Source organism: Pyrus communis, chromosome 1, assembly GCF_041283825.1.
Source record: "Pyrus communis isolate YQ-2024b chromosome 1, ASM4128382v1, whole genome shotgun sequence".
Taxonomy (NCBI): Eukaryota; Viridiplantae; Streptophyta; class Magnoliopsida; order Rosales; family Rosaceae; genus Pyrus; species Pyrus communis.
Genome location: NC_142565.1, coordinates 13,714,344 through 13,786,432, shown reverse-complemented (window position 1 = coordinate 13,786,432; position 72,089 = coordinate 13,714,344). Strand labels below are relative to the sequence as shown.

Sequence of the window (72,089 nt, the reverse complement as noted above, 5' to 3'; positions counted from 1 at the left end):
CAAGATGCATATGGCATTAGATCACCCCAAATCTCACATTTAAGGTTAAAAACATCATCAGGAGTTCAAACTAAGAAGGATTTGAGGTTTGGGGTCCCGAGGATTACCTTGATTGTGCACTCTCGAATGTTGTCGTGTAAAATGGTGATGGTGTCACCCTGCCTGCGTCTGCATAGTGAATGAGATAAAGAGCTGAGACAGAGGGTCCAATGTGTGGCGGATTTGGCACGTCGAGAAACCTAAGGAAGGACCTCAGGTTCCTTCATACGCCACCACACACCAACCACCCTCACACATCCACACGCCCGCAAGTACGCTTGTACTCGCCTACTTTGCGAGTTTCCAAATTTTTGCAAGTTTTTCTCTAACTTCTAGAACTCATTCCAAGCTTGATACTTAACCAAAATCAATGATTCAAAATCCTAAATGAAGTTAGAAATGTAGGGAATAGAGATCTATACCCATTTGAGGCCGTAACATGGTCGGAGTTGGCTAGAAAAATGGCCTGAAGATGGCTTAATGGCCACAGTTCATTTTTCAGAAATATGGGGAAGTTCTTCCCCAAGATGCATGTGACATTAGATCACCCCAAATCTCACATTTAAGGTTAAAAACATCACCAGGAGTTCAAACTAAGAAGGATTTGAGGTTTGGGGTCCTGAGGATTACCTTGATTGTGCACTCTAGAATGTTGTCGTGCAAAATGGTGATGGTGTCACCCTACCTACGTTTGCATAGTGAATGAGATAAAGAGCTGAGACAGAGGGTCCAATGTGTGGCCTTAGATTCCTCTGTGTTTTCACATAGAAGAAATGAAGATGGTGATTTGTTATGGTTGGCTAGAGAGTATGGTAAGGATTGATGTTGTTCGGGTGGTAATCTGCACTTACAAAAAGCAATACGAGAGTTCATAAGGAAGAGAGAGTCTGAGAGAAGACAGAAAAAGATGAAGGGAAATAAGAAAGTGAGAAAGATGAGAGTTAGTAACAGATGGATCTAAGAGAGTTAGAGAGAAAATGAAAGGTTGAGACAGTGAGAGAAGACGCATGAATGAGGGGAAGGAGTGGTGTGGGCCCCACTTGGTACACAACACAAAGTCACAAAAGACAACACAAAAAAATATCTCTAGTAAACGTGAATTTACCAAAACGCCTTTCACGCTCAGAAATTCGTAAAATCTTCAGCGTAACTTCGAATTCAATTCTGCTTATGCCTATGCGTTCATACTATCGAGTACTTCAAGATTACAGTAAAATAATAGCTCATACACGTTAAGAATAACGGTCAACAAAAGTCAACAATCTTGCATCTAGGGGCATTCTCATCAAATCACACATTTAAAATTAATAAAGCCATAAAATTTGCAACGATTTATTACAATCTACCCAGCCAACTCCTACAAAAGATTTATGCCACGAAGAAAAAAGGAAGATTATCTCGTGAATTCCCAGCTCAAACCTTCCTAAACCATTGCGCCTACCCCACTTCACTACCTAGCCAGCTCCCGCAAAAGATTTATGCCGCGAATTCCTAAAAACCGGCATTTTCCATTTTCTTCTCAAACTATCATTTCCTGATCGATCTCGCAAACCCCACAAGAACGACACAGATGGTCTCGCCTTCATCGTATCCCTTATCTCGCTGCCGTCTCCTTTCTCTCGTCGATCGTTGGGTCATCTCCTCTTGCAACTCTATTAGTGTTACTCCACTTTTGTGCTCAGCAATTTGGAGTTTGTAGCTCTTTTGGCTTTTCCATCGTAAAAATTGATTCTTTAATTCTTTTTTGCAGAGCTTAAGATTATACGACCCATAAGTGACAGATGGACCAGATTGATCCATGGATGGAGGAAACCCTGAAAGCGACTCCTGTCAGTAGCCTGGAAAAGCTACCTGAAAAGAAAGGCTTCAAATTTGGGTTGTCTTGCAAATCTGTGTGTGATGGTGCTCCATTTCTGGTGGATAATCTAGAAAGGAGCCGTGGTAGTCCCTCCTAAACCGCCTGGATCCCACGAGTGAATAGAAAGTTAGATCTACATTGGGTCTCACCTGAATCGCCCCCATCTATCCTCCTGAGTAGAAGTTTGGTTTCAAACCTTGGTTCGATCATGAAAAGTACGCCATGCTAATATTCCTTGGATGATCCATATATCAGGGCCAAGCGCTGATGAGCACATTGAACTATCCATGTGGCTTAGAGCCCTCACAGCCCAGGCACACTCAATGAATCATTAGGATTTTTTTTCAATAGAATTTTATGCATTCACAGGTTCCGTCGTTCCCACCACTTCTCGATGAATGATTAGGTCTAAATTTTACAGCGGCGCCTCTAATTAAATTTATTCTTGAGTCAACCGTCTCAGTCCTTATTGGTTCAGGGCTTTTGATTTTTGTTCTATTCATGGATTTGTCTAATTATGGATCAATCAGTATTAATGCTTTATTACATTCCCTTTATATGAGATGACTCATAGACCTTACATATTGGAATTATATATCATTAATATTCTTTTTCTATCTTTCTCTCACCCTTCCATTTATCTGTATACTTTATATTGCTTTACAACGCTCAACTCTCATTTCTAGGTTCATTGATATTGAATCAATCGAACGCACCTGTAAAACCTGTTCAACCTGTTCAACTTTTGGAAGGCCCTGCGTTATATCACTGAATCTATATTTTTCATATAGAAATGTAATGAATTTATCTATTACTATATCTCTAGAGTCATAACTTTATACGAGGAACTACTGAACTCAATCACCTGCTGCCGTTACTCTTCAATTTTATGTTAAGGTCTATCCTGTAGAGGTACTCAAATTGGATCGGTGATCGATCTCTAGGTTTCATCATAAACCTAATTGGTTACTTCCAAATACGTAAATCAATAGTTCAAACCGCACTCAAAGGTAAGGCATTTCCCATTTTTATAGGAACTTTTGTACCAGAAACAATGGTATCTTCAATTATAGCCCTTCTAGGATGTAAATATATCCATCCGATGCATCCATAATGGTTATTTCCTACCTCCCCCCCCCCCCCCCTTTTTTGTATTATTTTTCATACTGTAACTTCTACTGTAGCATTATAAACATTCGTTGTAAAGTAACATTCTATATTCACAACGTGTCTCAAACAAGAGAAATAAACAAACATAAAACTATTCATATATTTATATATATATATATATATATGTATGTGTGTGTGTGTGTGTGTGTGTGTGTGTGTGTGTGTGTGTGAATTTGCACTAATATGTTCTCTATGGTAATTGGGTTCATGAATTAAACAAGTGGGCTATGCAAAATTATGCTCAATTTTCATATGCGACAATTCTACCAATATCTCTTCTTTTGTTGGGGGAAGAATCCGCATGAATCAGATTTTTTTTAGGAACATATCGAGAGTGACATGGTTGATTATGTTTTGCCTTTTCCTTGGAGAAAGACAATCAAACAATTCCCAATCATGGTCTTTGTGGATCGGATCATCCATATAACATACAAAAAGAAACTCCAAATATTTGATATCCTTCTCTTTGAATGAGATCTCAATTCCAGCGATGGTTTCATTAGATATCTTACAACTGTAAGCCCTCTTTTTACTTGCTTTTGAAGGACATTTAAACGTTTATTTTCAAACTTATAATGGCAAAAAAAGTAGTTCGTTCATTGATGAGCATAGTGAACTATCCGTGTGGCTGAGAGCCCTCACAGCCCACGCACAATGACACAATTATCAAGGGTGCGCTCTACTACTAAGCTAATAGCCCGCCTTACAGGCCTTACATGGCAACACTCTAAAAAATGAGGGTTCCAGTGGAACAAAACAAATGATGCCGAGCTAAGAGCACTTTCGTTCCTATATAATATAAAAAAGTGGTGGATGTAAGAATCCATAGCTGATCATGTCCTTCAAGTTGCTCATTACTTTCTGCCACATCATTCTAAACGAAATTTTACCATAACATTTCTTCTGTGTACTAGTTGTTCATCAACTCAAGTCTAAATATTTATTATCTATAAAAATAGATTACTAGAATTTTTATACATGTAGATATAAAATTAAACAAAATTTATTGATCATTACATATAATTCAACTAAGATATTGTATGAAAGTATGGTTTTTATTCTATTCTCTTTTGATTTGAGAATTGAAGGATTTTTTTATTGGGTGAGTTCAAATCAAAGAAAGTTTTTTGGTCTATCTTATTTTCTTTTTATTCATTTTCTTTTCTATGAATAATAACATATTTATAATAATAAAATAATAAATAAAAAACTCAATTTATTAATAACTCAATCAAAATAAATAAAATATAATTATCCTCAAGAACAAAATGTGCAACAACCCTTCCTATCTGATAGAAAAGGATCCCATGATCCTGAACCGATCTTACTTGGGATTGCAAATCCCAAGTTTGTCTATGAAGAGCAGATCTAATTATATTAGTGTCTATAATTGATTTCTTCCGTGTAATACTAATCGATAGAGACTAGTTCAAATCTGGTTCCTGGCACATGAGTAATTTGTATGAGTATATATTCTAAAAATTAATTGATATGGGTCGACATACATAGTCATTAATAGTATAAATCATGATATCCAACTAAATGTCGGAGAGATACCCCTTATATATCATATGTATATGAAGTATACAAAAGAATTCCATTTTGATTCCTCTTGTTTTTTTATTTGTCCATACTGTGTCTCCTATTGTTCAAAAAGAACATTAATAATTTATACGTACTCGAAGGGCTAAATTAGTTAGTTGAAAGAGAAAAAGTATAGTCTAGAGGAGTTAAGGGATGGGCATAGACAAAGTTCATTTCAGATACAATACAAATGGAATATGATCATCTTTCATTTCCTTCTATATTTTTTTATATCCTATTTCTTCATTACCTCTTATGTTACTTTCTATAGCCCATCTAAGTGATGTGCGCGGTACATAGTTCACAATGCGGAACTCTCTAACTTTCGCCTATCAATGTTAGTGTCGACCTAGCAGAGTGCTTTCGTCGTTGGTGTTCTTTCTGATCTCTATGCATTTCATCGCTCCACCAGAAATTCCCTCTAACCCTACCATACTCCAGCTTGGTAGTTTCGACCGCATGTCCGATGGACGTCAAGTGATTGATATTATCCCTTTAGGACCAAAACTTCTTGTTTCAGAGGGCGAATCTGTCAAATTTGATCAACCATTAACAAGTAATCCTAATGTGGGTGGATTTGGTCAGGGAGATATGGAAATAGTACTTCAAGATCCATTCCGTGTGTAATACTAATTGATAGGGCCTCATTGGTAAGTGCTACAAGATCTTGTACATTAGAACCCATGGTTATGGACCCGAATCGAGTATATGAAAGATCTTGGTTGAGTTTTTCAATGGCTTGGACACTTCAATTCGGCTGTTGCGGTTGAGGGATTGAAGCCTAGTTTCTGCAACATTTACCCCCAAATCGAGTGTTTAACGGATAGGTATTTTCTTTGGCTTGGTTGTTGAGAAAATGAAATTGGGCTGTTATAGTTATCTCGAATTTTTGTATTAATTGGACGACAGTGATCCTGACATGGCAAATCATCTTCTTGATGTTGCATGTTCCTTGGTTTGAATTGATTGAATGGCAGATGACTGAAAAATACAATTGCATCACCACGGAAAATGAGTTGTCCAGTGTGAGCATAATCCATGGAGGTAATCTCACTGTCAAAGAATATTTATGAATGACTCTCCCAGCGCTGAAATTGAAAACCTGAAAATGAGTTGTTCAGTGTGACTCTCCCGATTAATTCAGAGCGATGCTTTTTAGTGTAGTTTGATGACTTTAATCACTGAATCCTCTTGCAGATATATGGGTGGTTACATTCACCGGGGTTGATCATGAGATTAGTGAAGAGGCTGAAGTGGAAATGGAGGAAGATGAACTTCTTCTAATATTGTCAGTTTCTGCCATTTTAGTTTATTAGAAGCAGCTCTGCAGTAGTTTGCTGCGCAGTTTGTGTTTAAGTATAGTCAGAATGTTAAATGTTCCATCTCTGGTAGTTAGTTCCATTTAATTTATAAACATGTCTGGCAAAGCATTCAAATTCACTTTCATGTACGCACGATTTATTCTGGCTTCTTTATATGTTTTCACATCTCTCATTATTTCATTATAGATGGATTCGTAGTGGTTTACCGTAATGGATTGTTTAGTGCCTCTGCAGGTTTGGACTTTAAGGAATTTGTACAAGGATACCAGTAGTGGTTTGATTGTGGTTGATGTAAAAAAAACGTTCTCGGATGCGCATGAGTTCGTGTACAAATATTAGGTTCATAGGAGGCTTCCATTGCACGTTAATAGTAGTGGTTTGATTGTGGTTTTTCTTTTCTGCAGGTTTTTCTTCTCTTAACATATCAAATAAATCAATTGATAGGTTAGGCTTTCTTATGGTGCTTATCTCCTCTGTCTTCATCAATTTTGGTGCTTAAGTTGGTTTTGTATATATTTCATGTGTTCATATCCTTTATGTGCAGCACATTGAAGATATTTAAAGCTCAAAAAGGAATAAAGGGTCGAAAAAAATATCAATTGGAAAGTAGTAAAGGTAAGGAATATTGTGTTTTCACTTTAAATTAATCTGATTAAGTTACATTGTATACATTTTTATTTGTATATGCAGTGCCTTTTGCAAGAAGAAATTGTAGAATATGATGATGGTGGTTTTTTGAAGTAGTTTCGCCTTCTTATTAGTTAATGACTAAAATTAGTTTTTGTTGTGACACGTTTCCTTTGTTGTGATTTGTTGCAGTTCAAAGAAAAATCTACATACACTCAACAGAAAATTGATACATTAAGAATAGAGTGGGCTAAGCATGTTGATGACTTCATCCCAATAAATATTCAATGACACTACAAATGGTTTCAATGCTATAATACATGACACTATGTAGATGTCATGTTTAGTATACCATGACACTTATTCCTTTGTTTGTGACATATATTCCATGTCTCAAATTAAAATAGATGACACGCTTTTTTAATTCAATGATGCTTGTTAGATGTCATTAGAAGCTATACATGACACTGTGTGTATGTCATGTTTAGTATACCATGACGCTCATTCATCTGTTTATGACACTTATTCCGCATCTTAAATGGTAATAGATGACACAAGTTATTAATTCAATGACGCTTGTTAGGCATCCTTAGAAGTAATACATGACACTTTTTCAACGTCATAGAAAATATCTTTAATGACACCCACAAAGATGACTCTAAACCCTTGCGTCATAAAACTTTTAACATGACCCATAAACTGCGTTAGGTATGTAAAAATTTGTAGTTGTGACATCTCGCTACAACAGTAGCTTCCGGGATATTCAATCACCAACGGTAAAGATTTGTTTAGAGTATTTGTTGGGTGATTGAGGAATTAATGGTCACAACTACAAAATTCAATGTCCGAGCGATTCTCCTAGACGGTCTGTTTGCTTAAAAAAAACGAAGTGCAATAAGGTAAACATGTTCCGAAGGTTGACTGGAATGCCTTCCAACACAAAGAGGTGACTGTGGAATCGTGGTCAAAGTAGATGTCGGTCGAAACAACAGAAAATCTGAAAAATTCAAGAATGAGAAATTTTACTAAGTGGTCTAAAATGTAGTCCCTCTGGACCAACAAAAAGTGAGATGACTTGTCGAGTCAGTCGATAATCACTGAAACATCATCATAATCTCCACATATGCAAGATACCTTGTACCGAGTGGTGATATTTCCCAATCTCCATTTCGGATACAGGAAGTGATTATAACCACTTGAGCGATTTCTTGATGATTTGTAAGTAATGTCATATCGATGCACGTGAATTTCGACTGAAATGGGAAAAGGGATAGGATAGGCTAAAAGTGATCAAGCGTATATGTGTCGTTTACTGCGGTCATCAGTAATTACATTTGCACAAACTGTGCAATACACGATGATGCAAACGTAGGTGTTGATTTGATTTTTCCATCATCGCTGTCAGAAATTTAGTTCCTTTCAAATGAAGATGTATTTGAGAATTTGTGAGGTTGATAAAGATTTTGACAAATTTCTCCAAGGAGAAGTGTCATCGGATTTTCAAGTAAAAAAGGTAATCATTGACTCTAGGTCAGGAGTTCGGTAGTTCACTTCATGTGCTCCAACAGTTAGGAGATATAAGCAATACATGTCTCACTACATCAGCACGCATCCAAAACATTCAATGAAACATCACTGTAGAGCTCAAAATTATCAATGTCATCGGAAAGTGTAAGAATAATGCTCAAGTGACACAACACTTCAGTTGTCAAAAACTTTATTCACATTCAACGTCTTATACAAAACTAACTTTCCTCAGTCAACTCATGAGTAAAAACGATATGGATGAAAAATCGTTAACAAACTGCCGATAGCAATTGTCAAAACAAATGATATTTCATATTTCACAACACTTTGTGAGGATTTCAATTTTCTTTAGCTACAACCTTTTGGGAAAATAAAAAGAATATCCTTCGCTAAGATCACGTCTCCCAGGAAAGTACCTGATCTAAACAAAGTTAACATTTGAAAGAACTTGGTATGATGGTGATTGTCGATGTTTAGAAAATTTGATCTCGTTGTTGGAGTAGATGAGAAAGTCGTCAGCAAGACTACTATGAATTTGTAAGGCTATGGAAAAAAACTCGGTTCTAAAAGATGGTCTAAGAGACCATCAATTCGAAGTATAGGTTAATGGTTTTAATCATCACCCGATGGAGTTGCTAAATCTAGGTACGATCCTAAGGTTCAGTCTTTCGCCTTCACAGTTAGGTTTCAGGTTTCCTAGATAAAGGGTTAGGTTGGATAAATCCTTAATCGGTCTACTTTTGTAATTAAGTTTTCTCAATGATATAAGAGTCGTTCAATAAGATGTGAGGAGAATAAGTGTTGTATTAGAAAATAGGTCAATGGTGTACTTTACTCCCCATATTGGTAGTATCCCAGGTAAATGTTGAGAAGTGAAGCTAGAGATATGCGTCCTCAAAATGTATAATACTAATTCCTTTCTCTACGACATGTACCAAAAGGTCTTCACAGCTTTCTCGATACTCAATTCGTTCTTACAGCAGAAATTGAACTCGTGCTTCAGTTCTAATGTTCGTCTGTAGAAGTGACCTTAGGGATAAATGGTCGAGAATGTTCTAACCAGTATTGCCAAGGAATCAAAACTATTTACGATTTCCTATCTCGGATAGGTTGGTAATGATGACTGGATAACCCTGCTTCAGGGCCATCAGCTTGTCTCCAATCTAAATCTTTCCTCAGTAGGGAAATTCTTCGCTTAAAGTCTAAAGGCGCTCACAAAACGATTTTCTAGAATGTCGATTAATCGTCTAAATTACTTAAAATTTAGGAAAAGCTAACACATTTTTCGTGCACGATGGCAATATTCGCAAATTATGTTCAAGAACTGAAAATGGTTACATCACGTGTGTGATGAAAGTAATACTGCCCAAATTTATGCTCTAATACCAAATTAACACACCCCGACCTGGAATGTCCATCTGGACTCCAAATCGAGTTGTGTTGGTCGACACCAGGAGGGTGATGAAGCCATAAAGAGTAATGATGTGGAAAATGTGAGTAAATTTAAACATATAAGTAACTAAATACAAGAGTGCACATATGAGCGGGATTGAACGCATTTCACACATGATGTTAGAGGATAAGTAAAGTACAGTAAAAGTAGGATAAAAATTTTACCACCAGAAATAGTCTCATATACTAAGTTTTTGCCTTGAATCCTCGTCAACACAAGAGCACTACCACTAAAACCTTGAAGGGCGAAAAACAAGGGTAAGTGGGCTTGAAAATAAAGTTTGAAAAACCTTTTCGAAAACGTAATAACCTATTGTCGTAAAACAAGTATAGTTTCCAAATATAACATATTACATATAGTTTGAAAATATTTACTGCAGCCAGCAATATCTCAAGAATACAATACACATAACGTTTGGTATCACATAATCTCGCATAAACAAACATATCATATCGCGTGCTTATCGACATATGCTGACACACGAGTTCATACAGAGATATTATGATATGAACAAGACTGGGTGTAACAATGAATTACGCTCTAGTACTATAATCACGTGAAGACCAACACTATGAGCATCACATACAAGTCCAAATTGCCTATAGCAATCTAGGACACGACTGGCACCTACAATGAATCCAAAGTGAGCATGCAATGCGATGTGAACATACATGTGAAGCCTGGCTCTGGCCGAGGCGAGTAGAAACACCAATGTAGCATGCATGATGAGCAGTAATATAAATATGATCATAATACGGAAATTTCTTCATTCACAACAATAAAATAATAATATTCGTGACCGTAATTATATTTATGGCATCACATCAAAATATGCATAAACATGCATCCCGTAGAATTCATGAGAATTTCATAAATTTCGTCAATATGCTAATTCTTAAAGCATTGGTCTAATCAAGATATATTGTAGAAATTTCTTTATTAAGCATATATGGAAATCAGGTCATCGGGTTGAGCCCGCCTCGCAGGCATCGAAGATCTTTGCGATGCGTTTCACCTAGAAACAAAACCATTCACATAAATATATAACGTACTAATGTAAATATGTATTTTCGTACAAAGTACGGTTAATAAATGAACTATTTTACAACGATCGAGTTTTGAATAATGGAGAGCGGAATTGGCACGTCGAGAAATCTAAGGAGGAACCTCGGGTTCCTGCACGCACCACCGCACCAGCTGCCATGCACCGCCATAATGTGTCTGTATAACCAGCCAAGCACCACACTCGCCGACCACCCTCTCATGTCCACGCGTGCCCACGCGGCTGTGAGTACAATTTTACTCACCTTCCTTCCAAGCTTCTAGATTTTTGCAGGTTTTTCTCTAACTTCCAGAGCTCATTCGGAGCTCGACACTTAACCAAAATTGATGATTCAAAACCTAAATGAAGTTAGAAATGTGGAGAATAGATCTATACCTATTTAAGATTGTGACATGGTCGGAGTTGGCCAGAAAAATGGCCTGAAGATGGCATGACGGCCACAGTTCATTTCCAAAAATTTGGGGAAATCCTTCCCCTAGATGCTTTTTGCATTAGATCACTACCAAATCTCATATTTAAGGTTAAAAATATCACTAGAGGTTCAAACTAAGAAGAATTTGAGGTTGGGGGTCCCAAGGATTACCTTGATTATGCACTGTAGAATGTTGCCATGTAAAAGGGCGACGGTGTCACCCTACCTGTGTCTACACAATGAAAGAGATAAAGAGTTGAGGCAGAGGGTCCAGGGTGTGGCCTTGGATTCCTCAGTGTTTTCACAAAGAAGAAGTGAAGATGGCAACTTATTATGGTTAGCCGCAGAGTATGGTGAGGATTGATGGTGTTGGGGTGGTAATCTGTAGTTGTAGAGAGAGAGACGAGGGTTAAGAGGGAATGGAGAGTCTGAGAGATGATAGAAAAAAATGAGGGGAAATGAGAAAGTGAGAAAGATGAGAGTTAGTGAGATAGGGATTCGAGAAAGTAGGAGAGAAAATGAGAGGTTGAGACAATGAGAGAAGACACAGGAGTTAGGGGAAGGAGTGGTGTGGGCCCCACTTGTCATACAGCACAAAGTCGCAAAAGACAATATAGAAAAATATCTCCCGTAAACGTGAATTTACCAAAACACCCTTCACACTCCAAAATTCGTAAAATCTTTGTCGTAACTCCGAATTCAGTTCCGCTTGCGCTTATGCGTTTGTACCATCAAGTACTTCAAGAATAAGGTAAAATAATAGCTCATACGCATCAAGAAATAATGGTCAACGAAAGTCAATAATCTCGCATCTAGGGGCATTCTCATCAAATTGCACATTTAAAGTTAATAAAGCCGTAAAATTAGGGACGGGTTATTATTAATAGTGTGACACGTTTTGAAAAAAATTAATATTATGACATGTACGAGCATGTTTGGAAGTGCTTTTAAATAATTGGAAACGCTTATGTTCGAGTTTGGCAGAAAAAGTTAGAAGTGCTTCTAAGGAGCACTTGCATTTTATTAAAAATTCCAATGTTCTTTTTATAGTAGCACTTTTACAAGAAGTGTTTATGACTTTAGAATTGATTATAAAGAAGAAAGTAAATAATTTCCATGTATAAAAAAATGGTACAGAATGGGTAATTCTAGTATTATTGTTTTAAAAAATATCTAAAGCTAAAATGGGTCATTCTAGTTGGTGTGTGTCAAGCATATGTTCATGTGTATAGAAGAAGTTCGACAGTAAAGGATGGACATTGTTGCGCGAAGCAAAATGTGAATGGCAACAGTTATATCAATTTTTTTTTTTTTTTAACAAACGATAATATCTACACTAAGAAAGAGAGAGATGAGCTAGCCTGAAGGAATAAATAATTCATGTAGTGGGTCTTTCACAAGGGAAAATACACCTATTGACCAAGTGGCGTGACTTTAAGAAAAGGGGCATTAATTGGTTCATAATAAAGAGAACGTTGCTTCAACATATGAACCGAATACAATGAATGTAGAAGAAGGTGAAACCCCTGAATAAAGAGTTACAACCATTCCACAAGAGTTACACCTACATGGTGGTAACCTTTGCCAGTCTATAAATAGGTTTGCAATCAACTATATTTCATTCATTCCAAACCCTATTCGTTTGCCTGAGAGAGTCTAAGAGGGAATCTATGTACTTGAGCGATTTCCAATTTAACTACGACCATCGCTAGAGATAGAGCTGGCATTTTCTGAATCGAATACCGAAATCAAACCAAAAGCAAAATTCCGAAATCGAACTGAAGTATATTATTATTACTATTTGTAATTATACAATATATTTGTGTATTTGGTTGAGATACTCTGAATCGTTAAACTTGTTGGATTTCTGGACATGTTATTGGGATAAATTTAATTCCAATACGTAAATACGGAATAAAAAATAATAAGTAACATACAATATGTTATCCCAATTATATATTTCATTGGTTGTAATCGGTAAAGCAACAAAGAAATATATGGCGAAGAAAATTACTTACATGATTCCTTAGCCATCCTTGTGCTCATCCTCGTGCTTGTGTTCTTCCTCTTCATAGTTGAACACATTAAGTTCTCCAAATGTTGAGCCTCTAAAAGTATCCACACTGAATTTGTTACACCAAAGATGGATGATAAAGTGAGAGAATTGATTGTGTTAGCAATATCTCTCTCTTAGAATAATTTGGTGCGGCAAACTAGGGTGTTTTTAGTTAGGATCTGTCTCTCTCTCTCTCTCTCTCTCTTGAGGGAAAAACTGATCGTAGGAGCATATGAGAGAACACGTAGGAACATATGAGATAATACACTAGCCGTATCCTTTGGTGGGCTTGATGCCAAGTAGTCATTACTCCTTGCGCCAAGTCCTTTCCTTAAGCACATTCGGCCTTGTGATTTGGGCTAAAACTCAAAACTTATTTTAATTAAAACCTTGTCCAATAAGCCCAAATAATCTATCCAAAATAATTAACAATTGATTATATCTGATCATCCATGCCAGTAGAGAAATTAATTGATAAATTAATGTAATTTCACAAGTCATGAGTGACACTGAGCAACATTTCATGCCTACTCAAATTAGATAGAAGTATAAGTAAACTAATCAAATACAACTCGGTTCTTCTATCATCCATATCCCAATCAAGATTTATGTGATATAGAATAATGTCAAATCACATGTAAATATATCACCATGATGCATCTCATGTTGAAGCAGTTCTTACAAACTTAGCTTGATCAACAAGTACTTGGGGCGAAGATTTCTAAAATGAATCTTCAAGTGGCTTCAAGGGATATTTTCATTTATTGAACAATTACCAATAGATGATAGATTTTGTGTCGTGCATTCGTATATCTCCATACTCATACACATAAACCCAAGCAACACACTATCAGTCCTTGCGAAGTAGTGAGCGCTTTGTGGTGAAGTCAAAGTCCATATCTATAAGCACAAGATATCTAATGATGCCTTGTGTCCGAGTACTATTAGTATACTACAACTTGAAGCTTTGTAACATTTGACATGTGGTAAGCATCCATATGTTTAAGCTTTTCCAAACAATTAGGAACAATTAAGGACTAAGTGACTATGGAATGCAATTGCCCTTGCTCTAACCTCGTTTAGGACATTACTCATGTTGGGGCCCAAAAATGTAATGAGCAAGCCCAAACAAGTATCAAAGCCCAATTGTCATGCAAGCCCATATTTGAGTCCAAATACATGCAAAGGTGTGAGATTGAGGAAGAAATATATTTACAAACATGGCATGCTACGGTAACTAGACCGGATATTTATAAGTTAGGTCATGCCTATTTGTCACGTTAAAATAAGTCCAAGTCATATTCTCGAGGCTTGTCAAGTCAATTGTGGTGTGGATGGTTACGAAAATTCATCGGGCCTGTGTGGAATCAAGGTTACGGAAGACTTTGGGTTACTTGGCGGCCCCAAGATCTTAGCCCATAACCTTTGAAGTCCACATAGGCAGGTATTGAGACAGAATTAGCCTAGTTTACATCTTTCCTTAGCAAGCTAACTAGTTCAGTTTTGACTGAACTAGATTCCAGCTATAAGTTCACATGAAAGCCCATCAAACAAGCATTTAATGCTGACTTTCCCTTCCCAGCCTACGCAGAAGTTTAACACGCGAAAGCCATGATGTGTGCTACTAAAAGTAGCACTTACAGAAAGCTAACTAGGGAAAGCTACACTTCTGGAAGAAGACATATGCTACAAGTTTAGAGTCTAGCATCCTTAAATGAAAATAAGAGTAACAGGAGAATTGGGGAGAAAGGAGAGGGAGAAACAAGTCCAAACTAGAGATTCCTTAGTAAGGAATCATCTAACTACAAATATGGAGAAAGGATCCCCTAATTCCCCAGTTTTCACACAGAGAACCAAAGAAACCCAGACACATCACCTTGCAACCTTAGTATTTTCCATGTACTTCTTATGAGTATCTCAGCCAGCGAAAGCCTCGCTACCACCCTAGAAAACCCAAATTATCCAACAGAAAATACCATACAATCACCCAAGATCTCTCTCTTTCATTGTTTGCCTAATCATGCTATCTTCAAGTCATTGATCCAACCAAAATATTTCCTAAGACGTGCTAATTCTTTGGAGATATTCTGGGACCTGGTACGGAATCGAACCAAGGGAGACAAGAGGACGTTCTCAAAGCCTAAGTCCAACTCGACCAAAAAATCCCCCAACAACTCCTATAACTTAAATTATATGGACTCATTCATAGTGTATTATCTCTATAATATAAAGCTAAACTCATGAATGAAATAATCTTGTTCTATTATTAATTAATTAAATCAATTTGTTACATAATATCCAATATTACAAAACTGACTTTTAGGGCACAACTCCAACAATCTTCCTCTTACACTAAAACCAATTATCACAATGACACGTACCAAAACTATTGATGTGTCGGTCAAGCTACTTTTGTGGCATCACGTTAGTGATTGGTTTTGTTACGTTTTAGCAGCGTTAACTCTTTAAACTTGAACATTCTTCTTCTTCACAGATTCTCTAATATTGTGACAATGCTTTTTGGTTTTTGTTTGGAATACTCATAAAACCTTAGTTCCTTGGCTTGACCTATTGCTCCATTGTAATCACCTAATATTGACATTAGTGATTCCCATAGAGGTATTTTAGCATTTGAAAAATGTAAAGTCAAACATATTTATTGAATTTGCTTACGAGGAGTCTAGTCACTGAGTCTTGTTTGACTAAAAAAATGTCGGATTTTAGGGGGGGAATTGAGTTTCAAGGGTTAAAGTCATATTTTTAGTAAAATAAATTAATTAATTACACAAGTAAAGCTTAAGTAGAGTGATACTTAGGTGCGGGGGAAAGTTAGAATTTCTCTATCCCACATCAGCCAGAAGGCTTGATAACAAGCCCTTTACATAGAATTACCCTATTCTAACTAACACCGAGGCCTTTTGCAATAAAACCCCACACTTGACGGATTGAGCAGGTGGCCAAGTGGGGATATTATCGGTATTGTTAGAGTGGGCCCATGGCTTGTCTACCTAAAATTTAACACAAGTGCTTACCAAGCTCCATGAGTCCAAATTATCTCATCGGGCTGTAAACTATGATCCTGGCACTGAGCATGGGAGCAGTACCTTGCAACGACAAGTTTTCTGGGATTAGGACTGCAAGGTGTTCATCAACTACTAACTTGCTGGAGTATCCACCAAATGTTCTTGGTCCGTCTATGTTAGGATTGTTGTACGTCCACACCATTTTGGGGCAGTAATTTTCCGAGTCCTGTGTGCAGTTGTCACATGAGCGACATGAACCCACCATGCACCCAACTCCAGCTATGTCTCCTACTTTGAACTTTGTGACATTGCACCCAACCTTTGTCACTTCGCCTACAATCCCATGCCTACAAAAAATTATGATGTAAATATTAATAACAAAAAGAAAAAGTACTCAAAGTCAGCTAATTAATCGAGATAATATATTAGGTAACGAATGTAGGTGTTTACCCTGGGACGATGGGATAAATAGTCATTCCAACTTCGTCCTTAGCAAAGTGAAGGTCCGAGTGGCAAATTCCACAAGATAGTATCTTGATGCTGATGTCATTATTATCAGCGGTTCTGCAATATAAAAAGAAACAAACATGAAGAAAACTCGTTACTACTAATGAAAGTTGTATATCTTATGCATCAATAATGCTAGAGTTGTCAAATTTGTCACCAAATGATATGCCACTACACATCGTCATAAATGAACAGTAAAGATGAAAAACTATGATATTAGTTGGTGAACAAAATTTGATCACCAATGTAGATAATCGAGTACCTCCTGGTGAAGTGGAAAGGGGAGAGAACTCGTGTGGAATCTCTAGTAGCCCATCCATAGGCTTTCACTGCTTGCTCTTCTGCAACTGATATTTCTTGAGACATTATGTTTAAGATATTGTGTATCTCTGTATTTGAGAGCTAATGTCAAGGGAGATCGAAAGTATTGAAATCACGAAGAGTTTGTTCAGTTTAGCTGCGTTAGAGTTTTGTGGTGTGTCTTTGTTGGGGGTTTGCGAACGTATATATACTGTGTGGTTGGGTGACATGCAAGAAATGCAACAGTAAACGAAAATATATACATGCTTCCGAATTTGTGAGTCAGCAGTGATGGCTAATTCAGGTCGGCGGACATTTTTTATTTTATTCTCCTATTCAACCTTCCTCAAGCCAAAGAATAAAGACCATAAGTTGACCAAGTCAATTGGACGACTCTTTTGTTGATTAGTATATGACATATAGTAAGTTTTTCCTAGTGAGAAAATTCTGTAACTTTGATGACGCGCTACTGCTTCTTTGAATTTTGCGAAGCTGCAGTTCTTTTTGGTTTTTTTTGTTTTGTTTCTTATATTGTTTGAGTTGTTGATGGTATAGCCGGTGGAGGAGGAAGAGGAGAAATTATATATCAAATATTTCAATCAAATATTTAACAAGGATATATTATAGAAAGTACAAACGGTAAGTGTTTTTTTTTTCTTTTGGTCAAAAATAAAACATTTTCATTGAAAGACAATGACACAAAACCAAGTACAACAAATAAACCCAACACAATTGGGGATAGCCAAAGCCCCAAACAACAAAAGGGCATAATATCAAAAATAAAAAAAACCCTAAATCCTATCTTGCACAGTCAGAAATCCACCGCAGGAGTTGACACAACCACCCCGCCAGCAACCACAAGGGTAGTCGTCTGAAGAAAACCAACTCCACGTTGAATTCAACGAAGGTATCGCATCAAAAAAATTTCCAACCCGCAACAAAGAGAACTCCCCAACCAAATTTCGCCACCAAAACAGCCACACCGGAAAAGAATCACCATTTTTTAACCCCTAACACAAGCCCTAGAAAAGAGAACCGAAAGCAAAAACAAAAGGAAAGGGATTGGGGCTAAGGGGGCATCTAAAACACGCTCGCTTTGGGCTAAGCCGTAGAATGCTTGACCTTGATTTTTCTGCATGCCAATCGGGGGCGAAGCTGTGAAGGGAAGGTTTAGATTTGATGGCCAAAATAGGTGAGTCGCTCCTAGTTTTGAGCAAAGGCTATGGAAGGAAAGGCATGTAAGGAGGAGTAAATGAAGAAGATGGAAGAGTATGAGTGTTTAGGGTTGAAAAATGAGGCCCGCAAGATTGGGATTATAAGTGAAGAAGCCAAAACGGCGAAGAACGCCGGGAAACAGCGATGAACGCTGGGAAAACAGGCCTTGACCTTTGAAACCGACGACCAGATACATAAAAAAAAAAGGCCAGAGTCATCACTACTAGAAAGAGACGACAAAATGAGAGAAAGCAATAACAGTCGGTCGTCGCTGTCGGCGATGGGGAGATGGAACTGGTTGCACAAGCAAGAGAATGGGGGAAAACAGCTACTAGGATTTTGCCTTGTACGTCATAGAAATAATTAGAGTATAGAATAATTATGGTTGGTGTTTTAGACACGTGGTGAGATTGTTGAAGTGAGAGTAAGGTTACTTTAGGTCAGAAGGGGGTGACCAAAAACGGACTCTTAGAGCAACTCCACCAGAGGCTTTATCCCAGTGGACAGGCAACCCAAAACACCCAATAACCTCCCTCCCTTGCTCCAGCCCACGCGGGCGATTGGGCACAGGGGAAGCTCGATGGACAGGCCAGGCGCGAATCCACAACCCGAGAGCCTGAGGGCCAGGTGATGCATGGCTGACGTTAGGGTGACGTCAGCCACGATAATAAAAAAGTTGCTTCAGACGTGTGTCATTCTCGTGCGCGTGGGGGCACGTCACCAACAACTTTACCGTTGGTGGGGCCCACGTGGCGCGACGTCATTCATTGGATTTCAACAGATAAATTTAAAAAAAAAAATTCAAACATCGCCCTAACGGCTAGACGACGTGGCACAATAACAGCCGTTGAATTTCAAATCAATGGTCCATGTTATTTGCCTTTAAAAATAAAAATAAAAAATTTCAGAAATGTTACCATTGTGCCACGTGCCACAATCTGGAGGGTTGGATTTGAAATTTTTTTAAATCCAAAGGCAGAAATTAATTAAGTTGTTAAAAATTAATAAAAAATAAAAAAATAAAAAAGAATGATTTTACTTTTCTATAAATACATTCTCATTATCTTCTCCCTTACACCACAATTTCATATTTTCTCAAATACTTTCAACCACATTCCAATCTTTCTCTCAAAGTTTCAATCCAATTGGTTTCCAATAAAATGACTAATGATGCAAGTATGAATTGGACGCTTATTAAAAATGTTACGTTGTGTTATAGCTGGGTTGAAGTTACTTATGATCCGATTACAGGTAATGAGATGTAGTTGTGAGAAATGTGGAGTCTTATTCATACCAATTTTCTTGAGAAAATTGGTAGGAAAAGAACCAAGGAATCGATATCCAGTAGTTGTAGAATACTCAGCTAATCATTTAGTCTTTGGAGAGACGCCTTGGCATAAGCTAGTAGTAATCTTCGAAGTGGGGACATATTAGGTAACAATATATTATTTATTTGTTTGTACTATACCCCAATTTACATTAGCTACTTTGATTATAATTATTTCTTCTCCCGCATTGTGTAGACACTTCAAGCATAAACTTGGTATAATGCCAAAACCAAAAACAAAAACAAATCTTTCACCCAGTGGGCATGTTGGAATATTGTCAAAGATTGTCCTAAATTCAGAGTTGTGCATGTTAGTCCAGAAGTTGTCATGAACAGTACCCCTCTACATTCTACGCCCAATCATGTCTCGCATGTTCATGAAACAGACACAGAAGAAGTGCCGGAAACGCCCCCTGAACAAGCATCGGGGTTGACTCGTTATCTAATTAGGCCTCAAGGTAAGAAGGCTTTAAAGAGAAAAGGAAGTTCTTCCAAGAATGATTATGCAAAATGTATGGAAGAACTTGCTCGGCAAGGTGAATATTCACTGGTGCTCTATCAAGTCAATTTGCCGGGCAGTGTGCATATATGGGTCGTAAAATGTAGTATATCGTTGAATGAGCCTTTCATTGTAACGTCCATCTTTTTGTAATGGCTCGTGTTGCACAGGTTCTTTAGTGGCGTCATGAACACAATATATTTATGTTCTAGAATTGTTCATCATGTCTAACTCATATTTATCAACAGTATCATAATCATACTCATCTTCCACAATCATGTTATGAAGAATGATGCACGTCATTATGATGGATCAAATTGACTCTAAATCAAACATTCTGGCAGCACCTCTGACAATCGCCCAACGAGCTTGGAGGATACCAAAACAACGCTCCAACATCCTTCCTACACCCCTCTTGACAGCTTGCAAAGTGTTTTTCCTTTGCACTTAACGGACGTCACACTATTTTGACAAACGATGACCACCTTGGGTAAATGTCGTCTGCTAGGTAGTATGGCCCATGGTACTTATGTCCGTTGACCTAATACGTGACTCTTGGTGCTTTTCCTTGTAGGACATCGTTGAACACTGGGGATTGGGTAAGGACATTGAGGTCATTTTGAGCTCCCGGAACATCCAAAAAAGCCTGCCAAATTCACGTATTAAATGATGCCACCGCCTCTAAAATGATACTTTTTGCTCATTTTCTGTCCCCATAGGCTCATTGCCATGCACTTGGACAGTTTTTCTAGTTCCAGTGCATACAGTCGGTGCTTCCAATCATCCCAGGAAAACCCTGCATCTGGCCCTTCTTCAGAAGCCTTTGCAAGTCCATCTTAGTAGGTCTCCGGAGGTACTCTGTGGTGTAGATAAATTCGATTGCGGAGCAAAACCTCATCAGGGACTCAAGAATGATTGATTTCCCCATCCTCGCTATCTCATCCACTTAGTCTGTAAATGTTCCATATGCAAGCATCCGCAAGGCAGCAGTAATTTTTTGCTCAAGAAAGAGATCCATAACACCAAACGCATCCTTCTTTTGCACAAAGTAAGAATCATGGTTGCAAACTGCAATCATGATTTTGTTGAACAAATGTCGTTCTATTCTAAAACGACGTCTAAAGTACATGTCAAGGAATGCACTGTTACGTACAAAATAATCGTCCAAAAGATCTGTATCTCGTCGTTGCTTGCTTCTATCAATGTTTGCAAACGGTTGGGCCTGGACATCTAAACCACAGCTTGGATGACTCGACCGGAATGTGAAGCTCTTTAGCTTCTTGCTTCATCATCTCTCCTTCTACGCTCCTCATCCCCTTCCTCTTCCATGTCATTTTCGCCCACTTGGAGATTGAACATTTCTTCTCCTTGCTTAAACAATTCTTTCTCTTGCTCATCGATATCCCACAACATCCTTAAAGAAGACATTGTAAGAAGGAAGCAGAAACTACGAACAATGACAGAGATTTTGATTTTGGTGTGTGATTTCTTAGGATGGATAGTGGGTTATATAGAGGAAAAAGAAAGGATTAGGTTGTAGATAATGTCACATGGCATGCCGTCATTCGTTAAAAATTTGATCGAAATCTATCCTTAAATATTGTAAACAGATTGTGACATGTGGCGCGACGTGATTCGTTAAAAATCTTATTGGAAATATATCCTTAACGATTCTGAAAAGGTAACGACATGTGGCACAACGGTATTGAATAAAAATCTTATTGAAATCTATCACCAAAAATTATCTTATCGGATAATGACACGTGCCACAATGAGAACAATGAAAAATCTTATCCGAAATTATAAATAAAATTATTTTGTATTATTTTATAAAATAAAAAATATTAATATTTTATTGCCTATTACCATGACTATTCAGTTTAGGGGTGGAAATGCAAAAGGCAGTTACTGTTCACTGGGGGGATTCAATAGTAAGTTGCCCTAGGGGGCCTTTGTAATGTTGGAGTTACTCTTACGAAGCCACTTGAATTAAAAATTAATTTTTATCAAAAACTTAAATAAAAATAAATAAATAAGAAAAGTAGGGAATACGAATGGGCCGGAGTACATGGGCTGAATGTTACAATGTTGGGCTTCTTGAACGGTCTCAAAAGTCAATAACATCCCACAGGGACGATGCTTAGTTCAACACCGTGGGGTTTTGCTGACTCATCTTTTTCGAGCGAGAAGCGAAAGCAAAGCGAAGGAATCAACCAACTGATCGGAGTGGACGTCGAATTGAAGTCCCCAAGAACAGAAGGCCGAGTGAGACTCCTGAAGTTTAATTTACCTCCATATATATATATATATATGTATGTATGTATATCTGTCTCTCTGTGTGTATGTATATCCGAGTCTGGTTTAGATTGCTGTGCACACCAACTGTTTGATAGAAGGAACTTGATAGATTAGGCGTACCTTATGCTGGAAATAGGGATTCCTTTTGTTAAACCCTTTTGGTTGGAATCAAATTGTAATGCTTTAAGTTATTACATACTACTAGAAGTAGAAATACTAGAACTCCAGCATTCTTCTCGAAAAGGGTCTCGGGGTGGTTTTATGTCCTTTTGTCGGTAGGATTTGACATGGTACTATATGTCCCTTTGGTTTTTACTTATGCGGTTGGCTGGTGGTTGTTCTTGTTGAAAAAATGTTCTCTCTACGTGGTTGTAGCACTAGACACAGAATCCCTGATAGCTTTAGCATTAGAGCAATACCTGAAGAGATGAAATCTGAGCTTTTCTTATAGGCCTTGTTTGAAGATTGGCTTGGCTTGCACAAGCCACTAAAGTCAGTGAATGTCAGAATGAAAATTTGGATTCCAACTTGCATGTTTTGTCCAAATGAAGGAAGAAGATGGAGAAGTCATTAAGAAAACTATTCTCCTAATCCTCACAAAAATGGTAGGATTGAGAGGGACGAGTTTTCATCATGGCTTCCCCATCTTGTACCTTCACTTGGAGTCTTGGACAAAATATGCAATTTGACATCCATATTTGTCTTCAACATTCATTGAATCTAGTGAATTGTCCGAGCCAACCCAATCATAAACATCAAATGAGTCCATAAAGTTTTAGTATTAGCCTATAGGTGGAATGTAAGACCTTTGGATGGAATCCCATTGTAGTACCTGGGTTAATGCTCTGAGTTATCAAATATAAGAGTTCCAACTTTCTTGATGAGGATGGTCTCTATGTGGTTGTAAGTCCTCTTGTAAAGATTCAACACGAAACTCTATGTTCATGTAGCTGTTACTTATGTCATTCAGTGACGTTTATTATATATCTGATAACATTTCTGAAAATTTTTGCTTCCTGCAAATCTTAGCTGCAGGTAATCAGGACAGGCACAATCTTCATCTCCTGATATTTGGGAGCTGTTAATTGAGAGCGGTAGATAGTGTTTCTGCAGCCATGTCTGCGACCAAGATACGGACAAGTAGCTTCTCTCGGAACTTTCTGGCTGCAAACTCACAACAAATCCCTGGACTAAAGCATGGTCCCAATGGCACAATGTTTATTTCATCAGGGATACCAGACCTTGACAGTAATCTTCTATCTATAACATCAAATTGGAATTTGTTAAACTGAGATGGAGTGATTAGGTCGGATATTATTTCTTTTTGTATTAGTATAATCTTATTTAGAAAATCTTTATACTGCTGTCTTTGGTCTGTAGAGATTTTAGGTGGTGGGTTTTCTCTAGGAAGCCTAGTTATGGTGATGGAAGATGCAGAAGCACCCCATCATATGCTTTTGCTTAGGAGTTTTATGTCTCAAGGACTCGTCCACAACCAACCCCTTCTCTATGCAAGCCCATCCAAGGAACCCCGGCAATTTCTTGGTACTTTGCCTAGCCCAGCGGTACCCAAAGATGACAAGTCTAGTCATCGAGATCCTGATGAGGTTGTTCTCTTCTTCAGCTCTTCTGTACACATATTTGTTCAATAGTTTGGTTTGTTGGGTGAACATTAAGAAATTAATTCTCCTATATTCTTCTAAAATTTCAGGAGAAAGGGTTGAGGATAGCTTGGCAATATAAAAAGTATTTTGGTGAAAATCAACAGAGTGTTGATAGAGGTGGCAAGTTTGTTCTTATTTTATCTAGTGCAAAATATGTCTTGTTGGCTCATGGCTGGTTTAGATTTCAAGAGCAGTTTGTTATGTTGTTGTCCAGATGGAAAACATGAGTTCTGCAGTGAGTTTGACTTGCGGAAGCCCTTAGAAAGGAAATTTTTAAGCGGCAAGCGTATAGATTGCGTTAGCATTCAAGATTCTCCAAATCTGATTACCCTTCATGACCGTTGTGCAACCTTTTTATCTCAATTTCCAAGGTGGAGTACTGTACTCTTATGCTTTCCTGCCTAAAGGTTACTTATAGCTTGGTGAAATTAAATGCATAGAAGTTGGTTTCTCACAATGTCAAACTAGCTTTGTTCATAGTGGACACGAATATTTACTATTTAGTGAGTCTAAGTTTTTTTTGTGTGCTTGTGCATGTGTAATTTGGTTCAATGGTTTGGGTGAGGAGGATAAAAGATTGCAGCCACCCTGTGTCTGATATAAATTCTTTAAATAGAAATGGCTTTGGTGGCCGATTTTGGTAGCTTATACAAGGAAAGAAATTATTGCATACCTTTATTTAGTTGCCAACTATGTTTATAAGTTATGACCTCTCTTATCTTAAAAACACGTGAGTTCGCCACCTGATTTTGTGATTAATTGGTTTCTTATTTATTTTTAAAGACCTCTTGTATAATTTTTTTAATTCGAGTCCTTAAGAGTTCTCATTAAAACCTCACTAATTGGCTTGTAATGAGGCCATCCGTAAGTCTTTTCGGATGGTCATGGTTGTATGTGTTTTTATTTTATTCAATTTGTTTTTATACTTGGTCTTAACATTTTCTCCCTTCTTTTGGCTGAATATGCAGAAGTGATGGCAGCATTTCTTCCGTTGGTCGTATTGCAATTCAATCATTCTGTGCTCCACAGTGTGAATATACCGACATGGTTTGTGGCCCTGCTATTTGCTCTTACCGTTTTAATTGCATGGGGCCTCTGATTTACACCCGCTTCTTGGTTCCTTTGCTCTGCAGTTTTGTTGTTAGGAGTTTGTATGCCTTCTCCTTTTCGAAAACTTTTATTAGAATAATATGATAGATAACGACATTTCCTTGTTATATCAAAGTCCTTGGAATTTTATGCCGGAAGCATGATGAATATACTACTTAAGTTGAGCGTAGTAATGTCGCATTGCAGGAATGGGACATGCTTTCCTTTCTTAGATCTCTAAGAGCCATGGTCAGATCTTCAAATGCAGTTGCTGTTGTGACATTTCCACCTAGTCTTCTTTTGCCATCCTTCTCTATAAGATGGCAGCACATGGCAGACACCTTGCTGTCAGTCAAAGCAATTCCAGGTTAATATCTGTGTTCACACTTGTTTTTGCACTGTCAAATATTTCTCCAATAATAATCCACATGAATCATCCATTCAGACGAGGACAAGGAATTGGAAAAGCTCCTTACTGGTTACCAGGACATGGTAGGGCTTCTCAATGTGCACAAGGTAGCACAGATTAACACACAGGTACTGCAAGACTGTACTTCTACCAAGATCTAAAACTGTATGAATCAATTTCTGTCTCTCCTTTTTCTTTTTTTTGTTGCAAAAATGAATAGCATTTATGCACTTGCCATGAATTTGTAAACATGCACCTGCATGACCCACCATCCAGTCATCCTTAGAATTGCTTTGGTACTATAGCTTTTCCTGTTAACTTAGATTAAACGCTCGCACACCCATATTATAGGGGGCCTTTGCACTCCCCTCTTACAACACCACCGTCTGGCGTTGTGCCTCGCTGTTGTAGCCCACTCCTTGTTACCGCTACGAAGCCAACCTTTTATCCCCGTATCATGTTTTTTTCTTCATCTTGCAGCCACATTGTTTCACTTAGAGTAGCCAATCTATGTTGGATTTAAGATGTTATGAAAACTCAAGATGTTAAAATTAGAATAGAAGGGGTTCAAATGGAATAACTGATTTGGAAATCGACTTCCTTTGCTGTACTGTTGCTTATGTGTTTTATTATTCATGGTTTCTACTGTGTCAGCAGGTTCCTGTGATCCTTGAGGCAACAACGTACTCAATGAAGTTGAAAAGGCGGAGGTTTATGGTTTTAGAATGTCTAAACCAAGCCCCAATCGATGGTTCAAGTGGGAGTTCGTATGGCACTTCGGGTAGTTGTTCTGTCTCCTCCAAAACTGGGGCTCTTGATTTTTAACTCCCTACTTATATTCCTCTTTTGAGATGTCACTGATAAAAAAATTCAGCTTGTTAACTCAACTCTAAGAGTCAGCCATCAACCATGATGGCAAATAGCTCCTTGTGTTTCTACAAAATGTTTTGTTTTAGCGAAAGCAATAGCAAGAATTAGAATTTCGGAGTTGTTTATTTCTCTGATCAATGTTTCAACAGGTCGTGTTTTACAAGTTTGTGTTTACTTAGTTCAATGGATGTATTAGTATTTGCTACAACACCCATCTTCTTTGAGCAACATTCTCTCCAGAGAGAGCCTCCCATGTCGCCCACCCGCCCCATAGAAGTCCCAGTGCCCGGTCGGGGTCTGATTCATTCCATTTTGACGGGTGCCTTTGCAGCGGATGTCTTTGAATGGATGTCCTCGTCTAGGCCTGGCGACTCTTCTGTTGGCAAGGTGGGGTTTATTTTGTTAAGTTGCTTGGCAGCATTTTGAGGACGAGAAAGATAAAATCGAGTCATACTATTTCAAAATGGAGATTGACGAATGTGGAATACTAGACAATTTCTTTTAGGCGGATGCTAAGTCAAGACGTGGTTTTGACCATTTTGGTGATGTGATTGTGTTTGACACTGCATCCAACACAATGTGTAGGGGTTGATGTTTGCTCCTTTGTTAGGAGTGAATAATTAATCAAACAACGGTATGGGGTTGTGGATTCCTGAAAAACGGAAAAGACCAAGAGCTTTGAGTGGTGGTTGGAAGAATTTCTTAAAGTTATATCGTGTGAGCCGTCAAAAGTTAAAATTACGAATCAATATGGTGCCATAGCAAACAAATTGTGTCATTGAAAATCCAAAAAAAAAATGATGGCGGGTTGAACATATTAATTCTCATTTTACTCACTTATGTCAAACAAACGGTGTCGTTGAAAATCCAAAAGAGAGTTTAGTTTTGCTGATCACTTAATCCTAATCCCGCAAGGAAAATATAAACTCGAAGACACTTAAAGTCTCTTCTTTGCTAGGAGTACGTCTAGGACTTGGTTGATCAAGTTCTTGAAGAATCTAAAGTGAGATCACTAGAATAGTTACCAACACGAGCACCATTTTGCTTCCGGATGACTGACCGTTTATAAAGATCATAATCTTGTTTATTCATTAATTCAAAATACATCAATACATTCCGCTCATAATGTGACATAAAACATAAAAAAAAAACCAGAACCATTCTTCAGAAAAGAAAGGGGAAAAAACCCGAAAAAGCGACAGCTTGAATGCGAACTCGATTTCCATTCGATCTCCCAAGGGGCATCATTTGTACCATGCATCGATGCAAAATCTACAAGGTAGACTTCAATGTGTTTCCAATATCGATGACAAATCGATATCTGACATCTCCTTTAAGAAGGCGCTCCATGGCAATGTTCACATAATCCATTGGGATAACCTCAATATCAGCTGTTATGCTGTGCTTGGCTGCGAAATCAATCATCTCTTGCGTCTCCTTCATGCCCCCAATGCCACTCCCAGCTACTATCTTCCTTCCTGCAATTGCAAAATGCACTCTTGTAAACAAGTTGCCGCCGAAGACATTCCAAAGTTTAAAAAGTAAACACTTCATACCACAAATCCTACATCCCGCAGTGGGAATAAATCGTTGTATAGAGGAAACAAAAGTAAACATGTCGATGCATTATTTTTTATGCATGCTTACCCACGAGCAAAGGAAAAACTGGAAGCTCAAGAGGCTTCTCTAGTGCTCCAACCATCACTAGCTTTCCGTGAGACTTCAACAAACCAATCAAAGGCAATAGAGGGTGGACTGCAGAAACCGTGTCAATGATACCATCCAATGTGCCAATGGCAGCCTAAAAAATCCACACAAAAAATAAAAAATAAAAACAAGAAAAAGGTCAGTCACCCCTACACACTTCAAATAAACTTGAATCACTACATGCACAAACTTGTTTAAATTAATAATCATCTTACCTGCATCTGATCTTCATCGCGGCTGACCAAAAACGAATCAGCACAGAGATGTTCAATTGCTTCTTCTTTCTTATTAGGGGAGGTACTGATGACAGTCACCTTAACCCCCATAGCCTTAGCAAACTTGACAGCCACATGGCCTAGACCGCCTAAACCCACCACACCAACATGCATACCGGGTTTGTCAAGTCCGAAATATCTCAAGGGGCTGTAAGTTGTAATCCCCGCACATAGAAGAGGAGCCGCTGCATCAAGGGGAAGGGTTTCTGGGATACGGACTACAAAGTGCTCATTGGCCACCATGATGTCAGAGTAACCTCCATATGTGGGGGTTCCGTCGTAGTACTTGGCACCAAAAGTGATTATCCATTCGGGGCAGTAATTTTCAAGATTGTTGGTACAATTTTCACAAGATGTACATGATCCCACCATGCTTCCAACACCTACCTTGTCTCCGACATTGAATTTTTGTACTCTGCTCCCTACCTCCGTCACTACACCAACAATTTCATGTCTGCATTGTCCAGTTCATATTCCATTAGTTTTGGATACCAAATCCAAATTCAGATACTTACATATGTGTTCATTCTACAATGTACTATTTGGCATCAGTACTTGTAGCATTTAAAATGAAAGTTTAGTATGTACCCGGGAACCAATGGATAGGTAGAAATTCCCCATTCGTTCTTGGCCATGTGGACGTCCGAATGACATATCCCACAGTATAACACTTTGAACATCACATCATTATCGCCCGTTTCTCTGCAACCAAAAGAACGCAATTTTCAGAGAACGTATAAAAAGATTGATTAAACAAGAACTCGATGATGAAGTTTGTATTAATACTGACCTTCTTGAGAATTTGAAGGGAGAGAAAACGCCAGATGAATCCCTGGCAGCCCAACCAAAGGCTTTCTTGGGGTGTTCTTGTTCTGTAGACATCACCATTTTTCCCTTGATTAATTTGTATCTGAGCTTTGGCCAGTAGAACGAGAGAGAGAGAGAGAGAGAGAGAGAGTGGGAATTGCTAGATTTGGGGAGGGGCTGGGTGCTATTTATATGTACATGGAGTTTGGCTGGGATGACATACCGGATGAGCGAAATCATAACTCAAAAGCGGGTCTTCTAAATATTCCGTTTCTCTTTGAACTTTCCAAATGGTTTGCTGACGTCATTCCATTGCCACTACGTAATGGCTTACGCTAATACCGATCTCCATTTAAAAGTTGCCTGACCCTTAATCATTATGTTCTACTACTGACAAAAAACAATGAAATCATTTTATATTAAAGTCATCATACAAACCATCTAATAGGTTGGTATGATAAAAAGCAAGTAAATGTTTGAGTTCGAAATCCATTGAAGTGTTTGGGATCATCGAATATATTTTGACATGTTATTCGACTTGGGAAGTAAAAATGTTCTATCACCTTATGCGATACTTAAAATATACAAAAGAAGAAACCAATCCATTATCAAAGCACGGTAAAACTTTCTATATTAAAAGATTAATAATAATAATAATAATAATAATAAAAGTCAGCATGCAAAGAGCCTATCCTTCCAATGTAGTATGTTGAGGAACATGGAATTCCTGGTGGCAGCATTATACATAATCCATTTCCCCCAAAATTTGCTGCTTTTAGGGGTGCTTTTTAATTTGGATTTACCAAATTAATTTCTAGATAAATTATTCTATTCCATCTTAAGTAAATATCAAAAAGTGAATCAATGATTACTAGCGCAAGTGGCTAGTAAGTATTTTTCATTCTTGATGGACAGTGGAGACCGTTGAACCAATCATGCCACGCCCAATATGTGGAGACCGTTGAAATTCTTCGGAATAAAGCCAGACTCTTTGGTTAGTGATAGCCGTGGTCGAAAAAAGAAAAAGAAAATGAAGAGGGAGGTAGGAGTTCTCAAACGGAGGTGCTTAAAGATATAATTGAAGTTAAAAGGAAATCAGCGTAAAAAACAAGTACAAAAGAGAAGCGAAGTCAATATCGGAGATGCACCAGTGGCAAGAAGAATTGTCCACATCTAGACACAGGTGCGCAACGAAATTAATTACCAATTATGTTTTGCTTCCCAATATATTAGTGGTAGTAATATTTAAAACAACTTTGGATTGTATTGTAATTGTCTAGGTCTTGCACAACTGAACTCGAAGAACACACAGAGGCCACACAGCTCGTCGTTGTCAATGATGTTACCGTGCAAATGAAGATGCTAACCCTATGCCTAATTCCTAGCCAACCCAAAATAGTAAAAGTGAAGTGACCGAATTCGGGAATTATAGACGCTTTCACAAATATACGATCAATGACCCATTCGACACAATTTGAAAGTAATTTATGGCAAGTCCTTTATTATACAAGACGTGTTAAATTTGCAGGGGATGAACTATTCATTTTCCATGGCCATAGTTGATTGTTTTAGAATATATAATAGTGTATCACATCACTAATAGACAGTGCCGGATCCAAGATTCTAATATCGGGTGATCTCAATATTAGAGTTGAACTTTGTGGAATAGGATTTGGACCATCCAAAATTGAAGTTGAACTATGGCATTGTAAAAACTAACTACTACAAAATAGAGCTTTCATGACACTTACTAAATTTTTTAATGACATTTTTTTATTAAAAACGTTATTAAAATAAATTGATGACGCAACTAAAAAAACCAATGGGAATGATTTATAAAAAAGAAGAGCGTTGCGTGAATTCCTCAAAACTTCCTTAGCCCCCACGACTCATTCACTCCACTACCCAACCCACTCCCAGCCAACTCCCAGATAGAGAATGAAATATCAACGCTCTCTTTCTCCTCAAGACGGAAGACTCACTGTCTTTCTATCTCTCCCTCTATTTCTCTCTCTCTGGGACGCCCACAGTCTTCATCACACAGTCTTCATCGCGAGTACTCACTGTCTTTCTATCTCTCCCTCTCTTTCTCTCTCTCTGGGACGCCCACAGTCTTCATTAACCAGATTGATTGTTTTCCCCAAATTTCACTCAAAACCTAATTGTGTATGGTAAGTTTGTTGGAATGGTTATGGGTTTTCTAGAAAATAGTTTCTATATTAATCTCTTTTGTGAAGTTGTATTGATTAGTCCGAGCTACGTGGCTGGACAGATTTTAGTTTAGCCTTGACATTTGCTAAAGTAGTTGTTGTACAAATTGTAGTTTAGCCTTGTCATTTGCTATGTTGGATAACGAGATTGATCATTGGTTTTTTTTTAAAAAACTTTGTGATCCCCTTAATACCAATTCTGAATTATATTAACTATTACTTTTATCCTTTAAAAAAACAAAAAAAAAAAAAATCTTTAGATTGTGTGTTCTTGTGGGAGTTGGTGTTTATAGCACACCACATGTTTGATAAAACTCCTCATAAGCTCTGCTTCTGTTTTTTATCTTTAGCCTACAACAGTTTATATATTGTGCCCTCATGCAATCTCGTTATATGTTTTATTCTAATATCAATCAATATAACTGTTTTAGAAGAACAATCTTGATGGATTGTTTGGATTTGTAGATCCTGGCAGAATCCCTCAAAAGGCCGGCAGAAAGGAACAAAGATCAAATGCAATGGCTCTTAGATTACAGAACTGCAAAAAAGGACAATTAATTTTTGCTCCGTATAACAAAGGGTTATTAGTACTATGTGTTTGAATTTTTTTGTTCCTAACAAATCAGCAGTTGACCATTGTGTAATAAAGAATGCAATTATTTATGTTTTGTAGGTTTCATTGGTTGTTGGATATTATTGACCCCTACGAGGAATTAGTGTATTATATGGACTCACTTAATTGGATACAGATAGATCTTGGAATGAAGGACATTGTTGAACTGTAAGTATTTGGATATACGTTTGTCCTTATTTCATGCATTTCAAGATTTGAATATATTCATGTGTTCTTATCCTCTATGTGCAGATCACTGAAGATGTTTAAAGCTCAAAAGGGAATAAAGGGTTGAAAAATATCAATTGGAAAGTAGTAAAGGTGAGGAACATTGTGTTTTGACTTTAAATTAATCTGACTAACTTACATTTTATACTTTGTTATTTGTATATGCAGTGCCCTTTGCAAGAAGGAACTGTAGAATGTGGATATTATGTGATGAAATACATGAAGGAAATCATTGATGATCCGAACTGCTCAATTATTACCAAGGTTAGTACTACTATTACAAAGAGCACTTAAGCGGGTGTATTCGCTACTATCTTATTAGTATTAGTTCTTTGTGTGTAATTTATAGTTTAGGCAAATTAATTTACAACTAATGATGGTTTTTACTCAAATCATTGGCAACTCATGAAGGAAATCGGCATAACTATACTAAATTACTTGAATGTTCACATTATTGATGATGAGATGGATTGTTGTTAGCGTGATTTGTAGTGTTTAATTAAAGTTAATTACAATAGAAATTGGAACTTTTGAATCTTCCAAAAGATGCCCAATTGGATTTTAGCTCATCAAAACCATCATGGGTATTCGTGTATTGAGTTGATTCAAGTCATCAATGGGTTTGTTTTTGTTTTCCTTGTCTGGATTCAGATTCTAATTCTTGATTTATTTTTTGTCTTCAATAAAATTGTAATGCTAATCTATCTTTAGTTTGCGTTTGAATGTGATAAATAAATAGGTTCAGATCTGATTTTGTTAAGCCATTTTGTGTTTGAGCTTGGTGTTATTTACCATCAAGATGAGACCTTTAAAGTTTAAATCTTTTGCTGGACCGCTTGACGTTTTATTAGCTCTATACCGAGTGAAAAAAAAAAAACACATTAGCGAAAAATACGAGTAGAGAACCCTTGTTCTTTCTGGGCTAGTTGATGCTAATTGACCACATCCTTATTAGTTAAATGATTGAAATTAGTTTTTGTCGTGACATGTTCTCTTTTGGTTGTGATTTGTTGCAGTTCAAAGAAAAAGCTACATACACTCAACAGGAAATTGATGCATTAAGAATAGAGTGGGCTGAGTATGTTGATGACTTCATCCCAATAGATGAAACACTAGATTAGCTAGTTTGTGAAATTTAAATTAAGTGAACTAGTTTTAGTTTAGTAGGAAACTCTACACATTATATTGTCTTTTGTAATACTTTGGTAGTGGATGAATTACAAATTTATGAAGCAATATTGTTTAATTTGAGGTAAATATCTTGCTTCTTGGATGAATTATGTAAGTCTTCTTATATATGCCATCATACATATTTTAGGACATGTATTGAATCATTTATGACACGCTTTGTGTGTCATGGGTAATATTCAATGACGCTGCAGTGCTATAGTACATGACGCTATACATATGTCATGTTTACTATACCATGACGCTCATTCCTCTATTTATGACATATATTCTACATCTCAAATTGAAATAGATGACATGCTTTTTTAATTCAATGACGCTTGTTATGTGTCTCTAAAAGCTATGCATAACATTGTGCGTGTGTCATGATTAGTATACCATGACACTCATTCCTATGTTTATGACACTTATTTCATGTCTTAAATGGTAATAGATGACACAAGTTCTTAATTCAATGACGCTTGTTAGGCGTCCTTAAAAGTAATACATGACACTCTTTCAACGTCATAAAAAATATCTTTAATGACACCCACAAAGATGACGCTAAACCCTTGCGTCATTAAACTTTTAACATGACTCATAAAATGTGTCATGTATGTAAAAATTTGTAGTAGTATCATGATCAAAGTACTATAAATAAAAAATCATAAATTACATTCTAATAATCATACTATTATCTACAATCTATTATGAATCTAAAAGTGTATTGGAACACACACAAACACTCACACATATATAAACTAACACATGATCAAAGTACAATAAAAATATCATAAATTATATTCTAATAATCATAACAATAACTACAATCTATTATGAATCTAAAAGTTTCATCCAATACACGTCAATTTTAATAGAATCCTATATTAATAATTTGGAGTATATCAGAAAACTTATATCAATTAGAACATTATAAAGAATTAGAAATTTAAAAAATTGGGTGTTGGTGGAGTGGTGAGAGGCGGAAAAGGTGTGGTGGCTTGTCGATATTGGTTGGTGATAGGTAGACATGGCAATTTCTTATAAGACCCGTTAACATGATATGTAAACGACATGAAAATAACGGGTTTTGGATCAACACGATAACTAATCGGGTCGTTATCGGGTCACACAATAAGAACCCAATAATAACGGGTCCTTAACATGTTTACACGAGAGTGACACATGGGTAACATGTTTGGACACGATAAGAAGAAAAAAAATTTATGATTTTTATTTTTTAAACTACTAAAAAAAGTTACTATAAAATACAATAGATATAATGTATATATATATATATATATATATTGCTTATTAATAATTATTATTATTGTATTATTATTCTATATACATTTTGAAAACTTAAGTTTTATTTATTTATTTTTATAGTATACTACAACCAAAGATTGAGATTAAAAAAATTATAAAAAAACATTAAAAATAAAAATATCAAGTAATTTAAAAATATCAAACACATTAAAAAAATTATAATAATTAATTTACAAGTGCGAAAAATATGCAAACACTCGTAAACGGATCTTCTACTCTTTGAGCATGGGTATATTATCGTTTGAATTTTTCAAACCATACAAAACCGCATGAATAGATGTCCTCGTCAAGGCCTAGCGACTCTTCTGTTGGCAAGGTGGGGTTTATTTTGTTACATTGCCTGGCAGCATTTCGAGGACGAGAAAGATAAAATCGAGTCATACTATTTCAAGATGGAGATTGACGAATGTGGAATACTAGACAATTTCTTTTAGGCAGATGCTAAGTCAAGATGTGGTTATGACCATTTTGGTGATGTGATTGTGTCTGACATTGCATCCAACACAATGTGTAGGGGTTGACGTTTGCTCCTTTGTTAGGAGTGAATAATTAATCAAACAATGGTCTTGGGTTGTGGATTCCTGAAAAACGGAACAGACCAAGAGCTTTGAGTGGTGGTTGGAAGAATTTCTTAAAGTTATATCGTGTGAGCCGCCAAAAGTCAAAATTACGAATCAATATGGTGCCATAGCAAACAAATTGTGTCATTGAAAATCCAAAAAAAAAATGATGGCGGGTTGAACATATTAATTCTCATTTTACTCACTTATGTCAAACAAACGGTGTCGTTGAAAATCCAAAAGAGAGTTTACTTTTGCTGATCACTTAATCCTAATCCCGCAAGGAAAATATAAACTCGAAGACACTTAAGTCTCTTCTTTGCTAGGAGTACGTCTAGGACTTGGTTGATCAAGTTCTTGAAGAATCTAAAGTGAGATCACTAGAATAGTTACCAACACGAGCACCATTTTGCTTCCGGATGACTGACCGTTTATAAAGATCATAATCTTGTTTATTCATTAATTCAAAATACATCAATACATTCCGCTCATAATGTGACGTAAAACATAAAAAAAAACCAGAACCATTCTTCAGAAAAGAAAGGGGAAAAAACCCGAAAAAGCGACAGCTTGAATGCGAACTCGATTTCCATTCGATCTCCCAAGGGGCATCAGTTCTACCATGCGTCGATGCAAAATCTACAAGGTAGACTTCAATGTGTTTCCAATATCGATGACAAATCGATATCTGACATCTCCTTTAAGAAGGCGCTCCATGGCAATGTTCACATAATCCATTGGGATAACCTCAATATCAGCCGTTATGCTGTGCTTGGCTGCAAAATCAATCATCTCTTGCGTCTCCTTCATGCCCCCAATGCCACTCCCAGCTACTATCTTCCTTCCTGCAATTGCAAAATACACTCTTGTAAACAAGTTGCCGCCGAAGACATTATAAAGTTTAAAAAGTAAACACTTCATACCACAAATCCTACATCCCGCAGTGGAAATATATCGTTGTATAGAGGAAACAAAAGTAAACATGTCGATGCATTAGTTTTTATGCATGCTTACCGACGAGCAAAGGAAAAACTGGAAGCTCAAGGGGCTTCTCTGGTGCTCCAACCATCACTAGCTTTCCGTGAGACTTCAACAAACCAATCAAAGGCAATAGAGGGTGGACTGCAGAAACCGTGTCAATGATACCATCCAATGTGCCCATGGCAGCCTAAAAAATCCACACAAAAAATAAAAAATAAAATCAAGAAAAAGGTCAGTCACCCCTACAAACTTCAAATAAACTTGAATCACTACATGCACAAACTTGTTTAAATTAATAATCTTACCTGCATCTGATCTTCATCGCGGCTGACCAAAAACGAATCAGCACAGAGATGTTCAATTGCTTCTTCTTTCTTATTAGGGGAGGTACTGATGACAGTCACCTTAACCCCCATAGCCTTAGCAAACTTGACAGCCACATGGCCTAGACCGCCTAAACCCACCACACCAACATGCATACCGGGTTTGTCAAGTCCGAAATATCTCAAGGGGCTGTAAGTTGTAATCCCCGCACATAGGAGAGGAGCCGCTGCATCAAGGGGAAGGGTTTCTGGGATACGGACTACAAAGTGCTCATTGGCCACCATGATGTCAGAGTAACCTCCATATGTGGTGGTTCCATCGTAGTACTTGGCACCATAAGTGAGTATCCATTCGGGGCAGTAATTTTCAAGATTGTTGGTACAATTTTCACAAGATGTACATGATCCCACCATGCATCCAACACCTACCTTGTCTCCGACATTGAATTTTTGTACTCTGCTCCCTACCTCCGTCACTACACCAACAATTTCATGTCTGCATTGTCCATTTCACATTCCATTAGTTTTGGATACCAAATCCAAATTCAGATACTTACATATTTGTTCATTCTACAATGTACTATTTGGCAGCAGTACTTGTAGCATTTAAAATGAAAGTTTAGTATGTACCCGGGAACCAATGGATAGGTAGAAATTCCCCATTCGTTCTTGGCCATGTGGAGGTCCGAATGACATATCCCACAGTATAACACTTTGAACATCACTTCATTATCGCCCGTTTCTCTGCAACCAAAAGAACGCAATTTTCAGAGAACGTATAAAAAGATTGATTAAACAAGAACTTGATGATGAAGTTTGTATTAATACTGACCTTCTTGAGAATTTGAAGGGAGAGAAAACGCCAGATGAATCCCTGGCAGCCCAACCAAAGGCTTTCTTGGGGTGTTCTTGTTCTGTAGGCATCACCATTTTTCCCTTGATTAATTTGTATCTGAGCTTTGGCCAGTAGAACGGGAGAGAGAGGGAGGGAGTGAGAGAGAGTGGGAGTTGCTAGATTTGGGGTGGGGCTGGGTGCTATTTATATGTACACGGAGTTTGGCTGGGATGACGTACCGGATGAGCGAAATCATAAGTCAAAAGCGGGTCTTCTAAATATTCCGTTTCTCTCTGAACTTTCCAAACGGTTTGCTGACGTCATCCCATTGCCATTGCGTAATGGCTTACCCTCATACCGATCTCCATTTAAAAATTGCCTGACCCTTAATCATTATGGTCCACTACTGACAAAAAACAATAAAAATCATTTTATATTAAAGTATCATACAAACCATCTAATAGTTTGGTATGGTAAAAAGCAAGTAAATGTTTGAGTTTGAAATCCATTGAAGTGTTTGGGATCATCGAATATATTTTGACATGTTATTCGGCTTGAGAAGTAAAAATATTCTATCACCTTATGTGGTACAGAAAATATACAAAAGAAGAAACCAATCCATTACCAAAGCATGGTTAAACTTTCTATATTAAAAGATTAATAATAATAATAATAATAATAATAATAATAATAAAAGTCATCATGCAAAGAGCCTATCCTTCCACAATAGTATGTTGAGGAACGTGGAATTCCTGGTGGCAGCCTTATACATAATCCATTTCCCCCTAAATTTGCTGCTTTTAGGGGTGCTTTTTAATTTGTATTTACCAAATTAATTTCTAGATAAATTATTTTATTCCATCTTAAGTAAATATCAAAAAGTGAATCAATGATTACTACCACAAGTGGCTAGTAAGTATTTTTCATTCTTGATAAACAGTGGAGACCGTTGAACCAATAATGCCACGCCCAATATGTGGAGACTGTTGAAATTCTTCGGTATAAAGCCGGACTCTTTGGTTAGTGATAGCCGTGGTCGAAAAAAGAAAAAGAAAATGAAGAGGGAGGTGTGAGTTCTCAAACCAAGGTGCCTAATGATCTAATTCAAGTTAAAAGGAAATGAGCGTCAAAAACAAATACAAAAGAGAAGCGAAGTCAATATCGGAGATGCACCAGTGGCAAGAAGAATTGTCCACATCTAGATGCAGGTGCGCAACGAAATTAATTACCAATTATGCTTTGCTTCCCAATATATTAGTGGTAGTAATATTTAAAACAACTTTGGGTTGTTTTGTAAATGTCTAGGTCTTGCACAACTGAACTCGAAGAACACACAGAGGCCACACAGCTCGTCCTTGTCAATGATGTTACCGAGCAAATGAAGATGCTAACCCTATGCCTAATTCCTAGCCAACCCAAAATAGTAAAAGTGAAGTGACCGAATTCGGGAGTTCTAGACGCTTTTACAAACATACAATCAATGACCCATTCGACACAATTTGAAAGTAATTTATGGAAAGTCCTTTTTTATACAAGACGTGTTAAGTTTGCAGGGGATGAACTATTCATTTTCTACGGCCATAGTTGATTGTTTTAGAATATATAAAAGTGTATCACATCACTAATAGACAGTGCCGGATGCAGGATTCTAATATCGGGTGATCTCAATATTATAGTTGAACTTTGTGGAATAGGATTTGGACCATCCAAAATTGAAGTTGAGCTATGGCATCGTAAAAACTAACACATGATCAAAGTACTATAAATAAAAAATCATAAATTACATTCTAATAATCATACTATTATCTACAATCTATTATGAATCTAAAAGTGTATTGGAACACACACAAACACACACACATATATAAACTAACACATGATCAAAGTACAATAAAAATATCATAAATTACATTCTAATAATCATAACAATAACTACAATCTATTATGAATCTAAAAGTTTCATCCAATACACGTCAATTTTAATAGCATCCTATATTAATAATTTGGAGTATATCAGAAAACTTATATCAATTAGAACATTATAAAGAATTAGAAATTTAAAAAATTGGGTGTTGGTGGAGTGGTGCGAGGCGGAAAAGGTGTGGTGGCTTGTCGATATTGGTTGGTGATAGGTAGATCTGGTAATTTCTTATAAGATCCGTTAACATGATATGTAAACAACATGAAAATAACGGATTTTGGGTAAACACAATAACTAATCGGGTCGTTATCGGGTCACACAAGAAGAACCCAATAATAACGAGTCCTTAAGATGTTTACACGAGAGTGACACACGGGTAACATGTTTGGACACGATAAGAAGAAAAAAAATTTATGATTTTTATTTTTTAAACTACTAAAAAAAGTTACTATAAAATACAATAAATATAATGTATATGTATATATTGCTTATTAATTATTATTGTATTATTATTCTATATACATTTTGAAAACTTAAGTTTTATTTATTTATTTTTATTGTATACTAGAGCCAAAGATTGAGATTAAAAAAATTATAAAAAAACATTAAAGATAAAAATATCAAGTAATTTAAAAATATCAAACACATTAAAAAAATTATAATAATTAATTTACTAGTGCGAAAATTATGCAAACACTCGTAAACGCATCTTCTACTCTTTGAGGATGGGTATATTATCGTTTGAATTTTTAAAACCATACAAACCCTCATGAATAGATGTCCTCGTCTAGGCCTAGCGACTCTTCTGTTGGCAAGGTGGGGTTTATTTTGTTACATTGCTTGGCAGCATTTTGAGGACGAGAAAGATAAAATCGAGTCATACTATTTCAAGATGGAGATTGAGGAATGTGGAATACTAGACAATTTCTTTTAGGCAGATGCTAAGTCAAGATGTGGTTATGACCATTTTGGTGATGTGATTGTGTTTGACACTGCATCCAACACAATGTGTAGGGGTTGATGTTTGCTCCTTTGTGAGGAGTGAATAATTAATGAAACAACAGTCTTGGGTTGTGGATTCCTGAAAAACGGAAAATTCCAAGAGCTTTGAGTGGTGGTTGGAAGAATTTCTTAAAGTTATATCGTGTGAGCCGCCAAAAGTCAAAATTACAAATTAATATGGTGCCATAGCAAACAAATTGTGTCATTGAAAATCCAAAAAAAACTGATGGCGGCGTTGAACATATTAATTCTCATTTTACTCACTTATGTCCAACAAACGGTTTCGTTAAAAATCTAAAAGAGAGTTTAGTTTTGCTGATCACTTAATCCTACTCCCGGAAGGAAAATATAAACTCGATGACACTTAAGTCTCTTGTTTGCTAGGAGTACGTCTAGGACTTGGTTGATCAAGTACTTGAAGAATCTAAAGTGAGATCACTAGAATAGTTACCAGCACGAGCACCATTTTGCTTCCTGATGACTGACCGTTTATAAAGATCATAATCTTGTTTATTCATTAATTCAAAATACATCAATACATTCCGCTCATAATGTGACATAAAACATAAAAAAAAAAAACCAGAACCATTCTTCAGAAAAGAAAGGGGAAAAAACCCGAAAAAGCGACAGCTTGAATGCGAACTCGATTTCCATTCGATCTCCCAAGGGGCATCAGTTCTACCATGCGTCGATGCAAAATCTACAAGGTAGACTTCAATGTGTTTCCAATATCGATGACAAATCGATATCTGACATCTCCTTTAAGAAGGCGCTCCATGGCAATGTTCACATAATCCATTGGGATAACCTCAATATCAGCCGTTATGCTGTGCTTGGCTGCAAAATCAATCATCTCTTGCGTCTCCTTCATGCCCCCAATGCCACTCCCAGCTACTATCTTCCTTCCTGCAATTGCAAAATACACTCTTGTAAACAAGTTGCCGCCGAAGACATTATAAAGTTTAAAAAGTAAACACTTCATACCACAAATCCTACATCCCGCAGTGGAAATATATCGTTGTATAGAGGAAACAAAAGTAAACATGTCGATGCATTAGTTTTTACGCATGCTTACCGACGAGCAAAGGAAAAACTGGAAGCTCAAGGGGCTTCTCTGGTGCTCCAACCATCACTAGCTTTCCGTGAGACTTCAACAAACCAATCAAAGGCAATAGAGGGTGGACTGCAGAAACCGTGTCAATGATACCATCCAATGTGCCCATGGCAGCCTAAAAAATCCACACAAAAAATAAAAAATAAAAACAAGAAAAAGGTCAGTCACCCCTACACACTTCAAATAAACTTGAATCACTACATGCACAAACTTGTTTAAATTAACAATCATCTTACCAGCACCTGATCTTCATCGCGGCTGACCAAAAACGAATCAGCACAGAGATGTTCAGTTGCTTCTTCTTTCTTATTAGGGGAGGTACTGATGACAGTCACCTTAACCCCCATAGCCTTAGCAAACTTGACAGCCACATGGCCTAGACCGCCTAAACCCACCACACCAACATGCATACCCGGTTTGTCAAGTCCGAAATATCTCAAGGGGCTGTAAGTTGTAATCCCCGCACATAGGAGAGGAGCCGCTGCATCAAGGGGAAGGGTTTCTGGGATACGGACTACAAAGTGCTCATTGGCCACCATGATGTCAGAGTAACCTCCATATGTGGTGGTTCCATCGTAGTACTTGGCACCATAAGTGAGTATCCATTCGGGGCAGTAATTTTCAAGATTGTTGGTACAATTTTCACAAGATGTACATGATCCCACCATGCATCCAACACCTACCTTGTCTCCGACATTGAATTTTTGTACTCTGCTCCCTACCTCCGTCACTACACCAACAATTTCATGTCTGCATTGTCGAGTTCATATTCCATTAGTTTTGGATACCAAATCCAAATTCAGATACTTACATATTTGTTCATTCTACAATGTACTATTTGGCATCAGTACTTGTAGCATTTAAAATGAAAGTTTAGTATGTACCCGGGAACCAATGGATAGGTAGAAATTCCCCATTCGTTCTTGGCCATGTGGAGGTCCGAATGACATATCCCACAGTATAACACTTTGAACATCACATCTTTATCGCCCGTTTCTCTGCAACCAAAAGAACGCAATTTTCAGAGAACGTATAAAATGATTGATTAAACAAGAACTTGATCATGAAGTTTGTATTGATAATGACCTTCTTGAGAATTTGAAGGGAGAGAAAACGCCAGATGAATCCCTGGCAGCCCAACCAAAGGCTTTCTTGGGGTGTTCTTGTTCTGTAGACATCACCATTTTTCCCTTGATTAATTTGTATCTGAGCTTTGGCCAGTAGAACGAGAGAGAGAGAGAGAGAGAGAGAGAGAGAGAGAGAGAGAGAGAGAGAGAGTGGGAATTGCTAGATTTGGGAAGGGGCTGGGTGATATTTATATGTACATGGAGTTTGGCTGGGATGACGTACCGGATGAGCGGAATCATAAGTCAAAAGCAGGTCTTCTAAATATTCCGTTTCTCTCTGAACTTTCCAAATGGTTTGCTGACGTCATTCCATTGCCATTGCGTAATGGCTTACCCTGATACCGATCTCCATTTAAAATTGCCTGACCCTTAATCAATATGTTCTACTACTGACAAAAAACAATAAAAATCATTTTATATTAGACTATCATACAAACCATCTAATAGGTTGGCATGGTAAAAAGCAAGTAAATGTTTGAGATCGAAATCCATTAAAGTATTTGGGATCATCGAATATATTTTGACATGTTATTCGACTTGAGAAGTAAAAATATTCTATCACCTTATGTGGTACTGAAAATATACAAAAGAAGAAACCAATCCATTACCAAAGCACGGGAATGTGGAATTCCTGGTGGCAGCATTATACATAATCCATTTCCCCCTAAATTTGCTGCTTTTAGGGGTGCTTTTTAATTTGGATTTACCAAATTAATTTCTAGATAAATTATTCTATTCCATCTTAAGTAAATATCAAAAAGTGAATCAATGATTACTACCACAAGTGGCTAGTAAGTATTTTTCGTTCTTGATGGACAGTGGAGACCGTTGAACTAATCATGCCACGCCCCATATGTGAAGACCGTTGAAATTCTTCGATATAAAGCTGGACTCTTTGGTTAGTGATAACCGTGGTCGAAAAAAGAAAAAGAAAAAGAAGAGGGAGGTAGGAGTTCTCAAACTGAGGTGTTTAAAGATCTAATTCAAGTTGCTTAAAGATCTAATTCAAGTTAAAAGGAAATGAGCGTCAAAAACAAATACAAAAGAGAAGCGAAGTCAATAACAGAGATGCACCGGTGGCAAGAAGAATTGTCCACATCCAGACGCAGGTGCGCAACGAAATTAATTACCGATTGCTTTGCTTCCCAATAAATTAGTGGTAGTAATATTTAAAACAACTTTAGATTGTTTTGTAATTGTCTAGGTCTTGCACGACTGAAGTCGAAGAACACACAGAGGCCACACAGCTCGTCGTTGTCAATGATGTTACTAAGCAAATGAAGATGCTAACCCTATGCCTAATTCCTAGCCAACCCAAAATAGTAAAAGTGAAGTGACCAAATTCGGGAGTTCTAGACGCTTTTACAAATATACGATCAATGACCCATTCGACACAATTTGAAAGTAATTTATGGCAAGTCCTTTTTTATACAAGATGTGTTAAGTTTGTAGGGGATAAACTATTCATTTGCCATGGCCATAGTTGATTGTTTTAGAATATATATATAAGTGTATCACATCACTAATAGACAGTGCCGGATTCAGGATTCTAATATCGGGTGGTCCCAATATTGGAGTTGAACTTTCTGGAACAGAATTTGGACCATCCGAAATTGAAGTTGAACTATGGCATTGTAAAAACTAACACATGATCAAAGTACTATAAATAAAAAATCATAAATTACATTCTAATAATCATACTATTATCTACAATCTATTATGAATCTAAAAGTGTATTGGAACATACTCAAACACACACACATATATAAACTAACACATGATCAAAGTACAATAAAAATATCATAAATTACATTCTAATAATCATAACAATAACTACAATCTATTATGAATCGAAAAGTTTCATCCAATACACGTCAATTTTAATAGCATCCTATATTAATAATTTGGAGTATATCAGAAAACTTATATCAATTAGAACATTATAAAGAATTAGAAATTTAAAAAATTGGGTGTTGGTGGAGTGGTGCGAGGCGGAAAAGGTGTGGTGGCTTGTCGATATTAGTTGGTGATAGGTAAATCTGGCAATTTCTTGTAAGACCCGTTAACACGATATGTAAACGACATGAAAATAACGGATTTTGGGTAAACACAATAACTAATCGGATCGTTATCGGGTCACACAAGAAGAACCCAATAATAACGAGTCCTTAAGATGTTTACACGAGAGTGACACACGGGTAACATGTTTGGACACGATAAGAAGAAATTTTTTTTATGATTTTTATTTTTTAAACTACTAAAAAAAGTTACTATAAAATACAATAGATATAATGTATATGTATATATTGCTTATTAATTATTATTGTATTATTATTCTATATACATTTTGAAAACTTAAGTTTTATTTATTTATTTTTATAGTATACTATAGCCAAAGATTGAGATTAAAAAAATTATAAAAAACATTAAAAATAAAAATATCAAACACATTAAAAAAATTATAATAATTAATTTAAAAGTACGAAAAATATGCAAACACTCGTAAACGCATCTTCTACTCTTTGAGGATGGGTATATTATCGTTTGAATTTTTAAATCCATACAAACCTCATGAATAGTATTTTTAAGGAAGTTCAAAATAAATAAAATTCATATTAATGTATTAGTATGAAAAATGTGAAAGCATATATAAATGCTCGTAATTGCATCCTCTATGCTTAGATGATGGTCACATGGTCGTTTATGACACACCTCGACTCGAAATGTCCACTAGGACTCCGAATCAAGCTGTGTTGGCCGACACTTGGAAGGTGACGAAGCAATAAAGTGTGATAATGTGTAAATTATGAATAAATTTAAACCTAGAAGTGACTAAATACACGAGTGCGCAGTGAGTGGGTATGGACCCATACACACGTGATACAGAGCATAAGTAGAGTACAGTAAAGTAAGATAATGATTATGCCATCATAAGAAGCCACCTATACTTGGAAGTGCCACGAATCCTCGTCGATACGGAAATTTTACTATAGAACGTGGAGTGGTGCAAAATAGAAAATGTGAGTGGGCAAAAACAAAGCTTTTCAAAAACCATTCACTTATCAAAAGTAATAACCCCTCGCCGTAAAACCTATATAATTTTCCAAAAAATCATACTACGTATAAGGATTAAATCAATTGTATACTATCAGTAAATCCAGAAGTATACCATGATACAACATCTCATCAGTAACATAAATAATCAGGTGCTTAATAATCCATGCTAGCACGTAAGTTGGAGTCACCTATAGTGACCTGTACGACTCACCCATATCTCATCAATCAATGCTAGCACGTGAGTCGGAGTCACCTATAGTGACCTGTACGACTCACCCATATCTCATCAATCAATGCTAGCATGTAAGTCGGAGTCACCTATAGTGACCTATACAACTCATCCATATCTCATCAATCAATGCTAGCACGTGAGTTGGAGTTACCTATAGTGACTACCTGTACGACTGACCCATATCTCATCAATCAATGCTAGCACGTAAGTCGGAGTCACCTATAGTGACCTATACGACTCACCCATATCTCATCAATCAATGCTAGCACGTGAGTCGGAGTCACCTATAATGACTACCTGTACGACTCACCCATATCTCATCAATCAATGCTAGCACATGAGTCAGAGTCACCTATAACGACTTGTACAACTCACCCATATCTCATCAATTAATGGTAGCATGTGAGTCGGAGTCATCGATAGTGACATGTACAACTCACCCATATCTCATCAATCAATGCTAGCACGTGAGTTGGAGTCACCTATAGTGACCTGTACGACTCACCCATATCTCATCAATCAATGCTAGCACGTGAGTGTCGGAGTCATCTATAGTGACTTGTACGATTCACCCATATCTCAATCATTTCAAATAAAATGTAATTATAACCATGCATATCACATTTCACAACATATACTCACTTGAACTTACCTGTGCATCCTGCGTTCACCTTCGTACTTCAAAGCATTCACAATAATTATGCGCAGTAACATACCTATGGATATGCCATGATGCAATCCTAAACTTAACCGTATCGTAGTGCTTTCAAATATATATATATATATATATATATATATATATATATATGTGTGTGTGTGTGTGTGTGTGTGTGTGTGTGTATGTACATATAATGTGGCGTAAAATGCACAATCTATAACGTCCTACTCCTAAACTATTTATTTTCGGGAATAATTATCGGTGACAAGCCCAACTAAACACTAGCTTAACTAACTATCAATACTTACGATTCCTTACTTCAATTTCTCTATTCCTCACACACTGTTTTATGACCACATTTAACCAACAAATCATAAAGTTAAAACTCACATTTTCACCAATTCCTTCACATTGCTTAATTTCCCTAAACAAGGCTTTTGTCTCAATTATTGTATGGATGCATATAACGTCTCGTTAGACTGACTACGTACCCTAAACAGGGATCAAGCCATTCGTAGTTCATTTAATCCAAAATTCAAACCAAATTCGAATATATTCATTTAATCCAACATATACTACAATCACATTAATATTCAAACCACAACAATTAGGTCTCAAAGGCATAATTAGAATAACAAAATTCGCATAAAAACACAATATTTGCTCCCTGGCTGTGCGCCGCCGTACAAGCCATCGCGGGTGGCAGTCGACTGTCCCAACTCGCCGGAAAGCTCAACTATTTCTAAAATTTCTAAAAATTTACAAAAATGAGGATCTCAAAAAGTAAAGCAAACTTTATACCTACGGCCAAGGCCAATTTGGCCAGAAAACACCTCAAACTAGCCACGAACTGCTGGAAAACCTTGTTTTTAGGTGTTATTGATTCGTCTCCAAAAGAACTCTGACGCCCCAACCAATGAATGGGCTTTGTTCCAGACCTCAGGGGGAGTCTAATGGTGGTATTAATTGGATGGAATCATTTTAGAATTGGGGCAATCGAAGGCACGGGTTCATCGCCCCCACCAGTGCGGTTTTCCCAAGATCAAGGCCAAATTTCATGATTTTCGGGGTGTAATAGGGAGAGGGAAAGTCATGGAGGGTTTTCCAAGTGGTAGTTTGAAGTGATTCGCTGGAGAAAGGGCTAAAACCCGTAGGAAATGGCAAGAAAACCTGACCGGGTCGGGTCGCCACTCGCGGGTCAAGGATCCCCCGCGCCCTCTTCTTTCCTTTTCTCTCCTTTCTTTTCTCTTCCATTCATCCAATCCTCATCCCTTCTTCCTGATAGGGCAGCAACTCCCTCCACTTCTCTCCTCCAATTGGGCAGCTTTGCCCAATCTCCTCCTTCCCCCTTTTTCCACCAGTCATACACACACATATATCATAAAAATCAATTAATAATAATAACAATAATAATAATATAGTGTAAGATAATTAAAATAGTAATTCATTCCAAATACTTTCGGGTTCGCAACTCAACAAAACTTTAACCGTAACCCCAATTTCACTTCTACTTACGCGTCCGTAAGATCGAACTCTATCCAAATATGTCTAGAAACATAACAAAATATATGAGAATTACATAAGTCCTCGAAAAATCACACTTTGCCCATAGGGCAATTCCGTAATTTCACGTATTAAAATTATAAAAACCATAATTTTTAGGGACGAGCTATCACAGAAAATGTGTATAAACTTAAACCTAAACGTGCCTAAATATAAGAGTGTGTTGTAAGCTAGAATGGATCCAAAGTGAGTGTACGGTGCGATGTGCACATACACGTGAAAGGCTGGCCCTAGCCCGGGTGAGTACTAACATCGGTACAACTAACAATGAGCAAATACCATAAATTTAGTCATGCCACAGTGATTCCATAACTCTAGTGAACATTATATTATTAGGAACGTTCATGCCATCAAGTACTTCAAGAATATGGTAAATTAATAGCCTATACGAGTCACGAAAAGGCGGTCAACAAAAGTCAACGCCCTCACCTCTAGGGACATTTTCATCAATTCACACTTTAAAACTTATAAAATTGTAGAATTAGGAACGGGTTGTCACAATCTACCCATCGTAAAAAATTTCATCCCCGAAATTTGAAATCATTTGCTATACATAATATATTCCAAAAGGTAGGAAGAAAGTATATAAAGGAACGAATCAAGCTAGAGCGGTTTCATAAAAGAGAACGTCATTAAGTCGCGATCGGATTGCAATAATTCCTCTTTCATGCCTCCAAACTTAAACTTTCATTCTCCTTCAGTACAATACTATAATATACTGCTTTTATAAAAACATAAAGTCAAAAATATTTATATATGTATAATAATATCCCGTCAAAATACATATATAATAACGTAAAGTTAAAGTAATTGTACTGAAATTAAAACTGAAAATAGAATATTTTTCACCAACGCACTCGTTGTGTCACATACTCCGAAGGTAAGTGTGCAGTATCCTTAGGTCAAGCCAAAACAATAAATAAATAACTAAAAATGCTAACGTAAAAGGACCTACTTGTCCACTTGCTTAATGAACTCAACGAATAAGTTATTAGTATTAGGGTCTGCAGCCCACAATATCGATGACTCACTGTTGTCTTGATAAGCAAGTAACAAATTCCTGAAGGTGCAATATTACCATTATGCCCCCTATTGGGAAATACACATACAACGTCTTATCAAAGCCTCGATCGTGCTCACGAACTATCCTCTCGGGCAACATCGTCAATATTATTAATTTTCTATATCGTAATCTCGATCATTCAAATACATGTTCGCAGTACTCACCTATCAAACATGTATTGTGCATAAAGTCTCCATACAACGTTTCAAACAGTGCCATACCCAAATTTGAAAATTGTAGCCGTAGTTACACACAACTCTAATAGGGATAGGTGTCAGTCATAAACATACTAAGATTGTAGAATGAATAAAAGCAAATGTACACTAAGGTATGAATAAAAGCAAATGTACACTAAGGTCTGAGTAGTTCGTTGAGACTAACCATGAGTCTAAGGATTCGTTGAGACTAACCATTAGTCTAAGGATGAAGTGTGGTACTGGATAACAACTTTGTACTCATAGCCTTCAAGAAGACTTCCCAAGGCTTAGAAGTGAAACACGCATCACGATGGTAACAATGGTTAACACCAGTGCGAGTTTACAATCCTTCTACAAGGCTTGCTCCTACGTTTCCAAGATTTAGTTTCTTCGGCTTAGGTATTCACCGTTAATCAGTCTATCAGTCGTGTCGCTAATTAACGCATATATGATACTTTTGATATTTTTGATATTATTCATTATCCTGAAATTACGAATCGGCGTTCTGGCATAAAGGTATCACTCCCAGATACTAATACATGTGTCTGGTATCAAAAATCATACCGTCTGAACACTGGTTGACAAGTCTTGGATATCGGACAGTATCGTCAATTAGCAGCGCTGCAATAGTCTGATTACAAATTAGAGCCTGCTCAGGTGATTAGTTTTGAATGACTGGTAAGGAACTAATCCTATAAGTTGGTTTTATTGATTCTAGGGAAAATACTTGCTAAATGAGAAGTTCTACTAACTGTAGGTATAAACTCAAACTATCATGCCTATACTCATCGAAATGACGAGTACAACATCGAATGAATTCTGGGAACTAGTATTGGTTGAGACGTCCTAAGGTCGGAAAAGAAATTGCTAATCACTTACTTCAGAACGTGTCTAAAAAGATTCGATCTTCCTCCAAAAGATCCGAAATTATAACTAGTGCGTTTGAGAAGATTAGTGTTATCGGGAGCCAAAAGTGGTTGTTCCCCCAAATGTTCTTCTGTCAAGTGCTACCACTTTAGCACTAGGTTGTCACTCAAAACATTTCTGGAATCTAGACGAAAGTAAACATCAAAGGAATTCTAATATGTGGTATTCTAATAGATACTGCCAAGGAATCAAAACTATTTCTAATTTCCAATCTCGAAAGGTTTGGTAATGATAGCGTGAGAATAATGGTGGGATTGAGTGGTAAGTCTCTGGTGATACAAAATATTGATACATTAGCCCTGCTTTAGGGTCATCAACTTGTCTCTATTTGGGATTTTGACTTGGCAGAGAGGTTCTTCGTTTAAATCTAAAGGCGTTTGCCAAAATTACATTCTAGAATGTTGATAAGTTGTTTAAGTCACTCAAAACTTAGAAAAACTTAACATATTTTTCATGCTCGACGAGGTGGCAAGATTCGCAAATTAGGCTCAAGAGCCGAGAATGCTTACATCACGCGTGTGATGAACACAATATTGCCCAAACTTACGCTCTGATACCAAATTGACACACCCTGACCCAGAATGTCCACTACGACTCCAAATCCAGCTGTGCTGGGCAACACCTGGAAGGTGACGAAGTCATAAAGTGTAGTGATGTGGATAAACATAAACCTAAAAGTGCCTAAATATAAGAGTGCACTGTGAGCGGGAATAAACCCATTTCACACGTGATGTCAGAGCATAAGTAAAGTACAGTAAGGTAGGATGAGAATCGTACCATTGAAGGTAACCATCTATACCATGATTTGCCAAGAATCCTCGTCGACACGAAAGCTCAACCACTAAAACCTAGAGGGGCGAAAAATAAAGGTGAGTGGGCCTGAAAATAAAGCTTAAGAAAATCTTTTTGAAAACATTATAACCCCTTACCATAAAACAAGTATAGTTTCCAAAATATACATACTACATATAGTATGAAAATACTTACTAGAGTCAGTAGTATCTCAAGAATGCAATAAGTCATAAACGTTCGTAAGTAAACACATGACGTCCGTAAGCGCATAATCTCGCATAAGCAAACATATCATAGTGAATGCTCATCGACACATGCTGACACACGAGTTCATGCAAAGATATTTTGACATGAACATGACTGGGTGTAACAATGACATACGCTCTAGTACTACTAACACACCTCGACCGAAATCAAGGCATGCTAGCCATCACGTGAGGGTGACGTTGCCATGTGCACAGTGCGGAAGCAAAAGATAAATAATAAAAGTACGAATAAATAAAAACCAAACTACTAAATAAACTAGTTAAGGTAACACACTAATGTAAGACTAAGTGTGATAAACATAATCAGAGCACAAAAAACCTAAGTGCAGTCCAGAAGAAGAATACTAATTACATAACACCCAAAGGTGATTCTACATTTGGGATGTTCTGTCAGAACCACCGTCAAGTCCTCGTGAACCACCAAAGCTGCTTCTAACTAGAACCTGGAGGGGCGTAAAACAGAAAGTGTGAGTAGGCAAAAACAAAGCTTTTCAAAATCATTTCATTATCAAAAGTTCTAACCCCTCGCCGTAAAACCTGTATAGTTTCCCAGAAAATAGAATATACACATATATCGAAAACATGTTTAAAAATATGTCATGTCGAATGCCTCCACATAAAATGTAAGTAACCCAAGTAATGTCAATCAATGCAAGTAACATGTCAGCCGGAGTCACCTAACGTGACCTGTATGGCTGAATCTAGAGCTCAAATCCCAACTCACTAACTATACCTGCACACGAGTCGAAACCACCTAAAGTGGTATGTACGACGACAAAACTGGGTGTAAATAAATACCCTCAAGTACTATGATCACGTGAAGACTGGGCGAATAATCGCGGGTCACCTACAAGTCGGAACCACCTATAGTGGTCTATACGACATGACTGTGCACCTAACTTGGATCCAAGATGAGCGTGTGGTGCAAGAGGTGAAAATTATGTGAAGGACTGTACCCTACTCTGGGCGGGTGCACTAACACCGGGGGTGCAGGTTATGAGCTCTCTATGCATCTCACATAACCACTAATTCACAATCATAAACCATAAACTTACCTGGCACTTACCTGTGCGTCCGCAGCACTAAACATACATATATGCAACTACTAATGCATAAATAAATAGGCAAACACTATGCATGGCTTTTAAAACATATAAACATTCCATATCATTTTCTGGGAAAAACCACAAGTATATAGGTATTTAGGGAAAACCAAAAGCCCATTCACTGATATGTGGAAGGGTCGTAACCCCCTTGCCTCGAGTGACTACACTCGTCCTCAGGATAGGTCTCACCTATATGCGAAACAACTATAAAAATGTCAATTTAAAGCACATAACCAAAACTAGGTAATAACTTCTCATACAATGCTCAAATGGGATGTGTGAATACACCAACGTGATTTACTCAACCTCACGAACATCACCATATTTTTAAAATAACTTTCCGACCACCCACGCGCCGGCCACGCGCCGGCACATGCCTGGTACACGTGTGGTAACCCTAACGACGTTAGGGAATATTCCGTCCAAAAAATAGAGTATACCGTTAAAACTAACCTGACGCCGTTAATTGTCGCTATGAATATTTTGCTAATCTTAACGGAATATTCCCTTTTCTTCTCCAGCTAATCACCGGACTCCGTTGTTGTCGCCGGAAACTGGGAAAAAAACTTCCAATTGTCAAATCTCACTCCTTTCTCAACCAAAATTCACGAATTTTGTATGAAAATGAAGTTTACGAAGAGTAGAACAAAACCTTACCACTTTGGGGACCCAAAACCAATAGAATCTCGTCGGAAAAACCCACGATATTCCGGCCAAACCTACAACTCACTGAAACTGGGCTTCCCGACGTCCAAAACACTTAAACTTTCTTCCTCGAGCTTCGTGAGAGTATTCTAAAACTCATTATGACCTTAAAAACTCCAAAAAACTTCACGATCATGTGTGCATGAACAGTGCATGAAATCTGGGGTTAGGGTTCTCGAGGTTTTCGAAGGTTTCAAGTCTCACAAATGGTATAAATGAACTCAAGAACTTGCAAGGAGTTCGAATCTTACCTTCTAGACGTCGATCCGTGTGTGAAATGTTGGTTTTGAAGTTCGTCCGTACACTTGAGAAGGAAAGAGAAAGAGAGAGAGAGAATGTTCGAGACAAAAGATGGTACACGGGAGAGGATGATGGGGATGAGGGTGTGTGTGTGGTCTAGATGCAACCAGCCAACCAATAAAATAACCACCCCAAAATGACAAATAACTACCAAGGGCAAAATCGTCATTTCACACCTACGGTACGAAAAATTCGGGACAGGCTGTCACAACTATAATTACGTGAAAACTGGCACTAAGTGCAGCACATACAAGTCCTAATTGCTTATAGCAATCTGGGACGGGACTGGCACCTACAATGGATCCAAAGTGAGCGTACAGTGCAATGTGCACATATACATGAAACCTGGCCCTGGCCCAGGCGAGTACTAACACCGGTGCAGCAAACGATGAGCAAACAACATAAATGTAGTCATGCCATAGTGATTCGATAACTCTAGTCAATATTACATTATTTATGAACATAAATATAATTAAGGCATCCCCTAATTAACTGGACCTTTTATGTGCTTAGGGGCAATTATTGTGCGTTTCAGTCTTCGCTAGTTTGCGTGGCTCATCAGCGGCAAAGTAACTGTGAGTGGACCCCTTCCAAAAATGCATGTTTTAATAGTAGAAATGCATACATGAAAAACATGATTTACTGATTACGTTTTACGAGATAACATGCTTATTGAGGATAGTTTTAATTATTACTATTTTTTCTATAACCCGTGTTCTTTATAGAATATTTGATGGATGACAATATAATATTTAGAACATGTTTCGAACACCTCTTTATAGTATAGATGATGGATGACTTTATACTATGAAGTTGCTTTTCAAATATATATATATATATATATATATATATATATATATATATATATATATATATATATATGTTCAATGGTTTTGTACTTACCAATGGTTCCTATTCCGCTACGGGGCGAAGGATAGATTCCGTCCTGGGCGACGGTTACGGTGCTAGCATAAGGCCTGAAGATGGTTTTCCTCTGGCTATTAGCACAGGGACGGGGAGCTGGCATGAGGTTTGGGGTTGATTTTCCTCTGGCAATTGGCATAAAGACGGGGAGTTGGCATGGGGCCTGGAGGGATATTGGACATTCACTAGTGATAAGGATATATACAGATATGTTTTGAGACATTTCACGGCATGCTAGGTTTCGGAAAACCTATTTTATTTATCATGCTATATGTGTTTCCATAAAACCTGGGGGTTAGTATGTTGATAAATGTTTTATTATACCTACTTGGTCCACTCATGTTTGTTTTGCGCCCCCTTCAGGACTAAGAATCGAGGCATACAATCCCGGCGCCAAGGCACTTCCGCATCGGTATCTTCGAGTCCTCTCGGTGTAGGACCCATTCCTTTGTTCACTCAATTTTATATTGTTCCTTTTAGTATTCTAGATTAGATATATGCTCTGAACACATTCCTTAAATACATATTCATTATATTTAAATTTATAAGTCTTATTTATTCCTTGTTCTCAACATTTGCATTCAATAAATGGCTTTCGTCACCCTCGGGTATCGGCCAGCACGTGCCTATCCTGGTGTTTGGAGAATATCGGGATCAGGGCATGTCAGATTGGTATCAGAGCATAGTTTGTTCAGAGCATACTTAGGATTCTCTTCTACTCTCGTAATGTGTCGATCATGACATCATTTGGATTTCACGACTTCTGGATTTGCTGTTTTTCAGCACAGTTGTGCAATCTTCATCACGTTATGAATTGTCTCATCCTATTGAAGAAGAAGAAATTTGTGTCGGGATTGTGCCTCATCGGTGACATGTTTGATTTGTTGGACGACTTTCAACATCGGATTGATACTCTGCAACATGCATTCACTAGAAATTGTGGACGGAGTTGAACCTGCATAGAAGTTTTAAGAAATGGAAAAATCTTAGCGGTACGAGTTGATTAAGACCAATTGGAAATTCGAAACGGTGATATCACTCTGCAACATGCGTTCCCTAGGAATGGCAGGCAAAGTCATATCTATTTGGAAACTACTCGAAACATTCGAAGTGCGTGGGGAACACAAGTAGGCACCAGTTGTTACAAAGTTTAGTAAGTGGTAGTTGGTGGGTGCAAATCAATGTTCTCGGACTCGTTTCCACTAAAGAAATTCATATGGATCTTTAGAATCAGTCTTTGGTGATTGTTCTCTCTTCAACCTTCTTGCTTACTCCAACAATGAAGTCAAGTTCCCTAACCATTGACTATCAGCTTCACATCAAATTCTTTAAGCATTGACTTCATTTAGTTTATATACTTTTCTTGGGAAACTCTTCGGTAGCAGACGCTATTCCCATCAATTTCCAAAAAAAGTTGCGATTCTTGTTGTTGTCGTAGTTGGATTTGGATGATGAAGATCAAATCTTGTTTGGATAAATAGACTCCTTGAACTTCATATGGGTCTGGTACTCGGTGGCAAATCCTAGCTTCTTGTCCATATATTTTTCATTAGAGGGGAGCTTAGCCTCTTGCTTGTAGCCCAACTGACCAGTACTTTTGTCCACTAACTGTTCAACCTTGTAATTTTCAGTGTAATGGCTTGATACTCCACCATGTAAGCTTACCTGAGCATCCCGTAGGATTATTTCATACTTTCCCAACAATGAGGCATTTCTTACAAACGTTAATTTAATTATGGCAATCACATAGAGAATTCATTACTAGATGGATATATGGAAACTAAATAAATATATGTATATATATCAAAGAAAAGACCACTCACAATCCATGTCGTCGAGTCGAACCTGCCTCGTAGTATCGAGAATCCTTGTGATGCATTTCGCCTAGAAACGAAACCTTTTATGTAAATACGTAACGTATTAACGTATAAATACATTTTCGTAAAAAGTATGGCTAATAAAGGAATTATTTTAAAACAATCGAATCTCGGAAAACGAACAGGGGATTCGGGTTCAGCATGTCGAGAAACCTAAGAAAGGGACCTCAGGTTCCTCCACGTGCCGCCGCACGTGCCGACCACCCTCATGCGTCCATGAGCGCCTACGCCCTTGCGAGTAACGTACTCACCATCTTCGAGAAGCACAGGTTCGGCCTAGTTTTTGGGCCAATTTCTAGAGCTAATATCTAGCTCAATTCACCACCAAAATCAATGATTCAAATTCCATTCTAAATTTAGGAATGTAGGGAACAAAACCATACCAAAGTGAGGTCGAGTTATCGTCGGTGTTGGCCTGAAAGATAATCTGAAAGTGGCTTGGTCACGAGTTCTTGCTGAATATCTAGGGAATTTCTTCCCCCGTGTCAGTTTCGTTATAAACCTTAACCAAAACGCCTGAGATAGGCCACAACTAGGTTCTGATCAATCTAAAATGAAGGTTAGAGAGAGTCCCGTGGCTTACCTATGTCAGAAACGGCGACTCTCTGGAAAATCCCTTGAACAATGACGGTGCAACAGTTCAGTGTTGTGCCCCATGGCTGGGTTGAGTTAGACGTCCATGAATATGGCGTTCTGGGTTTGAGGATCTGTAAATCTTGTCGGGGTGGTGTATGACTGCCGATTCTCTGTGTTTACAGAGAAGGAAAGGAGGGTGATGAGAATTTTTCAAAGAAAGAAACTAAGGGAAAAAGAGGGAAAATATAAGTAGGGGTGGTGGTCTGGAAGGGTGGTGAGATTGTTCTTGACCTTTTGGCCTCTCTGTTTTCAAAGATGAATATAGCGATGAGGAGGAAAGTTGACAGAGATGAGGAAGTTAGAGAGAGTTAGGTGAAAGAGATGAGAGATAAGAGGAAGATGAGTGAAGAGAGAAAGGTACGGGATTGTGGGGGAAAGGAACACACGGGAGAGTTTGGGAATCAGTGTGGGCTCCACATGACACACCCCGATCGAGATCAGGGCATGTTGGCCGTCACGTGGAAGTGACGTAACCATGTGCACAGTGCGGAAGCTAATAAAATAATAATAAAAGTATGAATAAATAAAATTCAGTTTTACACAAAGTAAGAACATACATGTGCAAGCGTAAGTGTGAAAAACAAAGTTCAGAGCACGAAGACCTAATGCAGTCTAGAAGAACCAACACTACAAAAACACACCCAAATGTGGTCCTACACTGGTGATAATCTGTCAGATATGCCGGGGAAATCCTATGGGGAGCCACCAAAAGTGCTAGCCAACTAGAACCTGGAGGGTCGCAAAACAAAAAGTGTGAGTGGGCAAAAACAAATCTTTTCAAAAACCATTTCATAAACAAGATTCTAACCCCTCGCCGTAAAACCTGTATACTTCCCAGAAAAATAGAGTATACACATATATATAAAAATCATGCTCAAAAATATGCCATGTCAAATGTCTCTAAATAGAATGCAAGTGCTCAGGAATGTCAAATCAATGCCATGTAATCTGTCAGCCGGAGTCACCTAACGTGACCTGTATGGCTGAATCTAGAGCTCAAATCTCCATCACACTAACTATACCTGCACACGAGTCGAAACCACCTAAAGTGGTCTGTACGATAGGACTGGTGTAATATAAGTACGCTCAAGTGCTACGATCACGTGAAGGCTGGGCGAATAATAGCTGGTCACCGACAAGTCGGAACCACCTAAAGTGGTATGTACGACAGGACTGTGCACCTAACTTGGATCCAAGAAGAGTGTGTGGTGCGAGAGGTGAACATCACGTAAAGGACTGTGCCCAACTCTGGGCGGGAGCACTAACACCGGGGGTGCAGGTTATGAGCTCTCTATGCATCTCAAATCACTACTGAACATAAACATAAACCATAACTTACTTGACACTTACCAGTGCGTCCACAGCACCAACACACACATATATATATATATATATATATATATATATGCAATTAATAATGCGTAAATAAATGGCAAACAATAAGCATGGCATATAAACGTATAAACGTTTCATTTCACTTTCTAGGAAAAGTATAAGTATATAGGTATATACGAAAAACCAAAAGCCCACTCACTGCTATGTAGAAGGTCGTAACCCCCTTGCCTCGAGTGACTGCGCTCGTCCTCGGGATAGGTCTCACCTATATGCGAAACAACTATAAAAACGTTAATTTTAAAGCACATAACCAACATCACGAAATAAGTTCTCTACATTGCTCAAATGGGGTGTATGAATACACCAACGTGATCTACTCAACCTCAGGAACATCCCCATATTTTTAAAATAATTTTCTGACACCGCATGTGCCCCCACGCGCCGGCCAAGGCACGGCTACATGCGCCGGCCACACGCAGGCACGTGCCTGGCACACTGACGGCGTCATTTAACGCCGTCAGGAATATTCCGTTAACTCTGACGGGTTCCGTTAATGCCGTTAGGAATATTCCGTCATCTTCTTCGGCGAAGCTCTGGCGCCGTCACCACTGCCGCCAAAAAATCGGGAAAACTTTAAAACCTTGTAACTTCTTCGTTTTTCAACCAAATTTCACAAAATTGGTACCAAAATAAAGCTTACAATAAGAGGAACCAATCCATACCACTTTCAAGTACTAAAATCCACGGAATCTCGCCAAGAAAACACCACCAACTCCGCCCAAGCTTGTAACTCACTATCCCGACGTCCAAAACCTTCAAACGAACCACCTCGAGCCTCCTAAGGACCTCACCAAGCTTCCTACAAGCTTGAAATTCCCAAAAACACAAGAATTAATGTGTGCATGAACAATGACCAAATCGAGGTATTCCGAGTTCGACGTGAAAACGAAGGTATCCTTACCTGAAATGGGTATGGTTGAACTCCCAAGGACCTCACGAGCACGAATATGTAATTTGTTTCCTCGATCTGTGAAGGTTTCAATGGTTTTTTGGTGTGTCCGTACATATGGGGATAGAAATGGGAGAGAGAGAGAGCTCGGGACAGGGATACAGGACAGGGAAAAGGGTGAGGGGGTGTGGGAGAGTGTGTGTGGTCCAAAACTAGCCAAGAAACTCCCAAAAACAACCACACAACGAAACAACCATAATAGGGGCGAAATCGTCATTTCACCCCTACGGTTCGAAAATCCGGAACGGGCTGTCACACCACAAGCATTAAAAATCTAATCAGAAAATAATAAAATAAATATATAATAATATAAATTGGAATAAATAAATAAAATATAAAATGATAATATTTACAAACAGTATTTTTTAGATTCATAATTTTGTAAAACCTTCATCGTAACTTCAATTTTGATTCTGCTTACGCCTACGCATTTGTGTCGTTGAGTACTTTAAGATTATGGTAAATTATAGCCCATACGCCTCACAAAAAGACAGTCAACGAAAGTCAATGCCCTCACCTCTAGGGGCATTTTAGTCAATTCACACTTTAAAATTTATAAAATTGTAGAATTAGTGACGGATTGTCACAGTTTAGATTTTTAAAACCCTCCATATCTCATGAATAGTGTTTTTTATTTGAGTTCAAAATTAATAAAATTAATAATAATTATTGTAGAAGTGTGAAAAATGTGAAAAAATATATATAATCACTCATAATGACAAACTTTACAACTTTGTGAAGGGGTCAACTCCGAAATTTAGTATGTAATACTAATTTAGTATTATGTTTTTCATTTTCATTATTTATTGATTTAAACTATATTTTTCGTAACAGATAACGGGTCGGGTCATATTATTTGATAATATTAATGGGTCGATTTCGAGTCGGGTCATATTACCCATTTACTTTAATAGGAATTACACGACACAACCCGTTAAGCTATCGGATATAATACGAAAATGACACAAAAACTAGAAACACGACATGAATGTCGCTTTTTGTGAGGATCCAGGATTCGTGATTCGTGAATCGTGTCCATTCATCGTAAATCGTGTGATCATAAATTATTTTAAATATTTTTATTTAAAATTAAACACAAACATTACCTAACAAAAATTGATCGCACGATATACAATAAACAGACATAATTCATGAATCCTCCAGATTCTCACCAAAATGATTCGGAGATGATCTATTTGGGAGAGGCAAGAGTGAATGGGGAATTGGAAATTATTAATTACCCACTGCGGGGTCTGCAAAGAAATTTTGATTGGGATTATTAAAAGAGAGGGTCACGTGCTTTTTAAAAGATGTCATGTGTATAACCCAAGTCATATAATAGGAAAACAAACTTCATCTTCGTTATCTATCTGCAATTTCTGGGTGGCCTCATTACCGGCTCAAAGTCCATCAATCACTGCTTTGGCAACTCAAATCCATCACTCTTTGCTGCAACGGTGCCAAGTTCATCAAACTTTGCACAGCCTACAACGTTTGTATCACTACTAGAAAATGTGCTATAGGGCACCGATTTGAGGGCATCATTATCTATCAGTGACTTTGTAAATGTATGTGTCACTATTGTTTGAATTTGGTGCCTTAAACCTTTTCAACACAATTCATTGGTGTCAACTGTAAAAATTTTGATACCAAAGTCATATTGTTTTGTTTTTTAACTTAGGGTTCAGTTTTGCTCTCCTATTTTTTGTCAAAAATAGTTTTATATTCATTTAATAGTATTATTCCATATATATTTTCACATCTATATAAAGTATAAGGCCAAATCGGATAAATGATCCTTGTGGTCATAAGGTATTCAGAAAATAGCTCTTGTGCTAAAAAAAAACTCAGATTTAAACCCCTATAGTGTACTCCGTTAGCAAATTTAATCCAAAAATGATTTTTTCATTAACTATCTGTTAATACGTAGATAAAATTGTACTTTTGACATGTGCCCTCTTATTTGACACCCAGCTGTCGGATTCATCAGCCTTCGACTGCGACCCACCCAAAAAAACTACCTCCTCCTCCTCGCTCCCTCCTCTCAAAGGAATTTCCTGGCATCAATTTCTTCTCAGTGCCCTAATCATCAACCTCATCCTCCCTCGAAGGTTCATCTCGATTCGATTCCTTCCCAAACCCACCTTTCTTCCTCTATCTCTCGTCGTGAGTCGGCTCCTTGAATTTTCCTTGCGTGAATTCAGGAAACTGAGATCAGGACTCGTAATTGTCAGGTTTTCTCACACAAATTCTCGAGAACCAAATAGACTCGCAACGAGAGAGAGTGAGAGGAAGGAAGCTGGGTTTGGGTAGGAAAATTCAAGCAAAATTATTTATCGATACTTGGTAAATTGAGCACAAAGGTGATGGATCACTTGAAGAAGGTAGGCATTGAATTGTTTCCATATGACTCCATTCTTTCTGAAGTAGAAAAGTGACGTCTCTGATTTGTAGGCTGTGCTAGTTGTTAACATAGCTAGAAATAGCAAAGCTTGGCTATGGAGGTAGACAGAGATAACTATCGAGAGCTTTTAGAGAGAGAGAGAGAATATTGAAAACTGTATTTCTTATTTCTGTTAAGTTAAACAATACAATGCATTTCTACTATTTATACTAACACGCTCTCACAACAACCTTAAGACAAATGATCAACAGCCACTAATATAATGACAGCTGGCACCCTCTACATAACTCAGATTATAATGTACAAATATCCTTATATTCTAACATTCCCCCGCAAGCTTATGTGGGGAAGTCCCAAGCATAAGGTTGGAACAATGATGAGTGAAGGAAGGAGAGCACAAGCCCTTGGTCAGGATATCTGCATACTGATCAGTAGAGGAGACAAACTGAAGAGAAATAATGCCTTGTTGAACCCGTTCTCGAACAAAGTGACAGTCCACCTCGATATGCTTAGCTTTGGAGTGAAGAACCGGATTAGTGGCCAACGCCATAGCTGAGATATTATCACAATGTAACAAAGGAGGAACAGAACTCGAAATATGCAAGTCCTTGAGCAATTGTTGGATCCATATAATCTCAGCAGTGGTAGTGGCCATAGCCCGATATTCGGCTTCAGTAGAAGAGCGACTGACTGTGTGTTGTTTCTTAGAGCTCCACGAAATGGGATTGGAACCAAGAAACACGACAAAACCGGTTGTAGAACGCCGATCATTTGGATCACCCGCCCAATCGGCATCTGTGTAGGCGCGAAAGTCTAAATCTCCAGGCCGAAAACAGACTCCCCAATCCATAGTGCCTCGGAGATAACGCAAAATCCGTTTGACAGCACCAAAATGAGACTCCAATGGTGTATGCATGAACTGACAAACCTGATTAACAGAGTATGCAATGTCAGGGCGAGTGAAGGTGAGGTATTGTAAAGCTCCAACAATGCTCCTGTAGTGGGTGGGATCAGAATATAACGAACTGCCATGATTAAGTAATTTTTGGTTGGGATGACAGGGAGTAATGCAAGGCTTGCACTGAACCATATCAGTTTTCTGCAGCAAGTCTTGTATATATTTAGACTGATGGACAAACAACCCCTGTGGACAATACTCAATTTGCAGACCGAGAAAATAATGAAGGAGACCCAAGTCTATCATAGCAAATTCCTTAGTCAAGCGGTGAAGCACAGAGTGAACAGTAGGATCATGATCACCAGTAAGTATAATATCATCCACGTATAACAATAATACCACCATATGAAGACCATCAAACTTGACAAAGAGAGAAGGATCGGCATAGGAAGCTTGAAAACCCAGAGAAACTAAGAAGGAAGTAAACCGAGCATTCCAAGCTCGGGGAGCTTGTTTTAGGCCATAGAGAGACCGTTGCAGCTTGCACACATATTCAGGATGATCAGAATCAACAAAACCCTGAGGTTGAGACATATACACTTCCTCCTCAAGAAAGCCATGCAAAAACGCATTTTTGACATCAAGCTGCCTCAACTTCCATCCGTTAGTAGCTGCCAAGGATAACATCAATCGGACTGTGGTTGGTTTAACTACCGGACTGAAGGTCTCATAATAGTCAAGGCCTGCTTCTTGAGAAAAACCCTTGGCCACTAACCGGGCTTTATGCCGAGCAATCGAACCATCAGGATGACGCTTGAGCTTGTAGATCCATTTGCAGCCGACAAGGTTTTTGTTTGGAGGTAGAGGAACAAGGGACCACGTCTTCTGTTGAAGTAGTGCATCCATTTCCTCTGTCATGGCCTGTTTCCACTCACCGGATTTAGAAGCTGCAGTAAATGAGGTGGGTTCTGTGCCAATGGAAGAGTGAACAGTAGCACTAAAACCGTGTTTCCTCTTGCAAATACCAGACTTGGACCTAGTTTGCATAGGATGGGAATTTTGAGGAACAAGAACCATAGGTTGAAGATCGGCAACCTGAGATGTGGTGATGTCAGGATGTAACTCGGAACCGGAACCGTCGGAAGTACCATGACATGCTGATGGAGGAGAGGAGACAAGGTCACCATGTGCCAGAGAACTAGACTGAGTAACAGTAGGTGATGTAGTGGGATGGTGAAAAACAGAAGGTAAGGGTATAGGGATAATAGGATACTGAGTAAAGGTATTGGAATGAACAACCTGTGGTGAGAAGGTAGATTGTGGAAAGCAAGAACCTGCCTTATCAAAAGAAGAACCTGCCTTATCAAAAGAGGAAGACAGAGAAGGATATTGTGTTTCATCAAACAACACATGCCTTGAAACAATCAACTTGTAATGGGAAATATCAAAACAAATATAACCTTTGTACTGTGCAGCATAACCCAAGAAAATACACTGTGTAGTCTTAGGATCAAGCTTAGTGGTTCTATACGGTTTCAACGAGGGATAACATGCACAGCCAAAAATTCTTAAGTGATCTAGACGAGGTGGAGAGTTAAACAACACTTCAAATGGTGATTTCATGGCAAGAATAGGCGTTGGCATCCGATTAATAAGATATGTTGCTGTTGCACAAGCATGATACCAAAACAGATTAGACAGGGAAGCTTGCTGAAGAAGAGTAATAGCTGTTTCAACTACATGTCTATTCTTTCGTTCAGCTAAACCGTTTTGTTCAGGTGTGTATGGACATGAAAGCTGGTGAACAATGCCCTTAGACTTTAGAAAAGACTGAAATTGAGAACTAATATACTCTCCACCACCATCACTTTGAAGAACTTTAATAGACTGAGCAAAAGCAGTAGTAATATAGGCTTGAAACTGAACAAATAGTCTAAACACAGCAGCTTTATTGATAACCGGAAAAATCCATGTATACCTAGTACATTCATCAATGAAGAAAACATAGTATTTGTAACCTTCTAGAGACAGTTGAGGAGCAGGGCCCCATACATCAGAATGAATCACTTCAAAAGGAATGGAAGATTTGGAAGCATGTACAGGAAATGGCAATTTTGTGAATTTGCCTTTTAAGCAAGAAAGACAAGACTCAGAATCAATGGTACTAGGGGCTGAGATGAAAGACTTGCTAAGGGCGGTTTGTACAATAGAATTGGTAGGGTGTCCCAATCGACAATGCCACAGTGTAGAATTAATTTTTTGTCCAAGGAAAGCTGCTGGAGAACCGATTGAAGTGTTGAGCACGGGAATGGGGTAAACAGCATTGTTACTCAGTCCGTGGAACAACGTTCTCTTGGTGACCTTGTCCTGTACACATACAGAAAATTCATCAACAATGCATCTGCAGTTGTTATCTTTACACAGTTGATGCATAGACAACAAGTGTTGAGACAATTTAGGAACATGCAGAACAGAATTCAATTGAAACATGTGAGATTTGGTGGAAAGTTGAGAACTGCCAGAATGTGCAATTTTTAAACCTTCACCATTTGCACCAGTAACACGATCATTAGCAGGATAAGGAGCAGCCATATTGAGATTGGAGAGATCATTGGTCATATGATGAGTCGCCCCGGAATCAAGAAGCCAATACTCCTGTGATGGTGCAGAAGGTGATGGCTGAACCCGAGCATTCATAGCAACATGAGAGTTGTGTTGTGATCCTCCAGAATGTTGAAAACACTGAGAATTCATTGCAGGAGTTGAGTTATAAGACGCAGGAGGCATTCCAGGAGGTAGAGGTTGAGACTGCACGGAAGGTTGGTACTGTGGTGTAAACTGTTGTGAATAAGTGGGAAAGGACTGTGAAGAATGGAATGGTTGAATTGCAGCTTGAGTTCGATCAAAGCATGTAGCTGCAGTGTGCCCAACTCTATGACAAATTTGACACCCATGCTGAAAACAAGTAAGAGCAGAATGTCCTTTTCGATCACATATTTGACAAACTTGTTGAGGATGCTGAGACACCTGAGAACCTTGTGACTGAAATGGAGACTGTGAGTAGGCAGGTGCACCATAAGAAGGTTGCTGATGGAATGGTGACTGATTCCCAGAAAAAAATTTCTTGCCCCTGCCTTTGGATTTGAAGGTATTTCCCCTGAAATTATTGTAAGTCCCTGAGCCCTGTTGAGAGACAAAAGCCTGAGGTCCAGAAACTGGAATCTGTGCAAACTGAGGCATGAATGGCAGTGGTGCAATGGACTGGGGAAATGAAGCAACAGGAAAGGACAAGTGATTGTGACCTGAGAAATGACCATTATCAGATCCAGAGGAATAGGACTTTGTCCCCGAAGAGCCACCAACATCAAAAGTAGACCCAGTAGTGTGAGCATGCATGGCTGACATAAGAGGAATCTGTCGAGTGGTCTCATCTAGGGTAGATTCTTCAGCCCTGAGTTGTGATCGAAGTTCCTTAAGAGACACCAGATTCTCACGGCCCCGAATCACTGCTTTAATGGTGTTGTACTCAGGAGGTAGACCTCGTAATGCCACAATAACAATATCTTCATCAGATATGAAAACACCTACGACAGCCAATTGATCCCTAGCATCCTTGATTCGTTGCAAGTAAGCATCAATAGTCTCAGAACCCTTTTTAATATTTTGAAGATCAATCTTCATTTGCACAATGCTAGTCCTAGTCATACTAGCAAACCGTTCATGAAGACAGTTCCACATCTCTCTCGAGCTTTTACAACCAATCACACAAGACAAAGCAGCCGTAGACAATGTAGCAGTTATAAGCGCCATTAAAGCTCTATCATGAATCTTCCAAACTTTATATGCATCAGTCTCAACTTGTTCATTTTCCACGGTGTCATCAAAACGAGCAGGACAAGGGATTGATCCATCAAGAAAGCCTCGAATACCATTACCATCCAACAACAGTTCCAACTGGAAATTCCAAGTGACATAATTGGAATCATCCAGTTTCACCGTAACAGTGTTACTCACACTTGGAATCAATGAAGAAATCGGAGATTGTGAAAGTGCTAACTGCGCAGCCGTAACCATGTTTGTATAGTTGAGAAACCGCAAATCTTGATTGGCACGAAACACCACAGAACCAATGAATTTCACCACAGACAGAGAGAACACACAAGAAGCGAAGCAAGATTACAGTACAGAAGATACGAAAAGATGCAAAAAACCCAACCACAGCAAGAAGCCCCAAAAATTAGGGTTGCAGGAAAAAAATCAGAAATTACGACAATCGACAATTATCAGCAACACAACCTTTAGGCAGAAGAAATAGCACCTCTGCACGACGACAAACAACAATAAGCCCCAAAAATTAGGGTTTCGCAGAGCACCGATTGCGAACACCAACGACAGAAGCAATCACCAGAGAGAGCAACAACAATCCACTAAGCATGACAACAAACAGAGGAAGCGGAAGCAAGCAAGATCGGCAACAGGTAGCACCGGCGAAGATACCATGTTAACATAGCTAGAAATAGCAAAGCTTGGCTATGGAGGTAGACAGAGATAACTATCGAGAGCTTTTAGAGAGAGAGAGAGAATATTGAAAACTGTATTTCTTATTTCTGTTAAGTTAAACAATACAATGCATTTCTACTATTTATACTAACACGCTCTCACAACAACCTTAAGACAAATGATCAACAGCCACTAATATAATGACAGCTGGCACCCTCTACATAACTCAGATTATAATGTACAAATATCCTTATATTCTAACACTAGTCAGGCTAGTTGTGATATTGTTCTATTTGAAATTTGTATTATGTTACCACCTCAGTCTTCTCAAACCTACTTTCCATTTTCAGTCTGGCAGCAAAATGGGCTAAAGTTTGGATGGATGTATCTTCTCTTAATGCTGCTATTGTCAACACCTTTAACTCTGCTTGTGAAAGATATTATGAAAGCCTTGAAAGTAAAAGAAAAAGTAAGAGTGACAACTCAAATGGTTGGTCTGGAGCACCGACCGGAGTTTACAGGGTGTCCCCTGTATCCTTGGCAAAGGCAGTTGAAAATGATCCTGAATTGGAAGACATGCAGAGTTGTCATTTAAGGTGACTTTTTCTTCCCTCCGAACTTGACTTTGTGTTGATAATCATATTCAACTGCTTTGCATATCATGGTTTGGTTCCCTTCTTTTTTCATGTGCAGAGATGCTGCTGGTCTAGTGCAGTTTTGGGTTTGGATGGAGGAGAAAATTAATGAGAACTTGAAATTGACTAAGGTAGAGGTTGCATAAAAACTCCTTGAATTTCGTTCGGCGCAGTTCGGAATTTCGTTTGGCACAGTCTGGTATCCATTCTCTATAATACACCAATGAAAATGATGTCATTTAGCCAAAATTCTAGTAGTGTATCCTATTCTTCACCATATACACAAAAGGTCGAGTGGTCCTTGAAGGTCCTCACAACCATGCTTCCAAAGGGTCCCAGGACCACCTGGGTCTCTGAATGGATGTGCCCCTGCTGATAGACATTGTGATATATTAGCTGTGACTTGTGATAAATGTATATGAATATTTGTGATAGCTAATGAACGTTAATGAAAATAACACTTGAATCACTTAATGAATCTTGAAACTACAATATACTTAAAAAAGCGCAAAATGTATAGAATAACGAGTCATAAATATCTAATAAGGCCGATTTCAACCTAATGATGCTTTGGTACCTTGTAAGCCGCCTTTACGTACTCCTGCTCCTGCTCCTTTTAATCACCGCCATCTTTGACGATGTCATTCACGTGCGAGGGAAACACTCAGTCCCAATCATATCCTTTCCATGGAGGCATGAGAAAAATTTCTCAAACCCATCATAGAAAGTGGAGTCACACTCTTGTTGGAGATGCTTTGTCACCCATAATTTGATTAACCTACGACATACAACTTTCTCCTCTTTTAGAACTAGTTCATCGTACTTATGTTTTCGATTATATATTTGGCGTTTGTACATGGCCGATTTGTACAATGCCTCGTTCAACTTTTGTTGTAACGTAAACAAGATGGACTCAGGTTCATCACTCCTAGTATCACACATGACATCTATGGTTTCCATGGTTGTGGACGAAGTAAGTGTTTGTTTCTCAGTTGTCCTTGGCTTCCATTTATAGGAGAACAATTTAGATGTCATTAAATTCCACGCCAACAAAAACTGGATGGAATTGACGGTCTATTGTAGGTATATGATGACTTGTAAATAGTTGTGCAAAATTGTCTGATATTTTCAGTTCGTATTCAGCCATGTTTAATAGGCTTGACAATTGACGATTTAGCATGTGTGTATGGTTATGATCATTTATGAAAAGTTATGTTTTCTCTGTTGCAGTCTTGTTAGTCTGGTCCTTCTAGTAGCACACAATAAATTTTGATAGTGAGAAGTGAAACAATACACTGGTACACACAAACATATCACCACTCCCACATCTAATTTTAAAGACATTCTCCAAATTCAACTTTAAAGACATTCTATGAACATTTGAGAACCCAAAACCATGTACTCATCCCACTCCCACATCCAATCTTAAGGATGTTCTGCAAACATTTGAGAACCAAAAAAACATGTACTCATGCCACTCCAACATCCAATTTTAAAGACATTATACAAAAATTTGTTAACCAAAAAAACATATACTCATCACACACCACACGTAGTTATTTGGTGAAGCATTACCAAATGCAAGGACCTCTTGTACGGTTACATCATGAATGACTTCATCATTGGGCAGCACAAGTTGTGCATAAAACTTATAAGAATTAACTCTTTCATGCACATCAAATTGCTCTTTCTCAATTCCACTTCCTCATTACTGTGGATGCAGTCCCTGGATTTACCTATTGGTTCACTTGGATTCAAGTATTTCATGCAGTGGACCTTGACAAGATTCCCTGTTACCTTGGTTTTTAATTCTAAGTTTACCTTTTCAAAAGTACTCGACTTGCCACAAATACATTCGATTTCCTCAATCAACTCAATGTGTCTACTCTTCCAAAACAATAGAGACTGTGTTGAGGTATGTATACCTCAAAATAGACGCTTGGAATGACGCCTAGCATAACATCTATTAGACTATGGCCGCTTGTTGCCAGACTTTGATTCTTTGGCAGGGGGTGTAGACAAGGTGATTGTATGCTGAGATTTGGAATGGGTGTAGGACATATTTGGGAGTTGAAGTATTAAGGACAAGTTGACTAGTTTTGGGCGGTGGGATATTAAAGATGATTGGAAGCAAGTTATGGGTGTCGGTGTATTTAAGGGGATTTTGCAAGGAGTTTTGGGTGTTGGTGTATTCAAGAGGACTGGAGGAGGCGTTTTGGGTGTTGTTGCCATGAATGAGTGAAGTTAATGATTTATGAAAGATGTAAGGAGCAAAAGGGATTAAAGAGAATTAGAGTTAATGAAATTTGTTGAATGGAAGAAGGGGAATTTCCTTTTTGCTGTCTTCTGCAAATATAACGGATTGGGAAGGAAAATTTCCCCCAATTTTTCCATTTTCCCCCTAATTGCCGCCTGATTTGGACGTGTGGTTGCCTCAAGTTATGCTACATGTAAATTAATTTGTAAAAACAAATATTTAAACAAAAATTAAGAATAAAAAACATATAAATGTAAAAAAAAAAAAATTGAAAAAAAATTATAAGGACGCTTGGGATCACATTCTCTACGATATGATCAGGTCATATGGCTATATGAATTTTTGGAACCATTGAAACGATCATGAATAGTGCTTTTACTAAGATTGCTTAAAAAACAAGTAATTATGTTATAAATGAAAAAAAATGTGAAAAAGTAGTAGAAACGCTCGTGTTGACAACGATTACAACTTTCGTGAAGAAGTAAAATCTAAAAGCTTAACCCATAAGGCAAAAAATGTAGTGACAAACACTAACTGTCAGATTCTCGTTTATGCTTTGAGTGGTCATCACCATTACTTCTTTTCGGTATTTCTTTTTTCAAAGAATCATTTTCAGTGGAATGCAAAAGATGAATAGTTGGATCGTTGACATCACGTTCGAAAATATAAGGTTTGCTCAAATATTGCTCGTTGTTTGTTAAGTTTCTAAAATGTATAGAACATAGAGCTACATAGAATGTGTTGCATTCTGAAAGGATATGAAGTTATATACCTGGACACTCACAAAGGATACAAGGTCATCTGATTTAACAGGAAAAAAAAAGGACCTTTTATTCCATTAAGCAACCAAACCAAATGCAAGTATAAAAACATGTGGAAACTACAACTTACTAGAGTAAATGTGCATATTGTAACATAATTTCTATATTACATGGATGAACATATGAAAATATTCGGAATAGTATGTTCATAGATAGCTAGAGCATCCGCATCAAAATTTGATTCTCGGTAAATATGTCTCCTTGAACATTGAATTCTTTGAGAAGGGATCAAACATATATCATGATAGAAGAAATTCTCCACAGTTTGATGCGAGCCTTTAATCATATCAATAAAAAGTCCAGAATATCTTTCAACAAAAATATTATTTAATCGAAGCCGTTTAGTGCACATAAGACCAAACTTTCATCACATAGGCTCAAGTTTAAGAACTGAAGAAAAACCTATAGGAATAGCTCCTGCAATTTTAACAACACTGTTGGAAACATTGATAACAAATCCAGCAGCTGCGAGACTAGAATGTTTAACAGTTCCATCAAAATTCAAGTTCCAACACCCATCCATTGATTCCTAATTGATGTTAAGTTCAGCAATTGTTTTTACCTGAGTTCGGCAAATTAGCTTTGTCAACTAGGGGAAGGGATAAATAGATATTCAGCTTACAATAAAAGCTTTAAGTCAGATGTTTAGGACAATACATATGTAAATTATAAGAACACGTCTCAATTTATTTACACTTTGAATACGCAAGCCCTAAAAACCTAAAAGTGTTTGGAAAACAAAAACAAAGCTTGATATGTGTATTCATCGAGCACTTCTACCAATTCCTTCGAACTCTCAACTATCTCCATTGGTAGTGTAATATAGATACCAGCACTATGAGATTTAGCATCTGGATCCTTTATGTTGCTAGGAGTACGTCTAGGACTTGGTTGATCAAGTTTTTGAACAATCTTAGTGAGATCGCTTTAATACTTACCAACATGAGCTCCATTCTGTTTCATGGTGACAGACCGTTTATGAAGATCATAATCTTGTTTATTTATTAATTCAAATTGCACCATTACATTTCGCTCATAATGCGACATAAAACATAAAAAAAAAAAAAAAAAAAAAAAAAAACCAGAAACACAGTTGATTCTTCAGAAAAGAAGGGGAAAAAAAAACCCGAAAAATGAGACAGGTTGAATTCGAACCCAATTTCCATTCCATCTCCCCAGGAGCATCAGTTCAACCATGCATCGATGCAAAATCTACAAGGTAGACTTCAATGTGTTTCCAATATCAATGACAAATCGATATCTGACATCTGCTTTAAGAAGGCGCTCCATGGCAATGTTCACATAATCGATTGGGATAACCTCAATATCAGCTGTTATGTTATTCTTGGCTGTGAAATCAATCATCTCTTGCGTCTCCTTCATGCCCCCAATGCCACTCCCAGCTACTATCTTCCT

General features: G+C 37.8%; 5 protein-coding genes and 2 pseudogenes across 9 annotated transcripts in view; 2 read left to right on the top strand and 5 right to left on the bottom strand.

The window, feature by feature from the left end:
- Positions 1-16,126: 16,126 nt before the first annotated feature.
- LOC137719854 (alcohol dehydrogenase 9 pseudogene) lies at positions 16,127-17,007 on the bottom strand (annotated as a pseudogene).
- A 5,074-nt stretch (positions 17,008-22,081) lies between these two features.
- On the top strand, positions 22,082-26,475 carry ELO1 (Paxneb protein-like protein). Of its 4 annotated transcripts, none has more exons than XM_068459099.2 (9): positions 22,082-22,247; positions 23,316-23,528; positions 23,661-23,887; positions 23,992-24,061; positions 24,159-24,315; positions 24,913-24,991; positions 25,241-25,400; positions 25,479-25,570; positions 26,100-26,475. In XM_068459099.2, the coding sequence occupies exons 2-9, from the start codon at positions 23,396-23,398 to the stop codon at positions 26,265-26,267; spliced, it is 1,086 nt and encodes a 361-aa protein (XP_068315200.1). In that variant the 5' UTR covers positions 22,082-22,247; positions 23,316-23,395; the 3' UTR covers positions 26,268-26,475. The 4 variants fall into 4 exon arrangements, with proteins under 4 accessions (XP_068315200.1, XP_068315198.1, XP_088554623.1 ...); XM_068459097.2 differs by having other exon boundaries at positions 22,110-22,247; positions 23,310-23,528; XM_088698497.1 differs by having other exon boundaries at positions 22,111-22,247; positions 26,097-26,475.
- An 899-nt stretch (positions 26,476-27,374) lies between these two features.
- LOC137720089 (putative mannitol dehydrogenase) lies at positions 27,375-29,265 on the bottom strand. Its single transcript, XM_068459100.2, has 5 exons — positions 29,085-29,265; positions 28,883-28,996; positions 28,235-28,748; positions 27,960-28,113; positions 27,375-27,790 (listed from the first exon to the last, which is right to left on the bottom strand). The coding sequence occupies exons 1-5, from the start codon at positions 29,180-29,182 to the stop codon at positions 27,585-27,587; spliced, it is 1,086 nt and encodes a 361-aa protein (XP_068315201.1). The 5' UTR covers positions 29,183-29,265; the 3' UTR covers positions 27,375-27,584.
- A 1,967-nt stretch (positions 29,266-31,232) lies between these two features.
- On the top strand, positions 31,233-33,429 carry LOC148699216 (uncharacterized; annotated as a pseudogene). The gene is made up of 6 exons (XR_015954852.1): positions 31,233-31,272; positions 31,777-31,891; positions 31,985-32,092; positions 32,177-32,245; positions 32,321-32,416; positions 33,169-33,429. The product of XR_015954852.1 is annotated as an uncharacterized LOC148699216 (transcript).
- A 2,209-nt stretch (positions 33,430-35,638) lies between these two features.
- Positions 35,639-37,508, bottom strand: LOC137720090 (putative mannitol dehydrogenase). The gene is made up of 5 exons (XM_068459101.2): positions 37,345-37,508; positions 37,143-37,256; positions 36,495-37,008; positions 36,223-36,376; positions 35,639-36,053 (listed from the first exon to the last, which is right to left on the bottom strand). The coding sequence occupies exons 1-5, from the start codon at positions 37,440-37,442 to the stop codon at positions 35,848-35,850; spliced, it is 1,086 nt and encodes a 361-aa protein (XP_068315202.1). The 5' UTR covers positions 37,443-37,508; the 3' UTR covers positions 35,639-35,847.
- Positions 37,509-40,758: 3,250 nt separating this feature from the next.
- On the bottom strand, positions 40,759-42,661 carry LOC137720981 (putative mannitol dehydrogenase). The gene is made up of 5 exons (XM_068460110.2): positions 42,471-42,661; positions 42,269-42,382; positions 41,621-42,134; positions 41,346-41,499; positions 40,759-41,176 (listed from the first exon to the last, which is right to left on the bottom strand). Exons 1-5 carry the CDS (start codon positions 42,566-42,568, stop codon positions 40,971-40,973), a joined length of 1,086 nt encoding a protein of 361 aa, XP_068316211.1. The 5' UTR covers positions 42,569-42,661; the 3' UTR covers positions 40,759-40,970.
- A 28,986-nt stretch (positions 42,662-71,647) lies between these two features.
- Positions 71,648-72,089, bottom strand: part of LOC137721369 (putative mannitol dehydrogenase) — a 1,816-nt gene continuing 1,374 nt past the window's right edge. Inside the window, exon 5 of the mRNA XM_088698457.1 lies at positions 71,648-72,089. This exon is cut by the window's right edge and continues 3 nt beyond it. Within this exon, the coding sequence (XP_088554583.1) occupies positions 71,886-72,089 (204 nt within the window). The 3' untranslated portion in view covers positions 71,648-71,885.

Coding starts and splice junctions, on each gene's coding strand:
- ELO1 (XM_088698497.1), top strand. CDS start 23,396: ATGTCTGCGACCAAGATACGGACAAGTAGCTTCTCTCGGAACTTTCTG. Junction 24,316..24,912: donor TTTTTATCTCAATTTCCAAG/GTGGAGTACTGT, acceptor CTGAATATGCAG/AAGTGATGGCAGCATTTCTT. Junction 24,992..25,240: donor AGTGTGAATATACCGACATG/GTTTGTGGCCCT, acceptor GTCGCATTGCAG/GAATGGGACATGCTTTCCTT.
- LOC137720089 (XM_068459100.2), bottom strand. CDS start 29,182: ATGGTGATGTCTACAGAACAAGAACACCCCAAGAAAGCCTTTGGTTGG. Junction 28,997..29,084: donor CCCTTCAAATTCTCAAGAAG/GTCAGTATTAAT, acceptor TTTTGGTTGCAG/AGAAACGGGCGATAATGATG. Junction 27,791..27,959: donor AGTTTTTCCTTTGCTCGTGG/GTAAGCATGCAT, acceptor TTGCAATTGCAG/GAAGGAAGATAGTAGCTGGG.
- LOC137720090 (XM_068459101.2), bottom strand. CDS start 37,442: ATGGTGATGCCTACAGAACAAGAACACCCCAAGAAAGCCTTTGGTTGG. Junction 37,257..37,344: donor CCCTTCAAATTCTCAAGAAG/GTCAGTATTAAT, acceptor TTTTGGTTGCAG/AGAAACGGGCGATAATGAAG. Junction 36,377..36,494: donor GCGATGAAGATCAGATGCAG/GTAAGATTATTA, acceptor TGGATTTTTTAG/GCTGCCATGGGCACATTGGA.
- LOC137720981 (XM_068460110.2), bottom strand. CDS start 42,568: ATGGTGATGTCTACAGAACAAGAACACCCCAAGAAAGCCTTTGGTTGG. Junction 42,135..42,268: donor ACCTATCCATTGGTTCCCGG/GTACATACTAAA, acceptor TCGACAATGCAG/ACATGAAATTGTTGGTGTAG. Junction 41,177..41,345: donor AGTTTTTCCTTTGCTCGTCG/GTAAGCATGCGT, acceptor TTGCAATTGCAG/GAAGGAAGATAGTAGCTGGG.